Source organism: Thamnophis elegans, chromosome 5 (assembly GCF_009769535.1).
Source record: "Thamnophis elegans isolate rThaEle1 chromosome 5, rThaEle1.pri, whole genome shotgun sequence".
NCBI classification, from domain to species: Eukaryota; Metazoa; Chordata; class Lepidosauria; order Squamata; family Colubridae; genus Thamnophis; species Thamnophis elegans.
The window spans coordinates 58,633,160-58,705,248 of NC_045545.1; the positions used below are offsets into that span (position 1 = coordinate 58,633,160).

The following is a 72,089-nucleotide window of genomic DNA, read 5'->3' on the forward strand; positions in this document are numbered from 1 at the left end:
ACATCCTTCATCCTCAACTATGCCAAAGATTTAATCCATAACCACATGCTGACATTTCATTTACTTGTTTGTAAAATCCTCTATTAACATCAAATCCTCATATCCTGTATTAGCTGAACATCCATAATATTTAATACCAAAAATTCCATCTTCCATGCAATGTAGTTTATTATCATTCTCCCTTCTTTAAGTAATTGTATCGTATATCGTAACATTTTCCCCATATTAGTTAACATTTAACTGTATATATTTTATTTTATTTTTTAATAGTGACAATTATTGTGATTAATAACCTTTGTATATGGTCCAAAAATATTTCCAACCTTCCCTTCTCATATCCAATTATTATTTATCATATCAACTCCACATTATATACATTACTATCAATATCAATTATTATTCAGCTATATCTATTACAAATAAAAGTAATTAGATTTAGCTAATTTTAAATTGTATTCTTCCATCTATCAGCCTATGTCTCTCCAATAACAAAACCTTCTTAATCCTATTGCCATTCGTGGAACAGATTTACCAAATGTTTTTATAAGCAAGTCCAAACAGGGATATCTTCGCACCTTTTTGCTCAGGATGTCTCTGATGAAATAATAACGTTGTCCCAGGCTTGTTAAACTTTTCAGTTTGTCTTTAATTCTCAAGGGTGGAATTAAAAATTCTGCAAGTGATGTTTCATAAAGTGTAGATTCTTTAATGCTTCTCATTCCTCCTGCGCTCTGTCTTTTAAGATGAATCTTCTGTATGGCTGCCTCCCTTTCTCTTTCTCCCTCCTAGATAAAACAGACGCCCTGCATGTCAGCAAGTTGAGAGACTTCATTTCTCACATTCTTTATTTGTATTTCAGGAACATTCAAACATTCAACGTTCTCACTTTTTAATTCATATTTTAATGTCAAATAGTCCAATTTTTTTCCAAATCTTTCATATGAATCAAACAACTTTTGAAATGCAGAGAAAAATATTTGAAATGAACCTTTTGAAGTATGTATCAACGCCATGTTGTGACGCAGTTAAATGCTCTAAAATATTTGCAAGTAAAGACACGCTGGGAGCTGTGCGATCTTATCTGATCTTATACCAACACAGCCAAGCAATAAAAGTGTCAGATCGTAAAAAGCCAATTTGTAGTAGATTAGTTTACAACCCACTTAAGAAGAGTCAGGAGGTAGCCTTTAAAACATTTAAGAAATAGGGTAACCACCGGCCATAAATCCATTGAAGAAAAACCAATTCGCCGCTAGATTCTTCTGTTCTTTGGTTTCAATTAGCTTAAATTTTAGTGCGGACCGTCTCTCTTTGAGTAATAAAATCAGCTCACCAGTTGAATTCACTTTCACAATTCTTAGGGGCAACCTGCAGTTTCGGTTAGCATACAGCTAATCCAGAAGGAGCTGGCAAGAGGGGTTGAATTCCAAGCCCCCCCCAGAGACCTGCGAATGTCTCTGAGGTCACTGGATCTCCCCTCACCTTTCACTGTCTCTTCGGGACAGCTAGGGTCCGAGACGACCCGTCCAAATTCCTTCGGAATAGGGGAATTTCAGGAATAGCCTGAAACTCTGTCTTCTCACTGCTAAGCCCCGCCTTCTTCACAAATTTTACAATATTGATAATATGGACTTGTTTAGTCTCTTTTTTTTTACATCAACTAGGTAAATAAGTATTATAGCTCAAGAAAAAAAATCACGGAAGATTTAAAGAACAGCTTACTTCTCATGGAAAATATTTTCTGATCTGCCTTTGTTTTCCGATTTTGGGGTATGTTTCTCACTTATTTCATCATAAGAAGTGATATTTTTTCTATTCCATATCTAAAATTTACATGTCTTCTTCTATCCCCATTATTTTATTTAAATGATACCGAAAGAGTCAAACTAAATAAGAAAAATGGATTTTGTCTCCATAATAGCAGAAATAGCATTTGGAAGAATAATTTCAGGACTCTTTACAAATCCGATTTTAAAAAAGATATTTGCAATGATGATGAAGTAATGCTATACCATACATGTTTTATTTTAAAAAAATTAAAATGGCAATGCTTTTTAGGGAAGAAAGCAATATTTGGGGAGCATTTGTTACCTCTCAGTAATTTCTTTCTTCATGAGATGCTTTACTACAGAAAACTGGAGGGAAAAATTTCTCTGATTCTCACTTCCTTTCACATCCTATCATGCAGTCTTTCTAAACCTCAGCCAGCTTTCAGATATGTGGAGTTCAGCCCTCAGAATTCTCTACACTGGCTGAGGAATTCTCGGAGTTGAAGTTCATACATCTTAAAAGTGGCTGAGGTTGAGAAATAATGCTCTAATACATGTCTTTAAAAGCAATTTTAGGAAACGTGGCTGGGAAAGTGCTCTTTTTAATGTATCTGGTTAATTGCAACGGAGAGAAATAATTCTAGACAAAATGGTATCCTGGATAATAACACTTATATGAGTATAAATAAAGTTTGTTTATTGATAGGAACAGTAATTAAAGAAATTACTGTTCTATTTTATTCTAAAATATATATTTCCCTGAGGTAAGAAAATTTTTAAAATGTTTAATAATTCATTCAATATTAGGATGCTTCTGGACTGTTCCTAATGTTGATAATTGAAAGATGTTGTGCAACTATTCAGTTAACCAAAAATATAGTGAGGAGGAGGAAAAAGAAAGCCTGGGATAGTTAAAAATGGAATGCAATGAAGAAAGAAAACAGTTGGATAAAAAACTGCATCTGGAAATCTTTTGCAATTAATCAGGATCAGTTACACCAATTATTTGGCAGATGCAAATGGGAGGAAGGAATGGATGGGGTGGAGTACGGCACTGTGAGGGACCCTAGCAATATTTTGAGAAATATTCCCTGGAAGCAAACTAGGGGAAATTAAAAGATGACTTGGCTGCAGCACAGATGGTTGGAGTGAATGTATTTACTGATGAGCCAGTTTAAGGAGATTTGTTTCCTGAGTTGCATCTGTGTCTCGTTATGTTGTGAGTTCAGAGTGGCCACATCATCACAAAAGGGCTTATATGCACCCCAAACCTTTCCTGCTTTAAATTTGTATTCCTTTTGCTATAGGGCAGAGATGGCTATGCGACTTCCTTTGGAAGGTTCCTCCTGAACTCCACCTGCGATTACTATCATTGAACTTAATAATTTAAAAATTGTGCTTAAGGCCTTCCTGAGTACATTTATAAATCGATTGTAAAAAAGGATAAATATTTAGAAACTGAAAGTAGATATCCAATTTCAATTGGTCCCAATAAAAGGTTGCAGAATTAAATGACAACATTGTATTACTATCATATAATAAATTTATTGTAATGAAGCCCCTAATCTGCTGAGAAATTCTTACTGTTGAAATTCCAATACTGAAGCACTCTCAACTTATACAAGATCCAAAGTCTTAATAACATAAGATACTTGACAATGCTTGGAGCTACTGCAGAGCAATATTCATTTCTTCTTCCCTCCACCCTCCCCATGTGACCTGTGCCATTTCCATATGTTATGGAAATGAAGATGTAGGGTTAAGCCTTCCATCCTGGAGGGATGGAACAAACACAAACATCCTGTTTAAACAGTCTGTTGATTGAATCACAAGAGGTCAGGAATATCACATTTTAAAAGAATCAGAACTGGGAGAAAAAACCCTTTTGATCTTTTTCTTTAGGTGAGAAGATGCAGTCCATCTAAATAATCCATTCTGGGCAAACACAACATAGAAACACTAATATTTTGCCTTGTCATAGATAAAAGAACAAAAATTACCCTATTTGTAATTATTCCAGTTCTCTAGTTGAAAATAATCATGGGGAAACTGCAAAGGCCCTTTACAAAGCTCTTTGTATCTTAGAGAGAAACCTATTTTAAGAGCTTTTCTATTCTGGCTAAAGTTATTCAAGGGGAAGATGTGGACAACCAGTTCTAAGCTATGTCCATCTTTGTCAGCCTGCTTCTTCAAAGGAACGTCTTTGAACCAACTGAGGCACTGCCCATAACAGATTGGATTTAAATCCAATAAATGAAACCCTGAAGTGGTCAGGGGTCAGTCTTGGCTGTTTGCTAGTCTAGATTTGCAGTTATACTTCCCAAAAGGCTAATGAACTTTCTAAAAACTAAACTTAGTCTCCCTTTTCCACCTTAGTCTTCAGAATCATCTTGTGCCCAGAGTAGCCTCACCTGAATTGTGTTCTCTCACTAGGAAAAACCAGCCAACTGCATATCATCATCTGTATCCAGATCAGACAAAGGGATAACACATCAATGCTCAGCTGTAGAATAATTCTAATTTTTTTACTACTGGTTCTGTGGGTGTGGCTTGATGGGTGTGACAGGGGAAGGATACTGTAAAATCCCCATTCCCTCCCCACTCCAGGGGAAAGATACTGCAAAATCCCCATGTCCTCCCGATCAGCTGGGACTCCAGAGGCAGAGAATAGATGAAGGTGGGGCCAGTCAGAGGTGGTATTTACTGGTTCTCTGAACTACTCAAAATTTCTGCTACCGGTTCTCCAGAACTTGTCAGAATCTGCTGAATACCACCTCTGATGTTCAGAAGATTTGTGGGTTTGGGAAGTTAGGGACCATACTGGGTTTTAGACAAACAACACATCTGTGAACAATAACTGATAGGGATCCACTTTCTTCCACAAATTTCTGAGGCTTTGATTATTACCACCGATCCTTAAGAATTAGGACCATGTAATAAAAAGGTACACCACTCCTTCTTTCTGTCTCTAGTCTATCTCTTTTATGATTTTACATGTAAGTTGACTTCTCTGCCTTCTTTCCACCTTATCTTCCTCTTTCCTCTCCTAAGGTTCTTTCACCAGCACTCCTTTCTTTTTTATCCAAAATTCTTGGAGTGTATATATTGATCTTGCTTTCTTCCCTAAAATCTTCAGTGTGCAAGCTGTCCCATCACTATTGATTCTCTGGAGCCTGCTTAAATGGTATTTCTACAATGTCTGTTTCTTTCTTCTTTGTTGCCATTTCCAACTTTCAGTTTTCTATTCCTCTTTGAAATCCAAAACTATCTGTCACATGTGTGGTCACTTGCATGCTGTACAATCCCTACCTAACAGAGTGATAGAGAAATAAAGGCAATATGAAACTTCCAGGTACACACGAGCACCTTGACATTATCTCTTAGGTATGCTGCACTCTCAAGTTAAAATGGACCTATCTCCACAAATTCTTCCAATTTCTACCTGAAGGACTCAGACCATTGGCATTAAACATGTCCTCTTCCATTCTCTGACTGTAAAAAAGGCACATTTACCGTAAAAAGATTAGATGGTTCATGTCTGATGTGAATTGTTTCATGAAAAGTGACTTTAGAAATGTCTGTACATTCCAAACAATACAGTACTAACAATCTTACAGACACTATAGTCAACATGCTTTTGAAAAGGATGTATTCCTTCCGCACCAACTCAGTGCTTTTTGGAAATGTAAGAAAGCATCAAAATACATTATATGACTCTCCAGTGGACAATAGTGTTGCTTAATGGGGTGGACAATATGATAATAGGATATGCATGCTTAGCTTCACTGTTCTTTGTTCTGCTTCAAAGGATAGCTTTTTTGTGCCTAAGATATGCCAAGACTTAATGTGTCAAGCAGATAATGAATAGACTAAGTTGCAGCACATGTGACCTATTCTGTTTTTACTTGGAATCTTTATAGAAATCAAATCATTATCTTTGATGGGGATTCTTTCTACTCTATTGAGGCTCTATCTTATAGGTAAGAAGATGAGACATTTGGAACTCCCTTTCAAAATGTTGGGATCTAGTTAGAATGTAACTGCATCAAGTGATTAATTTGTAGCAGACAGATTATCTGATCATAACATGACACACCCTTGTTGTTGTGAGGAAAATAGGAGAGGGAAGGAGTGTTGAATATGTCCACCAGCTCGAGCTATTTATAAATCATGGAATTGGTGGAATTGGTTATTGCTGCTTTAATTCTACATAGAATATTATAGTTTATTAATTTGTTTATTTGAAACACTTATGCTTTTCTTTTTGCCTTAAAGGGCCTTTTGAGCTGCCTTTAAGATAGATAAACACAGGGCACAAAAGGTACACTAAATAGAAAAGGAAAACTAGAAAAAAGAAGCCCCCAAGAGGCTACATTTGTATGGTTCTTTTAACAACTAGCTATATCACTGCTGTAATGGCCAGCAGCTGGAAGCTTTAAGTTTTCTTATGACAACTGGTTGGAAAGAATTCAATCCCAGAAGAAGCCAAAACTACTTTGTGTGTGTGTTTTTTTTTCATTTTGCCAAAGTGATGGAGTGGCATAGTTTTTTTTTTCTCCTTCTTACTCTTTGGCAGTCTGATGAAATGAGCTCTCAGCAGAATTGATGACAGTTTTGATTTTCTGTTTTGATACATTAAAGCAAAAAAGAGTATGAGGGCATTAATTAAGCAAGATAGATTGGCATGTTAATTATCCTTTGTTTCAGGTGCCCATTTGGGATATGGATAGCATATCCTGTGTATATCAAAGCAATGGGGAAAATCCAATGTGGTATGCTTGCTAATTTAAAGGTGGTCTGAATAATGCATAGCTATCTTAATTTCAGTAGCTGAAGAACAATGTGGGAAACCCACATGAAGATGAAATTCTGTTGCATTTGCTTGATTATTTTTTTTATAATGTCTCAGTTGATCAGTTATTTCCTGTTGGTATAATTGGCCTTTTTTGCCTTTTTTTAATAGATTGAAGCATAACATGTGGTTGTGCATTAAACATTACACCTGCAAAATGCACAATCCATTGAAATCCAGTTTTTGGAAGCTGTGCTGTTCACTTATAAAGGTACAATATCACAAGAAACGGATCGTCTTTGTAACAATCTACTAAGAACCATCTCTAATCTTAAACAAAAGAAATTTAACATATTCAAAACAATAGGAGGTCTACAATTACTCTGCATATTATGTGCAGACTCAGCTTCTAGTTAGAGCGTCCTTTTGTGGGAATAATTCAGAACAAGTCAGAGTTGCAAAGCAGGAATTTAAGAAAACTGTCTAGTATCCTGGATCTTAAAGGATGGTCCTTGATAGAGGATTGATATAATGTATAACCCTAAGTATATTTTATAATGATATCTTGATGTTGATAAATAATTTTAATAAGGAAGTAATTAAAAATTGGTGTATATATATATATGTGTGTGTGTGTGTGTGTGTATGTATGTATGTATGTATGTATGATGTACAAGTGTAATGGCAAAATCGGGGTCTGCCTTTCTACTTACGTAAGAATAGGAGACGACACCTTTTCCAGAGAAGAAAGGTTTATTATTATTGAATGCATTCAAGAGACCAGTAGATTTCCACCTAACTGATCTGACTTAGGTATATTTTGACAGAGGTTTTATACCTTTGAAATGGTTATTACAAATCATATAGACGTCATATAGGCATGCACTAATCCAGGTCATAACTTCTCACCTAAGTCAGCACAAGGTTATTTCGGGTAATTTACAAATATTTAAGGAAAATTACAATACATGATTCCCAAACCACAATAGGGAAGTAAAGTGAAACTAAAAGAGAAGTGAATCTTGGTTACTCATGCAGAAAGAGGAAAAGTCAGAACGCCACTCAGATATATTGCTAAAAATATGGTTAACCTATAGCTTGTTTACAAGGTGAACTTTGATTATCCTAAAACTGCGCTCTATGACTAAGATAATGTGGTTACTTGCCCACCCAGTTTCCTCCTACTTGCGAAAAACCTAGCTTCCTGCGTTTCAAGCAGAAAGAAATATGTTCCTTATTTTTGTTCTTTAGGTGAAAGAGCATAAGCAGAGTTTTTAATTTTGAAGTTTTGAGTTAGAAGAAGACAAGTAGCCTGATTAAGTATTGAGGGGTTCAATGGTGGACCCCATGCTGTTTCACAAGGACAATAATGAACATAAGCATACTCGACAGTTGATTGGTGGGATTATACATAATTGAAAACAGTGATATACAAATATAAATGGCTGGTAAATCTTTTTCATATCGGGATATGTGATTATATAAAGGTATATTATTAAACAGACAATCAAGAATGTAAGGGAATTAGGTTTATTGAAAAAATATTAATTGTAATTGAATATACATTGTACAATGAAGGTGAGGTATTTAGTTATATTAGATGAAAAATCTGTGATTGTAAATGTAATTGAGAATATGGATGCAAAAACACTTGTAACCAAACGACATGCTGTATGTAATGGATGAGATTTTTTTTAATGTTTTTTTTATGTTTAAAAATAAAAACAAATTGGAAAAAAAAGGATGGTCCTGGTAATATTGGAACAAATACGGCCAAAAAAATGTAAAGAAAATACAGAAATATTTTTTAAAAACTGCTTATTTTATTTATTTATTGTATTGGACTTGCCTTTGATGCAGCAGAAATCCCTAACTGACACCATTATCTGATAAGTGCATCTGACTATTCATTTAAATAAAAACAAAACAGTCACTTTGTGTGACCTGTAAAGGAAAGGAAAGTGCAAAGCAGCATCTGTCATGCATTTTTTATTGATTTGATATTGTAATGCTTCCTTCTTGCTTTGTCAATAGTTCCAAGTCTCCCATTGAAATTAGTCAAAAAGTAAAATATATTTTTCTCTTCCTTTCAGTGGAATGCTTGAGAAATTTTATTTCAGATCCACAGATATGTGATTCAATGATAACAATGATGATGTTTTTAAATTACCAATCACTTTTCTTGACAAGTGGTCTCCGGCTGCATAAAAGGAGGCATGGAAAAGAAAAAAGATTAGCTATGTCAGAAAAATAAATCTATAAAGGCAATGCCTTTATTAATCCAACCAAAGTTTTATATAATATTTGTAAGCTTTTGAGTTTGTTGTACAAGATGTTTAGAAACCAGAAAAAAAGGAGAAGTGAAAATTGTGACTGTTTATACTGAAGACAATGACAAGGTGATGTTTTCATGCATTATAACATAAAAGGGGGCATGTTTCAACTGGATTTATGTGGTCATTTTTGCTGTTTTGATTCCTCCTCTTTCAGATCCTTGTTGGAGCCACCTTGTTCCCTTATATTCAGGGCTGAAGGTATTGGAAGTCTGTAGAGGGTGTGAAGCTGAGCAATTGTTCTATGAGTGGACTTAGCTAGGGAGGCAGAGAAAGTGAGCAATAAGACAGGCAGAATGGGACAACTCATCTAAGCCAACTCACAATGGCCAACTTGCCACGGCCAACTTGGAACGAACTCCCTGTGGAGATTCGGACCCTCACCACCCTCCAGACCTTCCGCGCCGCCCTTAAAATCTGGCTGTCCCGGCTGGCCTGGGGTTAAAGACTCTAACCCCACTCGAATTGTATGACTGTTGTGCTCTTAAATGATGTAGTGTCTTCATGTTGTAAATTGTTTGTCCTTCCCCCCCCTTTGAACTGTGAGCCGCCCTGAGTCCCCCCAGGGAAAAGGGCGGCATACAAATAAAGTGAAACTGAAACTGAAACTGAACTTGCCACGATCAGCTTGCCACAACCAATTCACTGCAGACAATTCACCATGGCCAACTCATCAAGAGACAAATCCTTGCGGGATAATTCAACAATTCAAATTAATTATTTAAAATTATTTTTAAAATTATTTTAATGTTTGTTATTCACATTTTATTTTGTCCCTTCTTTGGCATCTTTTCTTTAATGATTCTTTTTGACTATTTCTTCGATATCAGTGTAACACATGGGGAATGTTCCACAGTGAGTTGGCCTCAGTGAGGTGATCTGCAATGAGTTGGCCACAACAAATTGGCTGCAGAGAGATGGCTGAGTTGGCTGTGGCGAGTTGTCATAGGTTCTGAGACAGGGGCTGAGATGTGGGACTGCTTGCTGGTAGGGCCAGTAGTCATTTGCTGCACTTCTACAGCCCTGTCTTCACTTGAGTAAAGCAGAAAGGGGTGTTTTTTTCCTCCCTTTATTAGGTTCACTGGGCTCATAATTAAAGTTAATAACTAATTCCTTTATGAAATTATTGATATGAAGAATTCCTTCCTCAGTTCCACACAGATACACAAATTACATTCCATATTTACGTCTTCTGAATGTGGAGCCAAGAGAAGCTTTAATTCACATGAGAGCTGCTGGGCACTGAGAAAGTTATATTGGTAAGAATCATTGTGTGGACCTTTGCCTTGGAAACATAATCATACCAGGATCAGAGTGATGCAGTGTTTCAGGTGTTGGACTAGGAACATTCAGGGTCAAGTCTATTTTTAGTATAGACACTCAATGGGTGACTTAGTGCTGCTCATTATCTCTCAGCCCAAGCTACTGTATCTCACAACCATGTAGTTGAGACGAAAAAGGTTGAGAGTGTGCTATATGTAAAAGTATGGTGTCTTGGTCTCCAGAATAAAAATATCTCTCCCCCCATATCTCTCTCTCTCTCTCTCTCTCTCTCACACACACACACACACACACACACACACAGAGAGAGAGAGAGAGAGAGAGAGACAGAGACAGAGAGAGACACAGAGAGAGAGACAGAGACAGAGACAGAGATACAGTAAGAGAATTCCATTGATTTGATTGATGAAATCGATCATAGTTGCATGAGTACTGTTCCTTCATGAAGTTGACATGAGTTAGAAGTCTTGTTACATTTAAAGAACATCTCTGCTCATGCTGAAAATAAGAAAGGTGGGCTTGGGAAGGTTGTATTGATTTTTACTTCAGCATTGCAAGATTTGTATTATATGATATTTTAAACAAGCCAGAACAAATGATGGAATACAGGACCATCTGGATTGAATTATAATGATGGGCTGCTTGGTTGTTTCCTTGCAGATGTTTCTGCAAAAATAAAATCAACCAAAGCTTGACTCCACAGTTCAGCCCTGAACTAAAATATTCTCTTCTATCGGAATTATAACTACATACTTGCAGCTCAATATGCCCCCCCCCCACCCGGTTCGTCTATCACTTTTTTCATAATTCTGACGGAAATGATTCCAGATCTGCCCTTTAGAACTGCTTATGAAACTGGTAAATGAAAAATGTGATACTAAATTATTCAGGAATAGTTATCATGTTTGAACACAATTCCCATTCTGCACATGAATCCTAATGCTGACTGAATTAATCAGAATGAATTCAAGAGTGAAGAAGGTTTCAAATGTTGTGTTTTAGAAGTTAGGAGGGCACAGCAGCATTTTTTTTAAAAAAAACCCCTGTTTTCTCTGCCAAAACACAACAGATAGGCTTTCTATAGAAGCATGAAATTCAGACAAATGTTTGGTCTACCTGGTTGCTAAGCAACATGGGAGCAAGGCTCCTAATTAGATCTGCTCACCCCGAGTGACCTCTTTGCTAACATACATTTTTATGCTTTTAATGAGAAATGAACGCTTAGTTTTACACCTTCTAGGTGTGATTGCCCCGACATTGCTATTCAGACATCTCTGAGGATAATTAAACCAAGAACTGTAGAATATATGAGATATTAGAACATGATAAATGAAACAAATAGGGCTCCATCTCTAAACTCTTCAAAACAGCTGTAGATGGAACTGGCAAGTCAGATATCTGTTTTCTTGCCAAAAGGCAAACACTCCCTACTACAGAAATATTATTTCCACTTTCTTCAAAATGTTCATCCTCTCCTCATGTGCTGCACATACAATTACATTTCTCCCAAATTAGCCTTTGCCAAACTGGATGTTTATATGTTGTGGGCATTGTTATTTAGGAATTACGATACCAGAAAAAGGTGGAGATACTGGTTTTATACAATACAATACAATACAATACAATACAATACAATACAATACAATACAATACAATACAATACAATACAATACAATAGCAGAGTTGGAAGGGACCTTGGAGGTATTCTAGTCCAACCCCTGCCTAGGCAGGAAACCCTATACCATTTCAGACAAATGGCTATCCAACATCTTCTTAAAGACTTCCAGTGTTGGGGCATTCACAACTTCTGGAGGCAAGCTGTTCCAGTGATTAATTGTTCTAACTGTCAGGAAATTTCTCCTCAGTTCTAAGTTGCTTCTCTTCTTGATTAGTTTCCACCCATTGCTTCTTGTTCTACCCTCAGGTGCCTTGGAAAATAGTTTGACTCCCTCTTCTTTGTGGCAACCCCTAAGATATTGGAACACTGCTATCATGTCTCCCCTAGTCCTTCTTTTCATTAAACTAGACATACCCAGTTCCTGCAACCATTCTTCATATGCTTTAGTCTCCAGTTCCCTAATCATCTTTGTTGCTCTTCTCTGCACTCTTTCCAGAGTCTCCACATCTTTTCTACATTGTGGCGACCAAAACTGAATGGAGTATTCCAAGTGTGGCCTTACCAAGGCATTATAAAGTGGTATTAACACTTCACATGATCTTGATTCTATCCCTCTGTTTATGTAGCCTAGAACTGTGTTGGCTTTTTTGGCAGCTGCTGCACACTGCTGGCTCATATTTAAATGATTGTCCACTAGGACAATTGTCCCTCTCACAGTTACTACTATTGAGCAAGGTACCACCTATACTGTACCTGTGCATTTCATTTTTCTTGTCTAAATGTAGAATCTTAGTCTTTTTACCATTGAATTTCATTTTATTAGAGAGTGCCCAATGTTCAAATTTGTCAAAAACCTTCTGTATCTTAAGCCTATCTTCTGGAGTGTTGGCTATTCCTGCCAGCTTGGTGTCATCTGCAAATTTGATGAGTTCCCCATTTATTCCCTCATCCAAATCATTGACGAAGATGTTGAAGAGTACTGGGCCTAAAACAGAGCCTTGGGGTACTCCACTGCATACTTCCCTCCATGTAGATGCAGTTCCATTGAGGACTACATGTTGAATGCGGTTGGTCAGCCAATTACAAATCCATCTGGTGGTGATGCTGTCTAACCCACATTCTTCTACTTTATCTAGTAGTAGGTTATGGTCTACCTTATCAAATGCCTTACTGAAGTCCAAGTAAACTATATTGACGCCATTCCTCTGGTCCACTAATTTTGCCACTTGTCAAAGAATGCAATAAGATTAGTCTGGCATGATCTGTTTTTGACAAACCCATGTTGACTTTTGGCTATTACTTTGTTTACTTCTAGGTGTTCACTAATTCGTTGCTTGATTATTTTTTCTACCTGTAATGCTTCCCATAATCACAGGGAATATGACACATAAACCTGAATGCACATGCAGTTACAGGTTGTCCTTGACTTATGACTATAATTGAGTCCACTATTTTGATTGTACGTCACAATGGTCATAAAGGGGATTACCACGTGACCAAACAATTGATTTAATCACTTTTTGGGTGATGCTTGCTAAGTGAATGTGTGATAGTAAGTGAATACATGGTCATTAACCAAACTTTGTGTTTTTTTGCTGGAAACTGAAAGTAAACACCGGTATCTGACAAAAGAATTATAAATTATGATCATATCACTGCAGAGAATTGCAAACAGCTATAAATGCAGGCCAGTTGCAAGCCACCTAAAATGCAGTCATGTGACTGTGAGGGGCAGAGCAGACATCAGAACTTTGATTCTGTGATTTTCAGGGTCTGTCATAATTTGGACCAGTCGCTAAGTGACTGGTCGCAAGACAAGGGCTACCTGTATTCTCATGTAGTGCAGGAAAAGATTACTATTGTTGCCACTTAAACTGACAGATGGTACATTTTTCAAAACAAATGTATAAAGGTCAATTGACAGATTAAAATTCAAAGCTGCAAATGACAAAAGATGGCAATTTTAAAGGAAGCAAATTATTAATGGGAATAAATATTTTACTAAATGTTCATAGGTCATAGATCCAAAATTCAAATCCTATGATTTCCTGATTCTCCTGACTTACCCCCTAAGGAGTAAATCACCATACATGTGGCAAGGAATGGATTGATTATGACTGTCTCTTGGTATCTAATGAATGTTATTTGCATCATTGTTTCACTGTGCAAATTATGTGCATTGTATGATTTCTATCTTTTGTGTGATAAACAATTGTGAGGTGATTTTTATCAGATGTCTTGTGAACAGATAGGGCAGAACTGAATGTGTGACTGCCATTGTTTGGATTCACACTTTGCACTGGGCCAAAATACTAAAAGTCAAACTCAGGTATTACATTAGTAAAATAATAAAGGTGAGACATTAATAAATACAAAATTAAAATAAAATAAACTTAAGTTTATGCCTTTCATTATCACAGAAACCTAGGGAACTATGTTTAAATTAAAATAATATTCAAGAATGCATGCATGGAATACATCTAGGGAGTTGCATTCCTTATTATTCCACATGATAACTGTGTGAAATAAGGGTATGAGAAAGGGTGAGAGCTTGGTAATTAATGGGGTGGGATGAGACGTAATGTGCTATTGTATTGAAATCCCATGCAAGATGCAGGCATCTAATGGTACCTCATTAAATACCTCTTTCAGGCTAATTAGACATCCCCCATTCCTAAAAATGGCGAGTCATTTTATATCAACAGGCAACCAAGGCCTTTATTTGAATTTCAGGAAAAATCACTAAGGCAGTAAGATAGCAATTATTGATGCCTTTGAAATTCTAACTTGAGCAAGATTGTCTGCGAGTCTAGATTAAAAGGGAGTTACAAGCATGACTGCAGGTTGTATAGTGTTCCTCGTAATTTGTCTCGCTGTCTGTACAACATTGTCAATGTTCACTTTCCTCTTACGGGAATACAGCCAATAGTCTAATGTAGATTCTGCCAAAACTTTAACTGTGATTCATAAACCATTCCTCTACCAGAACAAGTTTCCTTTATGGTAACATTTCTTGGATCTTTTAAAGACTTACCATTATTGCATTTTTCCTAAAGATGTGATTTTTGATAATTTGGGAGGCAATTTACATAATCCCCAAATGGGTTTTGAGCATGTGGCAATTTAAAGTACATTATGGCAATCCATCTGTGAACTGTATCTGATTCCAGCCAGGTCAATTTTCAGTAGATGGATTGAGGAGGGGTGTGTGGTGGGGTTTAAGATTTTCATACTTTCGCTGGTCACGGAATGGAGCAAACAGATGGTCCATAGTTATATGCAGAAGACTTTGAAGCTACATCTCATTTTCAAAGTCCACGTACAGAGCTGTTAGGCCCATTTAAGCTGTAAAGTGGATATTAAAGGAAGTGACCTATTGTTTTCTAAATCCTTTTCTAAACACCTGCAGCCTTCCTGGGCCTCAGACATATTTTTAACCTCATAAACAAGTATGGTGTCTTTACTGTATTAATAAGGAACACATTTGAAAAAGCATTTGTGGGTTCCCCTGACTTAATTTCTCAAACAGTGTTACCAGTGGTGGGTTCCTAACCGGTTTACTACTGGTTCACTGAGAGAGCTTTTTCATTTCAGTGACTGGAAGGGTGTTTCTGCTGCAGCCTAAAGCTGGTAATAGATAGGCAGATGTCCAATGTCCCTTCCAATTCTCTCATTCTGTACTAGAATGTGTAGAAATTCTGTGCAAGAAACCATGCAAGAGACATGTTAATTTCATTTTTTTCTTGTTAGCTTGTAATATCTTCCCAAAGGAAAATGTCATCTTTCTGTCCTCTCTTCTCTACTTTGAAACATGGTAATGGGAATAATGTCAGGGTTCCAAATAGCGTCCAAAATTAAATCAGAGTCCAAGGAAAGCATTCCTCAAAGTTCTAATTTATTAAGAGAGCCATGTTGGCACATCTGGGAAAACCCAAATCTGAAAGCTTCCCAGTTTTCCCCATCCAGTTGAATGTTCAAGATCTTGCCCCCACACGTCAATCACGTGGTCCAATCTTCCACTGCCATGCTGGCAGTTCCACCCACCCAGTTCCGGTCAGGTGCAGAGGTGCAAAGACAAAGGATGACCTTGGCTGTCTAGAAAGAATTTTGTTATGTCATCTAACGTCATACAATCCCCTTCCCATTTTGCATAGAAAATGCATAGTAGAATAATGAAAATTGTGACAGGCCAAAGATCCAGAAGATGGCTGCGGGCCTGACAATAATATCTTCCCAAAGGAAAATGTCATTATTATGGTCCTCTCTTCTCTACTTTGAAACATGGTAACGGGAAGACTTTCTGTCTGAAATATTTTCTCTTTCTGCTACCTCTCTTTCTCTTATCTCTTTCCCATCTCATATAAAGGAGACAGTGTTCTGATGCCTTCAGCACAGCTTTCAGGAAAAGGCAGTAGGGCCAAAGGTCTCTTTCTCAGGACATGTTCCAGTTGGCTTCCTTGTCAGACAGCAGGAAAACAGGGCTGCTGACAGCTGTTGTGGGGGAGGATTAAACCATTTGCTAAGAACCAGGTGTCATGGCAAAATCGGCTCATATTACCTTATTTATAAATCCTCAAGTAGTGAGCTTGAACTGAGCTAGTTTCTTGTGTGTGAACAGGCAGGCTAGGGGAGGAGTTTATAGTAATGAAAAAATATCATGAAAAGCAGGTGTGTTGCATGTTTTTTGTTGCACTATTCTCACATGCATTTTACATGCTGCTCATTAGGCTCAATAGATTTCATTCTCTTTAACTGCATTTGTAAACATCTGCACTTTATATTTTATTATATCTCTCAAAGTTTATGAGTTCTGTACGGATCCATATATTTCCTTCTGGTTTGTGACCCACGTGCATGGTACGGCAGGTAGTTGCTGTCTATCCTTAAAATATTTTTTACTTTTACCTGGATTGTCACTTACCAGAATGTAAAAAGATGGTAATTTGTTCTTTCAGACTTGCAAGTTTCTTTTAATGTAGACTTACAGCTCATTTATCTTGTTGTATGTCTGGCTACCTGAGAAAACTGACAATAGCATACTCTATCCATGAACTTTTGTTTCCAGAAATTCATTTCTTTTTCCAGAAAATTTAAAAGTGTGTTCCCTTTCATCAAATTGTGCATGTGGTCAGAGAAAACCCTCTGGTTTTCAGTGGAAGTCGGGATGAAATGACACAAGAGATGCCTACAGCTTAACTGAAATAAAATGAAGAGCATATCCAACTGAGCATATATAAGAACCTTTATTAGGGATTACCTTGTGGCAACAAGAGTGTTGAAATGCACTTATTTCCTTGATCCTATTGTGTCCATGGACAGCTGACTGGTGATTGTACTTCAGAGGATTTTTTTCCCTTGCTTGGTAAGCAAGTTCCTGGAAGACTTTTGCAAGATTTTGAAGACTGTTCTAGACAACAGTTGGGTAAAGTTGGGGGAGCCAACTCAATGTTATGTACTGAGCATGCCCAGAAAGAAGCCACATTGCTACAAAATGCAGATTCCACCCTCAGTTGCTTAAGCATTACAATAGGATGCAATAAGTTTTGAAAGCTGCTGTTAATATATCAGGTAACTAAAGTCATCTCTGTACCAAAGAGGAGTCTAAACTCAGAATAGAAAGGATTCAAACAAGCTTTTCCCTTTAATATTTCATGAAGTCAAGGCAGTTGTCCACAGGATCCAACTCTTCAATTAGAATGACAAAAGCAGTATCATGCAATCAAATGTTAAGCTGACCCTTTTGTTTGTATATACATCATCACAGGACATTTACAGAAAGGGCAGAATTGATGTCATGCTGCTGCTTTCGAAATCCCACCTACCCAACATGTCCTGAATCTCTGACTATATTATGATTAATGATTGTAACTATGATTTATGATCTTTGACCTTACTTTGTTGTTAGTACGTACAACTAAGAACTTATGCACTGGAGACAAATTCCTTGTGTATCCAATCACATTTGGCCAATAATGAATTCTATTCTATTCTATTCTACGTATTTCATTCTATTCTATTCCATTCCATCCCCACTAGCTTGGATAAATATAAATGTTGGATGTTAGGCAAAAGCTGTTGATTTTATAAGCAAATGATCACCGATAGACTAGAGTCTTTTGAAATCCTTATAGCTCTTCAATTGTTTAATGGTGTTAAGATAATTTTTTTATTATTAACATTGTTTGTCACCCATTGTGCAGAAAGATTTCGGTGGGTTTGGAATATTATGTGATCTTCAACTTATTGGGTGGCTCTTTAAAGAGACTAAGAAAAGTGCTTCGAAGTCTGTGGGGAAAAAAAGAAAACGTGTACTTGTTTCTATGCCCACCAAATATCTTTCAGCATCTTTTGATTCCTTCTAAGGACAAAAGTAGTGCTTGTGTTATGCCTATGTTTAATTCATTCGCAGGGGTAAAAGAAAACACACTCAAGCGTCTTCAAATCTCCTAATGGTCTTTAAAACTTGGCTGTTTGCTTTCAGTAGCTGAAACAGAAACACATTTTGTGTAATTAGACAGCACTGGCACTTATGGTTTTTTTCTTCTCATTCTATAAAAATTATACAGTGCCTTCATTGACATGCCCTAAATTATTAAGTAAACATTTAAGAAAAATCTGAGGGTGTATAAATTAAACTGAACTCTATTACAACTTGGGGGGAGGAGGGGGTTAGATTATTATATATACAGATTTCCATATTAAGGATGGGGAAGGATCACAAACCTACTTTTCTTTAATCAAACTGTTGAGTATGCGCCCCATTAGCAAAAGATTACATTAATTCCCAAATAATTAAAGACTGAGTATTAATCACTTTGATAGTACAGAATGGTTCTATCATTTGAAATAAACAGGGGGTCCATGGACACAGATTCACATGCCTGGAGAAAGCTTATCCACACAGATAGACTGATCCCATCAATCGCTTGCATTTATATCTCATCCTTCCTTTCAAAGGGTTGAGTGGTATAAATGGAAGGAAAATATACCTTCACTTTATTCCACAAGAGAAACCTGCAGTGGTGTAGCTTAAAATACAGTAACTGGAACAAAGTCACCACTAAATTCCACGATCAAACAGGACTCAAATCTGGAATTAAAGGCTAGTTGTGGTTATGCAGCATAGTTCTTATTGTGTATTCCCCCCACCCCCCAAAAAAGGATTCTGATTTGTCTTTAGTATCTACAAGATTTTAACTATCTCCTAGAAATTTACAATAAATACAAATGCTTCCTGGTGTGTATTGTAACTTTGGACAAAATACTAATGAAAGAAAGTTTCACTAAATAACTGACAACATGACTGGTTTTTCCATTTTCCTATGTAGACAATATAACAGTTTGCTAAAGAACGTATGAATGTACAAGCAGTCTCATTTGGAGACAGTTTGGAGAGGAATGTCACTTTTATTAATAAACTCTTGGGGAGATGATCCCTGGAGAAAACTACATTTTTGCAACTATGTTCACACACAGTAAGAAATGCAAAAAGAAAATACAAAATCAGGAAAAGGTCTGTTAGAGCTTGGGGTTTCAGTGAGGCATTCAGAGTTTAAGGCTTTGAAGGCAAAAAAAAAATCAAATATGAATAATTCTTGCTCGTTGAGATATTGGGGTATGGGAACGCGACTAGTAACATAGTACTCCTTGGACATAATTCTAGTACAGGATGGATTGTGGTGGGTGAGACAGAAATAACTATTTTTTTAAAAAAAAGAACAGTTAAAACCAGAGGGATAAACTGGTTGTACCAACTCCATCAGTCTACATTCAAGTCCCACAGTCTGTCTCTTCTTACAAACTTACACCTCATTTATAACTTCATTGTCAAGTGCTTATTCATTTGCCTGGTGCATAATCCAGGAATTAGTGCTCGCAAAAAAAGCAGAGTTTAAAAAAATAAATCCAATCACACAGACATACATGTAACACACTCTTACACTTGTGACCTAATGTTCTGTTGCTACCTGACCTGGAGACAAAGTGAATATATTTGGCAAACTTGAAGCTTATCCAAACGATCGACATTGGCAAGCACTACCTTAGGAAACTTAAGTTCCATTTATGAAATACATTTTGTCAGACAAGTTGTGCTTGGGGTAGTAATGTCTATCTACTTATATATGTTAACTTGTTCTATAGAAACCATCTTCTTCATTGTTTCCCCATCCTGGTCTGAGGTCTGAAAAAATATTTCTTTCCTTGTTCTTACTTCTCTCTAGTTCTGGACAGAACAGTTTTAGCAATTGAAATGATGAGTCTTGGAATTCAGACCCAGACTGCTGTGTTAAAATCAAACCCTGATTGAGTATGTTCTATTGTGGTGTGGACCTTCTTGGCATGGGGTTTGGGCTTGGCTTTCCTTCCTTCCTTCTTTTCACACCTGTTGACTTTGTCTTGAGAATTTGCTGTGCTCCCACGTACTGGGAAGTAAAACAGCCCCTTCTGTTTGTTGCCTGTTTGTGGCCTCTTTAAGATCTCTGTCTCTTTGCTCTTTGTGGGCAGCCAGCAGGGCTTCTCTCTTAGTAATCTGTCTCTATCTGGCCGGACACTCCTTAAAATTTCTTGAAGAGATTGGCTGTGAGGGAAAATTTCTTGTAGAATTCTTGGGACTTGCTACTTGGCAGAGATGCCTCATTCTTTTCTCCTTTTCTGTCTATCTCTGGTAAATCCAGCCAATTACCAACTAGATCAGCAAAGATGTTATCACCCAGGATCAAAGGTTGTCTGTTCCTACTCTGAGACATTAATGAGCAAGTCCAGTCTTTGTTCTCATCAGAAAACCAACAATCCTTACAAACTGACTTAGTCTCAGACAAGCAGCTGGTGTCTTGATTAAGCCAACTGCTTGTTGTGTTGTCACTAGATGACTCCAACATTCTTGGTGAATGATACTCTGTTGTGCTCGCAGTTGATGAAGGTCCACTGTCATCCTCACTACCTATGCTGCTAAGGGATGAAGCTATGTGCCCATGGTTAGTGTCTGGCAAAGATATACGGCAGCACAAGCTGGTAGAGCGTGACACAGGACTTGAGCATAAAAAGGCTGAAGATCTGCAGTTGTCCAAATAACGTTTTCCCAGCAGGGTCTCATTCTCTTGGCTGGCATCAAGCCTTGCCCTTGGCATCTCCTTATTGTTTTGATAGTAGTTATGCTGGCCAATTCCTGAAACCTGGTTTGGGTTACTTGAAATCTCCAGCTGTTCCAAAGCTGTCTGGACCTGGAGCAGTTTCAGTTCTTGCAGAGCACCCATCATGCAGTTCATCTGTTCATGCAGCCCGTCTCCAACCTCCTTCATGGATATCTGTTGTAAAAGAAAAAGACAGAGGATAAAGGCAGTATTCACTAACATTTATAATGAAATATGCGAATATGCGAATCAACTGTAATCTACTTCTGCATTTTATATTTATCATAATATTTTCCATTACATCCAACTTTTATCCTGATTTTTAAATGTACGGTTATATAATTTTCACATTACATGCTTTGGCTTATTAATATTTTTAATTGCTTATAAAATATAAGTCATATATTCTGAGACAATTTGATTTGATTGCATTAATGGGTTGCATCAATTTTAGTCTTCTTTGTTTTTTACCATGATTTTTATTATAGAAAGGATGATTTTAATTAATCAGCACATACCACATTCTATTCCTTTATTTTCTCAGAACACTTTATATTTTTAATCAAGCATTAAGAAACATTTGAAGAAATTATCATGTGACATTTTATTGTTACCAACAAGATTGTTAAACTTAAAACCATAATTACATATCTATGACTTTCCAATAAAAAATTTCAAGAATCATCTCCACAATCCTTCACAAAAAACTGTGTGTGTGTGTATGTGTGTGTGTAGGGACTATACACAACAGACACACCTACATTTTATCTGCTGTTCAGGAAAAGTAATGTTCCATCAATTCAGAACAAGAAATGTATAATCAAATTGAAAATCAGAACAGTGATTGAATGAAAAAATGCATACAAATTCATTAATTAAAACATAACAAAGCTGTTTTTATTTTCAGGTTGCAGTATTATTGGCAAATTGTCTTCTTGTAACCCAAATAGTATGTTAAACATGCCAGCTCTTCCCAACTTCTACTGTAACTGTTCTACTTTGTTCGTTTTTTTCTGAAGGTTTTCTTCCCAAGGCAGCTTCACAAAACTAACTCCGCATACTTCCTAGCAGCTGCCGCTACTTACTCCTTATTCTCTAGAACGGAAGGGAAAGGTGGAATTATTTGATGTTCTGGTTTTTCAGAAGACAATGAAAAAAAACCACCACTGACTATTTTAACCTGTATTTTGGTCAAACTGACTACAATCACTTTCTGTACAATGCTGTTGTAATGTAGTTATACAATTACCATACATGGCTTACAATTACGCCTCCAAGATTATCTGCCTTCATGTTACTAAGCATGCTCTACTATCTGCAATTTCCATGTCCTTGGGAGCTGAATGTCACTGACATTGTTCTTCAGAAGCCAGTGACCATGCAACCACGTCTTCTGTAGTAAGTTTCAAAATTGGATTCAGGAACAGCTGAAATAGAAGCAAGAATCCAGTCTGCCTGCCAGAATGCATACAATATATAGTTGCTGCACACTCCCTAAATTGAGGTTCCATTTCAAATTCTCTCTTTCTGGCAAGTTTACAGTTAAATCTTAAGTTCAAATCAATCAAGCTTCTGCACAGTGCACAAGCCACAGCCATCTTCTTTTTATAGACCAGCTATTATGTTACTCATATGCAGAACCTCCGGAGTGGGGGTGGGAGAGAAGAGGGCATCTGTTCTGTAAGCCTCAGAGAAAACTATCACCTTACCTCTTCTCCAGGTTTGCCTCTCTCTGTCTCTCTCTTCCTTTCTGCCTTGTAAGTGGAACACCCTGACTTTCTTTTTCTGAAGCATTGCAAAAGTGACCTGGGAAACAGCTTGGATGCTCTCATTGGACACTTCCCACCAAATTTCCTTGCAGGCCAAGTGGTGTAATCAGGCAATGATGAGTGACAATGGGTCCTGCAGTAATGACTGTGGCTGATAGGAAAGTCAGCATATGTTGTAGAGCTGGGCTGTGCAGTTCATTGATTCAATTAACTCCCCCTTTTGGGGAAAAGGAGGGGGCATCCTCCTAAACTAGGTCTCATGTGACACAAGGAACCATTAGGAAATATGAATATTTCAGAAGCTCTTGTTCTCTGCTTCTACTGAGAGAGGGAACTGGAAGAAACACAAGATTAAAGGTCTTCCCTAGAGAATCAGATTCATCACTCATAGCATTATGGCCTGAACAAAGATAAAAATTGTCCAGATTTTAAGGCTGTAATACCCACATCTTATTTATAATCACAACTATAAATTAGATTTCTCCTTTTTTAAATATCCACACAACAATCATGTGAAGTATGTTGGGTGGGTTCCAGCTGCTGCTACTGCCGGTTTGCTCAGGGACGCGCTGCGTGCACGCGCTTCATGCGCGCATGCGCAGTATTGTAAAAAAACACTTCTGCGTATGTGCAGAAGCTAAAAATAAGATGGGGGGCATGGCAGGCTGAGTTACTACCTACTCGGCTGAAGCAGGCTGAACCGATAGGAACCCACCTCTGGTTGGGTTAAGAGAGAATAATTAGCCTACAGGAATCTAGTAAACTCAGCATAAGATTGTGGATTTGGGCCTCCTGAGCCCTACACCCGCACTCTAATTAATACTTCTTTTCAATCTGTTTATCACTGACATGGCAGCAGTGGTGTTTTCAATGGTGGAACTTGTCTTTCAGCTACAGAGAGTCAAGTGCATCCTATGATCCAACAGAACTCACCGAGGGACAAAAGACTATGCCAAAAGTGTTATGTGAACACTTGCTTATTCTTACATATTTTAGGTGCCAGCAACTGCACATACTGTAAATTAAATGTAAGGCAGTAAATTCAACTATTCTTGCAAGAAGGCTTTAAAATATAATAGAAGTCAGAGGAGACTATAATTTAGCAAAGGATGTAATAGCATGAGGAGAAAATGTCAGTAATAAAATTAAAGATTCAATCTACTTGGCAAAATACACTGCTGTATCACAAATCTTGGGCATAGCTACCTAGTCCAAGCCACAATAATGTCATTGGCATCATGATACTTATAAAAATGACAGAAATCGTGACTCTCTGTAGAAATCCAAGCTAAGTACTTATCTGGTACCTAACTAAATCTATCCTATGTGCATTTTCTTAGAAGTAAATTAATTTAATACTATGTACCCTCAACATAGAGCATGAAATATTAACTATACTTTCTTGAAAGCAGGTCCCCTTAATGGATCCTACTTTTTAAAGTAGACTTCTCAGTCTATACTGTTGTTGACATAAGCTCTTAATTAACAAGACGATGAATATTTTAAGCAAAAGCATTCAGAAAGCACAAGATTGTTCTAGGATAAGTATGTTTAGTGTTGAACTTAATCTAGGATTATTATATTGTATATAAAAGCAATTTCTTTTATTACCATCTAGCAGTTACTTTGCAACTTTGATTTTTTTATTAGTGAAGTTTAACACGGATAAAAATGAAACAGATGAACACACGCATATTTTGAAATAAATTTTTTTATCCTATTTAATCAACAGTTCATATAGTTTATCTTGTATCAGAGATGGGTTCCTACCAGTTTGGCCGAACCGGTAGTGGTATGGCGGCATGGGTCGCTGGAACTGGCAGTGATCCAGGCCTGCCACGCCCCCAAACTGGTTCTTCGGTCGGCGGCCTTGGCACCACCATCTTTTATGTTCTGCGCATGCACAGAACAAGTTTAATTGAGTTGTGCATGCACACACAGTGTGTATCCAGCGTGCGTGGATGAATGAACCGGCAGTAAAGCCGGCAGGAACCCACCCCTGTCTTGTATATTTAATTTATTACGTATATAATCTCAAATTTACATCATATTAAATAACACAATGCACATGATACTGTTAACCAAAGTTATATAAAGACTGTTATATAAGCCACACTTCAGCTGGATGTCTAATGTAACCAGATTTTGGTGTTCCACTTATAGGAGAATTTGCTGTGAAGTCAGTTAAAACAACACAGTAAGTTGCAAGCAACCTAAAAATAACAACCAATTAAATATGTTTGCTCCTGTTCCTTAAAAACAGTTAACTTATGGTTTATATAAACTGAAGAGAAATCAGAATGTAATGTTTCTTAATGTGAGACTTCCATAGGGAGTCCATGAAATCACAGAGGGAATTAAATTTAATTTTGGCCATAAATTAATGAGATAGTACCAGGCTCTGAAACCAACCTAACCATAGAAACCCAAATCTGTAAGGCAGATATTTTGATGAGTCTTGCAAGTGCACCTGTTTTAAACATGGACTGAAAAGCTTCTAGGGTTGAAAGTGCAACTCTGGACACCATGAAGATGAGAAACAACCCTTAGCAAGACATTTTCAAGTTGCAGGAATAAAAAATGACCCCCTTGAATGGAAGAACTCAAGACATCTGAGGAGCAATGTTGCATAAACTTGGCCCAATATATAAGGAAATGTGAAACTGCATCTCAAGATATGAATAGGTTCTCATCTGCTATATTGGAGTCATGTTAATTTGCCATTTATGCATCCTATAGTTGAGTCAAGCAAAACTAAATTTAGGAGTTTTAAATAATATGTTATCAAACAGTAGTCTATTACAAACTTTTCTTTCAGGCTAAAGGAAGTCAAGGCCCTCAAAAAGTTCACTCCAAATCCTGCTAATGCTTTTTTGGTCTATACTACATCTGAAGAAATTATGCAATGTGAAATCATAAATTACATTTTTTTGTTTTAAACACAGCAATTCATTGCGTATTCCAAACAATTAAGGTATGGAAATACAGTGGATGCAAGGAAATAGAAGGAGGAATAGTTTAAAAATAAGAATCTCTAGAACAGTGATTCTCAACCTTCCTAATGCTGCAACCCTTTAATAAAGTTCCTCATGTTGTGGTGACCCCCAACCATAAAATTATTTTCGTTGCTACTCTATAACTGTACTTTTCCTACTGTTATGAATCGTAATGTAAATATCTGATATGCAGGATGTATTTATATTGTTATAAATTGAACATAATTAAAGCATAGTGATTAATCACAAAAACAATATGTAATTATATATTGTGAAATATTTATTTCTAATTACAATAAATGAAATTTTGTCTTGAAGCATGGTGTAGCTTTAGTTTTTCTTGCCTAAGTGTTAAGAGTTTATTTACTTCTACTCCCTTCCCCTCTTCTTTGGGGCACCCCTCAGATATTGGAAGGACTGCTATCATATCACCCTTTAAGTCCTTCTTTTCATTCAACAGACATACCCAGTCCCTGCAACTGTTCTTCATATGTTTGAGCTTCAGTCCCTAATCCTCTTGGTTGCTCTTCTTTGCACTTTTTCTAGACTAGAGTCTCCATATCTTTTTTATAGAGGCAGCCAACATCTTGTCTGCCTCCTAAATTTTGGGTCTGAAAAGAACCACATCCTGGAGGTTGGACAACCTTGGCTGCTATACAATCATAAACACACATACACAGAGACACACAGTGGCTTTATTCCCACAGCCTCCTTAACTAAGTTGCCTGCAGCTGCATTCACAACTTGCTTACCCTGCCGGATGGATCTTCAACTGGTTTGGGGTTGTTTGCAGGAGTGCTCTAACCTTGGTGGTGGTGGTAATCTTAACCTTAATTTATTGGGCAAACGTCGTGCATTGTTTATTTTTTAACTTTTATTTTTTTTAAAAAAAATTCTCTCTTCAAGTTCATTCGCAAATATACACTCTTATAATTACCATTAATTATATCATTATCATAATCATTTATTTTCTTACAATATATAGAATTACAATTTGGGTCACTTTCTTGCCACTGCATTTTATTTTGCAACAACCTTGCTCCTTCTATCTTCTCTTCCTCCCTTCTTTGCCTTTGCCTGGCGCAGTGGGTAGAGTGCAGTACTGCAGGCCACTTCAGCTGACTGCCTATCTGCATCTCAGCGGTTCAAATCTCACCGGCTCAGGGTTGACTCAGCCTTCCATCCTTCCGAGGTGGGTAAAACGAGGACCCAGATTGTTGGGGGCAATATGCTGACTCTCTGTAAACCGCTTAGAGAGGCCTGAAAGGCCTATGAAGCGGTATATAAGTCTACTGCTATTGCTATTGTTGAGGGCAATATGCTGACTCTGTAAACCGCTTAGAGAGGGCTGAAGCCCTATGAAGCGGTATATAAGTCTAACTGCTATTGCTATTCTTTCTTCCTCTCCTTTCCCTACTTCTTCCCCTCTCTTTCCTCCCCTCCCCCTCTCTTCTCCTCTCCTACTCTTAATTCCTCTCTTACTTCTTCAGCTTTTACCCTTCCTTTCCCTCCTCCTTCTTCTTCCCCTCTTTCCGCCGCTCTTTCTCTCTTCTCATTCCTCTTACCCTCTCTCCTACTCTTAATTCCCCTCCTTTACTTCCTCTGCTTTACCCTTTCTTCCTTTCCTCCTCATCTTTCCTCATTTCCATTGTTGCCCTTGCTTATTTACTTTCTCTGATGGGTTCTCTGGGTGGCATTTCAGGAAACCCAACTTTATATTTTCATACATATCATTTTCTGTGTTACATTTTATTTCTAATAATAATTCCACTTGTATCATTTTTTAAATTTTTTACTTGCATTTTTTTTGCTCTTTTCCTTTGTGCATGGTTTATAGTACTTTTAGCAAGCAGGTTTTCATTGTGTGAATGGGGCCAATTCGGGCTTCTGAGTTTGGCTCTTGATGACAGGTCTGGTTGTGGATTTAGATATAGTTAAAAGTACTTGGCAGCAGCGTGGAAAACATAACCGCGTGCACGCCTCGCATAATTACAGCCTGGAGCAGGACCCCTCCTCCTTCGCAGGAACACTTTCCTGCCATTACAAAGTCTCCAAGGCTAATTGTATGGGGTGTGCGCGCACACATATGTTTTTTATGGTGGAGCTGCAGTGACACACTGCACGGTCAGTGATGACTCCGGAGCCCATCAGCGGGGGATTTCAAGGAATGCGAGGTGGAGTTGCGCTGGTCTCAGCAACCCCTGTGAAATGGTGTTCGACCCCAAAAGGGGTCGCGACCTACAGGTTGAGAACCGCTGCTCTAGAAGATGCTTATGGTAGAGAAGGGTCATACACACATAAAAAAATCCTGATTTTTTTTCCTAGCGCTTTCAAAATGTCTTTTAAAGGAAAAGAACATGTCAGTGACATTCACGCATTGGTGTACTAGCTGTGCAAAACAGTGCTTGTATTTAATTGTGCTCGTACAATACTGTCCTGAGTCTTTAGAAGCTGGCAGGACAATATTGCTTCAAAAACACATGTAGAATATTCATATAATTAAGCATGTTAATTTTTATCCAGAGATTATTATTTTTTAAATAATGCCCAATTTTAACCACCAGTATAACAGAACTTAATGGGTGAGAGATAAACTGTCCATTATTTTCCTGTTTTATTAAAATATTTCAGTATATGGAGACTTACTTAGAAGAACTAAAATACTTTATTCCTGATTTCTCCATCTATCTCTCTTGCTCAGAGTCTGCAGGGCTTCCCTGGAATTCAGTGCCATCCAATTCCCTTGGGCAACACTTGTTTTCATTTCTAATTTGTCATCACATCTGTTGTGCTGGAGGAGTAGGTTCATATTTTGGTACAGAGCAGGGTAAGAGTGTGATAACAGAGCCCAGCTGAATGTGCGGCCAGAAAAGAATCTTCTCATAATTGGAAGGAAGACAGATGTCCTTCCCCTGAATGAAAGAGGTGTGAGAGGAAATTGTTGTTCAGAGAAACCCTGAGAACAGGAAAGGATTGCCACAGCAGCTTTTAACAACGAGGGGGAGGAAACAGAGCCTCCAGTGAACAATATTTGGGTTATTGGAAGAGGATGTTATAATTAGCACAAAAGGAATGTATAGAAATTACATCAATACCATTGGGGTTTATTCTTTGACACGCGGGAGAGGGTTGGATGTTAAAGCAATGGATTCAGGTGTTTGTATTCAAGCAATTTTTTTCCAACATAGGTATGCAAATAATGCAGAGTTTAAAAAGATGCCTGACACTAAAGCCAAATCTTTTCATATAAGATAAATTCAAAAGACCGATCATATTAGAAACTATCGATGTGGCAAGTATATAGGAATAGGAAAAGTGCTTACCATTTCATAGTGCTTTCAGTATTCTGAGCAGTTTACCAATGTCAGCATTATTGGCCCAACAATCAGGGTCCTCATTTTACTGACCTTGGAAGTATGAAAGGCTGAGTCAACCGTGAGCTGGTCAGGATCGAACTCCTGGCAGTCTGCAGTTAGCCTGCAATAAAGCATTCTAACCACTGCGCCACAAAGGAACCTTCTGTCACAAAGAAGTTCATTTCAAAATCACCTATGATTTAGTATGTCCCTAATGCAAGGTGGCTTTACTCTTCTAGAGGAAGCTTTTATATTAAACAGGGAAAAAAACCCAAAATCATCCTATTAGGGATAATACATACATACATACTTTTAAGATGGAACCTATATTTTCAAGTACTTAGTATTACTTTTAGTCAACTATTTGACTTGTTAAAATCTGAGCAAATGTGTTAATTAACAAAATATTTCAACTTGACAGTAACAGTGATGGGTAGTGCTAATGCTTGGCGTGGAATAAGCCACAATCTTAAAATTCCCCTTCATGAATATTCTAAGATGTACTGTAACTAAAATGTTTTCTGGGGCAATTGAGTTACTTCACAGTTCTACAGTCCCCCACATCTAAACTGGTTAGGGAATCATGTTGCATGATTTACAGAGGTTTTTTTTTAAGTCCAAGGAAGCTCTCTTGCATGCCTTGCTTTTGGGTAAATTAAAAAAAAACTAGTTTCAAATGGTTTTCAACTTAAATATATTTTGGATAATTCTCAGTTGGTTTGTATAGACCAAAGGAATTTACCCAAATCTGATTTCCCTACAGATTAATCTACCAAAACATTTACCTTTTAGTCATGTGTAAAAGGTATTCTAAAGTTGGCGCCACATGAATAAACTATAAGCCACATTTTCATGTTCTAAGGAAGAATAGTGAAGACTGAGTCAGCATTCCTTATCCGGACCTTATCTAACTAAATATGCATACGAAATTTCTATCACTTTTCTACTGTGCCTAGTACAAGGGTTCTTAGAATAGGCTGCCAAACTACTTATCTATAATTTAGTTTCTATTTTAGTTTTCTATGTGCCCCCTCTCTCAACTGTATTGAATTTCTGTTAGGAAATTGGGGATAACTTTATTTAAAGTGGAACTGGGAGATCTGTATCCTTGTCCAATATCTTGCTTTGCATACTTATTATCCTCAGTTTGTTGAATATGCAAGTTGCAACTTCTTTCTGTCATTTTTGTGCTGGATTTTAGCAGAAAAAGCAAACTAACTGTTTGAACTAAGCATGATTTCACCATATTTTTCATTATCTCTGTCCCCCTCTACTTATCCCCCCACCTACCTGATGCTTATTATCACAGTTGTATGCCATTTAAAGGTGAAGCCACAAAGCAAATATTTGGCCACAAAGTAAATATTTGGCATGAGGACGTATCAGAGGTGGGCTGCTCCCAGTTTAGCCTGGATCGGGTGAACTGGTAGTGGTGGCGGTGGGAGGCTCCACCCAGCTGGATGCTTCTGTGCATGCACATGCACGAGCGAACCAGTAGTAAAAAAAATTGGAACCCTAAAATGGGAAGGATGTAATCTGGCAGCATCCAACCTGGATACATATGCCACTGCATTCTGGATCATAAAGTTTCCAGACAGTCCTCAATAGCAGCCCCATGTAGACCAAATGATGGTAATTTAGTTGAGGAATGATAAGGACATGAGTGACCATCTTCAGTACAACTTGCTCCAGATAAAGCCGTCACTTGCACACCAGATAGAATCATTTATAATCAACAGTAACAAAAGCAGCTCAAAGATCTAGGAGATCAGGCTGGTAACACCACTCCCACCCAAATCTGAAAGCTCATTCACGAGATTAACAATATAATTTCTCTCCCATGCCCAGGTCTGACCTATTGCCAAGATCTATGTAAACAGTACAGGTAATCCTTGACTTGCAACCATAATTGAGCTCAACAATTTCTGTTGCTAAGCAAGACAGTTGTGAGTTTTGCCTGATTTTATGCCCTTTCTTGCCACAATTGTTAAGTTTTAAGTTAGTAACATACAGTAGTTGTTAAGTGAATTTGGCTTTCCCATTGACTTTGTTTGTCAGAAGGTCACAAAAGGTGATCACATTACCCTGGGACACTGCAACTGTTGTAAGTACTTGCTAGTTGCCAAGTGTCCACATTTTGATGTCATGACCATGGGAATGCTGCAATGGTCATGAGAAAAATGTAAAAAAAAAAACCTTTTTCAGTTGAGGACTATCTGTATCTTTGAGACCCCTCTACACTGCAGCCCCGTCTGCAACATAAAGGAAAGGTTAGAGATAGGCTGACAACTGTCCACTTTTGTTGAATCTTGCTGTGGCTTCTTAAGGTGGGCAAACAATGCCTTTTTAAGGATCTCTTGCATTTCCTTTTCTCTTAAAGAGGGATTGATTACAACCTGGATTTAACTCCCTTTCGCCTCCCTGCTTGAATTAGCCATGTGAACAGGTCTAATCCACAGCCTAAGATTGCAGAGGATTCTGTCTACTTGGGATCTGCAGGCTCAAGAGCCAACAAAGGAACTCGGTAAATTGTCATATTTGTCAGTAGATTCTGCCCATCCAGCTTCTACCTCAGAGACAATGCAAGCAATTTCTCTCTAAAAAGAGCATCCAGATGCTTTACACTGACCTCCCCTTCTGGTCTTATGGCATGTGTTTTGCCCTCTGGCCATCTATGAGCTCTGCAGGCAGGGCAGAATTGGAAGTTCTAGAAGTCAAGGAGACCACCGGGGCATCAACCTCTGACAACTTCAGGATATCCTCCATTTTTGCCTCCAGGGAATATAAAATTTTGTCCCCCCCTGCCCCCCGGGGTTGGCCAATGTTCCTGGCTGCGCCCATTGGCACTGCACAATATCCATGAACAAGTCAGGGTCCGAAGTTGGTCTCCTTAAAAAGACTCTCTGGATCTTGGGAAGCAAAAAGGAACAGCCTTGCCCTTACTCCCTGATGAACAATGGGTGGATTTCCCCCCCCAGTGCCCTTCCACCCTTTCTCCCGTTGTTTGGGAGGATCTGGCTTACTGCACTTTGAAGAGGGACCTGCCAGTTCCTCCCTGGCCCTAAAACCTTCATCTGCCATGGTGGACCTGTAGATGGTTGGATTCTTGGCTTGTGAGGCAAGGCTGCAGTAGCGAAGGACACTGGACACTGGCCAACCGGCTTCGCAGCATCTGTAGATCTGCTTGAGACCTGGAGGCTGGCTAGACAGCCAGGACACTCCAATGCTGCTTTCCTGCAACAGGGAAAGTCCACTGGAAGGGGAGGAAGGCCCTTGCCGGTGTCCGGACAGCGCCAGGCATTCCCTTGCAGCGATCTGCGCTGAGGTGGTGAGGCGCGATTTCCAGGGATCTGTTTCTGGTTGAGTCGGAGCAAGGGGCGGTTTGGCGCTTTTAAAGTGCCATCGCGGCTTTGCACTGCTGAACAGATCCTCCTGCTTCAATTAGTGTCCTTAAGCAACATAAGGAAGACAGACGATTTTAGTCTTAAAATGGCCACTCCGCCTCGCGTTGCTGAGAGGAGGGCTTCAATGTCCATCCCTGCCTCGATGAGCGGCGTTAAAAAGTGTGCAAAGGTGTCAATTCCAAAATGGCCGCCACGGTCCTCGGAGGCTCAGGAACACCGGTCATGGTGCCAGGGCTCTCTGGATGCTCCTGACGCGTTCAAATGGCCAAGAATGCCACATAAAACCTTCCTGCCATTCTCGCACCTGCTGGCAGCCGCCGGACAAGTGGTCTCTGTTATTCCGACCGCTGTGTGCGACCAGCAGCCAGTCGAATTGCCAACCGTAACCACACTAAAAAAAATAAAACAATCGCTTGGAGAGTTCCAGTCTATCTATGAAGGGACTGGAGAGCTCCCCAAAACTAGTCTAATGGGTGGACTGAGTTTTTAAACTGACCTCAATGAGGCAAAGGAGGCGTGACAAAGAAAAATCTATTCAGTCCTAGCACAGATAGCTGTGTTAACCCATGCTTGGACTCTCCAAGCAGCACACAGGGAGACTAACCATTTGCAGTCACTTTTTACAACCTTCAATAATCCAACAGTGAAGGCTTCCAAACTACCCTAAGTCTTTGGAAGGTTTAAGGGACAAAAAGACATAACTAACTTCCACAAAACTCCTTCCTGGGAATGCTTTTCCTATTGCATGTTTTAAAGGGCAAGGCTTTTACCCTTAATCCTTCTTAAAGACCATGAAAGATTGGCCCCACCAATTCAGCATGACCCCTGAAGTCCACAGAGACTGCTAATGAAAGCAGCAGTAGTAGTTGTAGTAGTAGTAATAGTAGCAAGCCGCCACCGCTATTCCTGGCTGGTTAAAAGGTTCCAGAAAATAACTCCACCTGCCACCTCTCAAATTGTGCTGCTTGTCAGAGAAGCCAATATCGACTGAACATAAGGAATCTTTCTACAGTCTCCAAGCTATCAGAAATGTCACTTGGGCATCCTCACTGAAAACTGGTTCAAAACGTACAAGTCGCTACAAGCCATTCCTTAAGGGTGAGTGAACCACTCCTCCGCATGTTCCACCTTCCAAAAATACTCCCACTTGTTTAATTTGTTAGTTTTAGCAACAGGGATGGGCTTGAGCCTTGTGAATGTGCCAAGGATTACAAGCCAAAATGCAAGGCAAAAATATAACTTGATTACTCCCTAGATATTAAAAATTACAGTTCAACTTTAAAAGCCTTCAGGGGCACAACCAAGATTTTGGAGAAACACAGGTTGTGCACTTCTATTTTATGGTACAGCACAGGATTTTCAAGCCAATAATCTTCTTGTATATGATATTTCCACAGAAGATGTTTTAATTTTGTCATACTGTGCCTTAGACACCTGTTTTATATACTTGAGGGGCATTCTCAAGTACTTTGAATAGAGTACCCTGCCATTGAGATCAGAGCCATGTCTACATGGGTAAATCTTACAAACTTGTAAATATAAAAATCATAAAATATTTCAATGTTTTGTTTCATACTTTTGAAGGTCGGTGGAGGAGGATAGGAATCACATAAGCATTTAATATAATAACAAGCACTTCTTCCAAAAGGCCTATTTATTTCAGAATTTTTGAAGAGTGAATGTTTGTATTTCATGAACTTCCATGGAAAGTGGAGGATAATTTCTATTATCCGAGTTCTCCCTTTTCTCTCATTCTGTAGTTTCCACTTTGGTTGTGTAACTGATTACATCTCAGCTTCAAATTCTGCCAGCTGAAGCTGGATAATAAAGGAGGACAGCAAGATAATGAACAGGACACCCTAGAGTTTGCTTAGCTACTTGCCAGAATGCTGAAGTTAACAAATGAATCTTCTTGGGACAATGCCATTCAGATAACCTCTCCCTAGGAAGTGAATACTGGTGCTTCATGATGTAGCAATGTACAGTTACTCAGAATGGTAATAGGTGGCAGGACAATTTTCCCTGTCACAGAAAATGTACTCAAATGCAAGCATTTCCCTGAAGCTCCCAACCAACTATTAATCTAGTACAGTGATGGCAAACCTATGGCAGGCGTGCCGCAGGTGGCACACAGAGCCCTCTCTGTGGGCATGTGAGCCGTCACCCCAGCTCAGCTCCATTGTGCATGCGCCTCCCGCCAGCCACCTGATTTTTTGGGTTCTGCCGTGCATGCGTGGGGGGAGGGGTACATGCGGGGAGATGCATGTGCATGCATGGGAGGCGGATGAATAGGGCCCGGGGCGCTCCCTCCATGGCCCATTTTGGCTGCAGTGAGCCTACTAGGCCTAAAATAGGGTGCAGGGGGTCACGCATGCATGCACGGGGATGGGGGAGTATGGGCAGAGTGTGTGTGCGCATACACAGGGGGCGGGGCACTGGGGGGATAATGTGCGTATTGCACGTGCTTTTGGCACGTGGCAACAAAAAGGTTAGCCAACACTGATCTAGTATCAACCAGGTTCTGGCATATGATGAGTGGTTTCACACCATTCTTTTTATATGAGAATTAAAACCAGGATTTTGAAAGAAAAATTGCAGGGGGAAAGAAACATTCATGTTATGCAAGTGATACTGAGGGACAAGGGACAAGGAATTAGCTATCAAGGGATACTGGTTAGCAAAGTTGAAGCCACACTTTTGTTAGGCACATACAATTGCTTAAAGGGAATGCAGCCACTTGAATATGAACAAAGAAGTTTTCATAAGCAGGGGGACCATCTGACACTAGCTCTCTCCTCCAGTCCTATCCTCCAGCCCTGTAATCCACCACAAAGGTCTGAGCAAAAAAGAAGGTTTATATCTGTGGCTTTCTGGAAATTGATTCAGGGGGAAAACCTAGCGTTCATAAAACTCTGTATCTCTGTTTATGCCATGGGGGATTTAATATGGCAATAAAGATACATTAAAGTAAGGATCAGCAATATGTAAATGTAAACCTTTCCCAAACCTCTGCCTAGGATCTCAGCTCTTCTTTACTGTCTTTTTAAAGCCTATGAGCTTAAAAAGAGCTTGGTATGCCTTACCCAACCGTGTGTTGAAAACTGATTCCTTATTTCTATATCCCTTCCTTCACAAAAGCATCTAATCATGACAGTCAGGGGAGACCAAGCCTCTGTCTCTTTATTAAACAACCACTGATCACTGCATGTTTCTGAACTTCAGCTCCAACGGTCAGAAAGGACACTACTGACACCTAAATTGCAGTTTATTGTTAATCTCAGACTATTGATCTTTTAATCATAATATTAAATATTGTAGACTATTACGTTATTATTGATTATATAAGCCACCTTAAAATTATTTCCAGTCTGAAAAGACTGGAAATATAAATGTACTATTATGGCATTTAATGCTGGTCTAGCTGATTCAGGATAACTAGTGGGTTATCTTTCTGTTCATCAATGAAAGGTTGTGCCTTTAATGAAACAAAACAGCAATTAATAAATATGTACACAATAGGATGGAGGGAGGGAGGGGGGAAAGAGTGAGAGAATGCTTCCAAGAGATTCAAAGATAATATTTTTTTTCAAAAACTGTAGGTTTATAACAATAATTATATCAATTGTTTTAAATTATACCAAATGGGAGATAGGATACTGGCAGATTAATAGTACAAGTATCACATCAGCATCAGGAAGAATTATCATTTTTACAATACAGCAAATAGTGGCATATAGTCATTCATCTACAGCACTGCTAGCAAATTTCTTTCCTTTGTTTCACATTTTCAAATCAAAGGAAAATCAATGCTTTTTCCATATGGTATAATATATCAAATATGCTGGCTTTTCATCCACCGAGCTTCACAAGTCTAACAGCATAAGAGCCAAGGTGGCGCAGTGGTTAAATGCAGCACTGCAGGCTACTGCTAGATCAGCAGGTCAGCGTTCAAATCTCCACCGGCTCAGGGTTGACTCAGCCTTCCATCCTTCCGAGGTGGGTAAAATGAGGACCCAGATTGTTGGGGGCAATATGCTGACTCTCTGTAAACCGCTTAGAGAGGCCTGAAAGGCCTATGAAGCGGTATATAAGTCTACTGCTATTGCTATTGCTATCCTTTTTAATGAATCAAAATGTCAATTTAGAAGATCATAACTTACATCTAGGCAGTTCAAAATATCTGAATGAAAGCTGTCCTGAAAGAAAGCTGAAGGCATCTTTAATTATAAGCTTTCATGGAAAAAAGTTCTTTCAGAATATGAAAGTATTCTATTCATTCAAATTGCATTTATTATGATTAGGTATGATTAAGCAGGTATTTAGCAGGCTAAAATTGAGAGTTCCTATAAAACCCAATGTTAATACCTTTATATTCAAGGTATAATTTTATATAAGTGCTGGCTAACTTATGGTTCACCACAAAATGGGTGAAACTTATATACCTGCAGATGTTGGCTTACTTCATTCATCTGCATGAACAATGTCATCTTTGCAACACTCTAGGATGTTGTATGAACCTTAAATAAGTCACCGAATTGTACTAACTGTTTTCAAGGAAAAGCATCTGACATCATAGGATATGTCTTGGCCCAGTCACAATGTAGATGCATGTTTCAATGGAATAGTTTTCAATCATCCCATGTGTAACTCAGCAGCATGAAAATAAGTTCAGGAGCAATGATTATGGCAAACTGTATTTAAGAAAAGTAGCTGGCTTATTGATGCATTGCTACTTCAGGTACTATACTTCACCATGCAGTCACATAAATGAAATTTCTTGGGAGCAACTGCAATGGGGTATTAACTAGTTAAGATGAGTGCTTGTAACAGACTTTATCTTGAGTCATGATTAAAAGTGGAAATGATGGAGATGACAGAAACCACTGGAAAAAAAACAGGATGTTTATTCCAGAAAGAGATGCTAAGAGAGCAGAAAGAGAGGCATGGAAGATAAATAAGAATGTAGAATGGCTGGCCCTAAATGAGTTGATTAGAACATTTAATTCACTAATTATATGTAAGATTTGGAAGTTCTATAAACCATTCATTTACCGACCTCGGACAGATGGAAAGCTGAGTCAATCTTGAGCTGGTGAGAATTGAACTGCCGAACTGCAGCCAACAAAAGTAGCTTGTAGTACTGTATTCTAACCTCTGCACCACCATGGCTCATATAATATAATATACCTTCTACAGACTTCGCTTACAAAATGAAACTTATGGGAGAAAGTACAGCCACAGAATGAATCCACATCACTTTCATTTTTTTATTAAAATATGTATTTCAGGAAGAGTAATGAATCTAGTATGCTAGTAAGCAGTAGTTCAAAGTGAGGACTTTCCTGAAAAGAAATACTTTCAAAACGGAAACTATTTAACCGCTCTAGACCACTTTACGTTATTTTGTTGAGTGGGTGCTCAATGAAGCCCAGGTTCCACAGAGTTGAAACAATCACCAGTGTTATCTATAAAACATTATCTAGGGATAGAAACACAAGTTCAAATCTTCCTTCAGCCATGCAAGCTCAGTCAAGACTTTGGATAAGCACTATCTTCAGCCCAACCCAACCCAAAAATAATTATCGTGGGGAAAAAAATCAAAAAAGCAAATATACTCCTTGAATTCCTGGATGGAAAGCAGGATATGACGCTAATTAATAAACAACAGTGACCATGGGGGGGTGGGACAGGAGAGGACAGATTAGCATTAGACTATAATGTCGCAATGCCACTTTCATCATTCTGATGTTGCTCTAAATAAACAAACTTTTGGCTGATTTTCTATTGAATGAGCAAGGTTCAAGATTTTAGAACCTTGGAGAATAATATCAAATTCCCCACTATAGTTCTGAAAATATGTATGAATATTTCAGGAAGTCCAGCATAGTTGCTAAACCCACAGCTGCCATCTGGCAGTCACACATAAGGAAGCTTTTGTTCTTTCTTCTGACCATGTATAATTTCACCTCTCTTCCTCAAACTTTAATTTCATTTGTTTGTATTTTAATCATATTTTCTTTCTTACATCATTTCACGGATGCTGCTTTGTAATGTTTCAACACATGAATGTGATAAAATAAAACAGATAAAAAGAATAAATAATCACCTAATGTCAAGAGTTATCAAGACTGACAATGGAAAAGGATTTCATTCAGAATTTATACATCTAAGTCAGCGATGACGAACCTTTTTATTATGGTGTGCCAAAATTGCATGTACGTGCCCACACCAATTCAATCCTCCCTGCCCACCTGTGCATGTGTGTGTGACCCCCACCGTGCATATGCACACAACTCCTCCCCAGGCTCTGGAGGCTTTCCTGAAGCCTGGGGAGGGCAAAAACATTCCCCAACTGGCCTCTGGATGCCTCTGAAGCCATAAACTTCTGAACTTCCGGTTGGCCCGTTGCGGCTATTTTTCTCCCTCCCCAGCCTCTGGAGGGCTTTCTTGAGGCCTGGGTGGGGGGGAGAAAATAGCCCCAATGGACCAACCGGAAGTTCAGAAATGATTTGTTATCGGCTTCCAGAAGGCCTCTATGGGGCTGGGGGACGGCCTTTTCTCTCTCCCCAGGCTTCAGGAAGCCTCCAGAGGCTGGGGAGGGTGAAAAACAGCTCCAATGGCTCAACCGGACGTTTGGGAACAAACTTCCAGTTGGGCGGTTGCGGCAGTTTTTTGTCCTCCTTAGACTTCAAGAAAGCCTCCCACTTGGCCAGTTGGGGCCATTTTTCAGTCTTCGGAGGCTTTCCTGAAGCCGGGGGAGGGCATAAACCGCCTCCCCCACACTCCAGAAGGGCGAAAAATCATCTGGCTGGCACGTGCATGTGCGCCGGAGCTGACAGCTGGCATGCCAGCAAATATCACCATCACAGATCTAGGTAAAGCATGAGAAATGCAAGTTTCATCTCCACCATCATCATGTTCTCCTTGGCTGAACAATTAAAAGGTGCAACACCCCATAATAGAAAAGTAAAAGAAAAATTAAAATTTTGACAGTGATTAGCATTCCTTCTTTGGTTGACAACTATTAAGATATGCCACCTTAAATGAGCCAGCCTTAGAGCTTATTGCAATGTGACATTTATTCTCCTCCTCTTCACATGGAAAAGAATCGGTTTTTCTTTTTATATTACGCACATCAGCATTTTGTTCAATGCAAACTGAGCTCATAAAACCAAACTCCTACATAAATTGCACACAGGCTGTTTCTTGTTGTTCTCTGGAGACACAGAGAAAGGGCTTTGGCTATGGCACATCATAGCTAAGTCCCGACAGAGCTTGTCATGAAGAAAGTGCTAAAAAGAGGCAATCTTTTCCCTGTTGTAATGTGGCCAGAAAATCCAGTTGCTTACACTGCTTGCCCTTTTACCTCTAAAGCTTCATCTCTTTCAATAAATGAAGCATTGATTTAAAATATTTTACATCAAGATCTGAATGTAGGATTGGAGGTGAATATAATGTTTAATTTAACTTACTTAACTTACTTCTCTTGCCTTGGCAAGTTTGTATGTAATTCAGGATGGGTGTGATTGATATATGCATATACATATGTCTGCCCCAAGATGAAATCAATGCTGGACATAAATCAAGCACAATATCCCCAAATTCTAGAGCTTTCATCCTATATAAAGAAATTACACATGTTCCTAGCCTTCATTATTAGAGTAAGTAGATAAGTTGTGCTATAAGTATATAGCTTGTCTTCAGAAGTTGCAGGTGCTTCATCACTCAAAGTTTTTAAGAAAGACTGGACTATCTGAAATGGTATAGGGTCTCCTGATAGAGCAGGGGATTGGACTAGATGACCTCCAAGCTCCCTTCCAACTCTATTCTGATTGAGGGGCTGCCACAGGGAACAGGTGGTCAACCTATTCTCCAAAGAACCTGAAGGCAGGACAAAGAAGCAGCAGCAATGGATGGAAAGTAATTAAGGAAAAAAGCAATATAGAACGAAGAGAAATGTCCTGACAGAGAGAACAATTAATCACTGGAATGGCTTGCCTCCAAAGGATGTGGGTGCTCCAACACTGGAGGTTTTTTAGAAGAGATTGGGCAACCCATTTGTCTGAAATGGTAGAGGGTTTCCTGCTAAAGCAAGGGCTTGGACCAGAAGGTCCCTTCCAACTCTGTTATTCCATTATTTCTGTTAAGTAACCAAGCTAGAAACCAAACCTCTAAAGTTCTGGCTTTATGCCTAAATGTTAAAACAGACAGAAAGGACATTGTGATAGGGCTGCATCTGGAAAATTATACTATGATTAGCTAGATTAGCCCATGACCTGGTTGCTTAAAATTATAATAATGCTTTGAAATTGATCCAGTAGAAAAATCAAGAACCAAATAAATGCAGTTATGACTGGATAGTAAGAAGAGAGTTAAATTTTCACCATAATAATGAGAATGCAATGATTCAAGGTTGCACTCTCAGTTTAATCAAGCTTCCCCCCCTCCCCCCGCAGTTCATGGTCCATATAACATTTGGCAACAGCTGCTAACATTTTAGTAAGTAAAGGTTTTCTTATCACTGCATCTCCAGGCTTTCTGTCTAGCCTTGTCTGTTCTAGCCCTTTCTCGTCCTATAAGTGAGTTGGACATTTAGTTAAGGTTGCGTTGCTACCCTTGAGTACTGCAGTGTGTCAGTGCTTAAATGAAAACACAATGATGTGAATCCAACTGCACACTTTGAACAATGCCAGACGACTAAACTACTGAGCCAAAGGCTCTAGGGTTGGGTGTGATATTGGCAGATAGCTACACGCAGATGAAGTTTTCCTACTATCAATCAGACAAAATAGACATAAGCTCAGACAAAACCTGATCTAGTGTCTACAGGTCCTGTCAGAATTTATATGAATCTTTATTTCATATTGAAGATTTATGAGTTTAAAGATGCAAATCAGTTCCATTTGAAAAATGCCACTCTAATTTCATTGGATCATAGAGATCAAGTGTTCTTGAAAAATAAGCTTGAAAGCACACTGATAATATGGCTATTATTAAAAGTAAGCAAACATACAATCCACTCACAATGTATGCCAAATGGCAAAACTCTTACTGATAGCTATGATTCATGGACGCAAATTGTTTTCACATAGGAACTGCAGGAGGAAAATTGGCAAATAAAGAAACAGGCTTAACCTATAAGAACACAGTCCTGCTAGATCAGTCAAAGGAACATTTTAATGTTTTTCAAATTTGACAAATTGAAAATATGTGGATTTCAATGCCCAGCATTTCCTAGCTTGCGTTCCCCAATTACAATCTACACTGGTTGAAAAACACACATCTGTAAATATCAGTTTTACCCTTACATATTATTCAGTCATTTAAACATGAAACCGTTAAGTGCTTCAATTTCTCATTGGCCTTTATCTTCATCAAGGGGAAGCTAACATGATTTTAATTCAAACCAAGATGTATCATTGATGGCACAACCACTGGCCTTTATTATCCAAGAGAATGGATTTTATCTTTTCCCATCCACTTTGCTGTTCATGAAATCTGACATACCGGGAATAGTCAGCTGCATTAAAGCAAAGAAAGGTGACCTATTTTGTTCTGTTTTTATTAGGAACAGAGTAAGCGTACTGTAAACATGACCGCAATTCTTGAATGTTGCCTCCAGTTAAATCCAGGAGAACTTATTACTCAGTGAAAAATGCATTTGTTCAGGATGTAGCATTAAAGGTGAAACCTCTGATGGTTAGTGGAGAAACTCTGGGGGTGGGGGAAGCGACGACATTTTAAAACACTAGCAAAATATGGATATTCTTGTGTAGTTTTTTAGGACCAGAGATCAAGTTTTACAGCAGCATTTAACATTTGATTGAGGACTGATACCGTGTTTCCCTGAAAATAGGGTCTTATTTTCGTTTTGACCCTCAAAATAAGCGCTTGGCCTTATTTTTGAGAAGTCTTATTATTTTTGAAGTGCAGGAGGCAGCAAGCGTGGTCACCTCATGGCTGCTGCTGTGTTGAAATATTTCAGGAGAGCTTATTTTCAGTGGAGGATTATTTTCAGGGAAAGGGTTAATATGGATATAATTGTGCAGAAGGAAATTCCATTAAAAATATTAGGCAAGAGAAAAGACTTTTTTTCTGACAAATTTACACAGAAGAAAATTCCATTCAGATTGGATAGATTAGAAGGAAAGATTTGTACTTTTCAACAATAGAAATTCAGACTTAACTCTGCAGAAAGCAAGATATTTTGGGGGGAAATAATTAAAGTGTAAGCAATACAAATGGAAGTGACAATTTACATTGTGTTATGATCCTAAAGAGAATTTTTATCAAATAATGTTTCAATACCAGAGAAACGATCTATAATGTATGAAGGCACTTCAAATGTACAGTGTATTAGAAATGTTAACAACATGCAGGGACATTTTATCATGCTGCTGGACATGTAAAATAGGTAAAAAAAGGATTGCAATACATCCATTGGTATAGAGGATTTTCAAGATTAATATCCAATTGGAACCAGAACTTTCCTTTTAGGATTAATAGATAAAACAGTTAGAAAAAAGTTATGGAAGTTATAGAACTTATATATATAATATATAAAGAATCTTACATAACTTTTTTCTACCTGTTTATCCATTAGTTTTAAAGGGAAAAGTTCTGGCTTCAACTGGATATTAATCTTGAAAATCCTCTGCATCAATGTATGTATTGCGATCCTTTTTTTTACCTTTTTTTTACATGTCCAGCAATCATGATTGTGATTGTGTGGGTTTGTGTTTGTGCAGCAAGATTATTACATGCACAATGATGGAAAGATTCAACATTACCTAATATAAAGGACTTTTGATTAAACTGAGAGATCCTGCTGAAATAGATAAACTATTTTTTTATTCTAGAAAAGACACTATCTACATTTATTGGTGACTGGAAACCTCATATGGTACTTTCTGTGCAAAAAAAATAAAAATGAACGTGCAATTTTTGATGATTAGACTGTATAGATTATAGCAAGAAGCGTATTATGATGTAACTTTAAAGAGACAGATTTAAATAGAACTGTACTTAAAATTACTGTAAAGAATAATGGAAACCACTTTTTCGTATCTTTTTTCTTCTTTTCTAATTTTTTAAAACTTGTTCTTCCCTTGAACTTTTTTCCCTTTCTTTTTCCTTCCTTACTTTATATTATCTTGGATCAGATTTTATCTTCCTTTTAAAAAAAGTTCAATAAAATCACTTTAAAACATTGGCAAAGTATTTGTATCCTTGTTTGGTAAATAGCAAGAGGAGGCAATTCTGCTTGTCAGTTCATATACTGTCAGCTTTCTATTTAGAAAAGCACAATTCTAATCATCACCACTATTGCAGAAGAACTTTGGAAGGTATGATGGCAATGCACTGTGGCAGAGGAGGTATGAAATAACAATGTGTATGCTTTCAGAATAAATACAATCTCAGACTGACAAGTAAAAAGCAGGCAAGATCTCTTCTCACTTCATCTCATTGTTTCATACTGCAATGCACAGAGATGGCTTGATTCTTTTCTTATATATCTATGGAATTATGGTTCCACTTCCTGACACCTTGAATCAGTCAATATCACCAACCATGCCGTCTGTGCTATAGCGGATCTTCTACCACAATAAAAATGTGCTAATAGAAAATTCCAGATAGGTAACAATAAAGGAGTAGAAGAATAAAAATATTTGTAGCTCAGAATTGAAACCACATGCAATCTTACATAACTTGGTGTTCCTTGGTGTTCTCTGGGTTTGTTTGTTTTCTTGCAGACATTTGATTACCCTAACTAGGTATTTTTCGGAGTATAAGACACATCTTTCCCCCTGAGCAATTGGATGGTCGCATTATAACCAGTTATGGAACGAGAGCGTATGGGCCAAACGAGCCACTGTACCGGTACGGTGGCTGTACTCCTGGCTACTAGCGGTACGGCCGTACTGCCCGGAACATACCACTGCTCTGCAGGCTAAAAACGGGCGTGTTTTTGGCAAAAACAGGCCATGTGAAACACCGCAGAGTGCTTCTGAGGTCTGGGAGGCTGAAAACACGATGCATGGAGGACAAAAAAAAAGTTTTTTCTCCTGTAAATTTAGGTGCATCTTATAGTTAAAAAAATACAGTAGATAACAACATAATTCTCATGGAAAAGCTAAAATGCACACAAGCACCAGAGATGATGAACACACTTGTATCATATTGTTTACTGCTTTAGTCTGTATCCATCTCACTCACCATGTAATTCTTGATAAGGACTTTCTTCCATTGCCCTGATAAGTTGGAATTGAGTTCCCTTTCTCTCAGTGTTGATTCAAGGGTATTTGGCATCCCAGGCCATATTGGCGTCATCTCCCACCAATGCCAAAGATTTGCATTTTTAGATTAATTTAGATGGAGGAATGGACTTGCCTTTCCCTAAGTTTTGGCACCTAGGGTCAGTGCCTACTCTAAAGCTAGTTCTGCTTACTCTGCCTGATCAGTTTATTTGGCTCCAAAGAGGAAGAAGACATGAAAACAAAAGTCCTTTCTATCATGTTTAATACCCAATATTACTTGGGTATTAAGTAAGCTTGTCTCTTATGTGCTTGGTGAGCTTCATCTAACACTTTATGAGTCACAGGCCAGCTGACCTGGAGTTGCTCAATCCACTCTGTCAGGGAAGGGTTTTGCTGTATTTCTTGGGGCAATTCCGGGATAGGCACAAAGTCCTGACAGAGACCACTTTGTACGGGGTGAAACCTGTACTGCTATATATGGAGTTACTATACACGACCTCTGCAAAAGGCAGTAAGTTGGCCTAATTATCTTGCTGATAATTTATGTAGCACATATTACAGGATGCCAATAATGGAGCAAGAGTCTCACTATCCAATAGGTTAGATTAGGTAAACTAGTGTGTCATTGATCATTATCATTGCTGGAGGGAGAAAAGGGGCCTGGTTTCCTGAAGATGGAACAAAGGGGTTGCTTCATCTGATAACATATATGCCTGGATATGTGAAGGAAATCTTCCCATGTTTTCTATTGTCAGATGAACTCAGTGCCCTAACAAGGTATATGAGTTCTTCTTAACTGAATTCTTCCTGCATCTATAATACAGTATTGGGAAGGATGATATATCAAATTCTTGTCTGCTGATGAAACTAAATGCTTAGGCTTCTGTGGTGCCTGCAGGGCAAATTTATCTTCAGAAAATAGGAGAGCCTGTTAGGTCAAGCCAACACTTCTTTTAGCCCAACATTTTTGGATTAAATGTAATAGCTCTTTTCCTCAACAGAGAGTATTGTAAGTATGCTACTTGTAATTCTTTTAGATAATAGCAACCACCAAGGCTCATAGACCTTAGTAACCCAGTGCTCTAAAAAACTGTTCTTTCCCAAATGCCTCAACTGGTGTACATCTCTACTTACGATTGAGTGAATTCCAGTTTGTTCAATGTCTAAAGAAGTGCTACTTTGGTTCCAAATCTTCCTGGATTTAGTTCAGCAGAAGTTCTAGTGATACAACATGTAAGATAGCCTCTATCTATATTTCCATAAAACTATTCTCTGCTTTCAGATCATATAAAAGGGTGAATAGCTGGTTTTGCTACCTGTTTGCAATGTGCGTGCTCTGTTCAATGTAAATTGTTCTTCACGCATGCGAAGACCAATTACAGTGAACTGTGCATGCGCAGTCACTAAAAACTAAAATGGCAGCGGCCCAGCGGTGGTGAGGGAACCGGTTTCGGGGCATAGCAGGCCTGAGTTGCTGCCAGTTCTGCGACCGAGGTCTGAATTCCACTATTGGTTCAGCCGAACCGGGCCAAACCGGAGCAACCCACCTCTGGTGAATAGAGTCAAATCCTTTCTGAATATGTTTGTTTGTGTGTGTGTGTGCGTGTTGTGTGGTGTGTGTTTGTACTTCCCAAACATGTGGAGTGAGGCAATACTGGATGATACTTATGGTATGCGGATCACCCCCAATTTGGATACCTCCAGGCTCCCCTATTTGCATTCGAGAACATCCTGTCCAACCAAACCATGTGGGTTCTTTTCCTTGGTGCAAACTGTTTATAAAATGGGAGTTGTGAGAAGTATACAAAGAATAAAATCATGCCAGGAGAATGCCTGGGAAATAGTGACAGTTAACAGCAAATTACTCCTGGCCACACTGCTGAAAGAAAATGAATGAAGATATAATGGTCATGTTTGTATTTATAAATATGTGGAAGGCCAAGACTTGAAGAACTATCTTGATATAAGTCATTACCGTCTCTGCAAGGGAGACATAGACAATTGCAAGTAGGACCTATAGTGACTAATGGCTGTAAAGACGTTTCTATAACGCAACCGTGGGACAATTTTTGCATCATTCTTCTTTGCATCTACTCCTTCATTCTGCATTTCACCCTTCCTTTCCTGGGGTTAGCCCACATACATAAAGTGAAGGACATCCTGCTAGTATTTGATAACTCCAGCCCTTAAATGAGCTTATGATTGCACTGTGAATACTGGAAACCTTTACATTACAGGATTTAAAACCATATTTTGCCACCATGAACTATTTGTAAATAATAAAGATAGGATACAAACAAACAAAGAAGAAAGAATATTATAGTTGGGCTTTTGCACTTCTCCTAAGTAGCATCATGTTTTTGTTTTGCACTGGCTATTTCAATTATGCTTCATCTATTCGGTTTCCCTTTAGAAATTGACAACAGCCCATTAATGCAATTCCCAGTCTGTGTTAGACATACTGTATTTTCGGAGTATAAGATGCAGCAAGGTTTTGAAGAGGCAATTTTTTTAAAAAAGTGGTAGGTAGAGGGATAGAGAGGGAGAGAAATAGATGAGAAATACAGTAGGTAGGTAGGGAGAGAGAGAGAGAGTAGGTAGGTAGGTAGGTAGATAAAGTTATATAGAGAAATAGAGGTAGAAAAATACAGTAGGTAGGTAGGGGGAGAGAGAGAGAGTTTAGGTAGATAGGTAGAGGGATAGAGAGAGAGAAATAGAGAGGAGGGGAAATATAGTAAGTATGTAGGGAGGAAAGAGAGAAATAGAGAGAGAGAGAACTATAGTAGGTTGAAGACAGAGAGGATAGTAGGTTGGTAGGTAGAGAGGTAGGTAGGTAAAGGTATAGAGAGAGGGAGAAAGAGAAATATAGTAGATAGGTAGGGAGAGAGTAGGTAGGTAAGTATGTAGGTAGGTAAAGGGGAGGGGGAGACAGAGAATACAGTAGGTAGTTAGGGAGAGAGAGTAGATAGGTAGATAGAGGGAGAGAGAGAGAAATACAGGTAGGTAGGGAGAGAGAGAGGAGAGAGAGAGAGAGTAGGTAGGTATGGTAGATGTTTCTAGCTGTATTTATCCATGTGCTGGAGAAGGAAATCGCTGACAATTTGCAGCACCTAGACTTTGTTTCTGCTGGCACAGCACTTAATCATTGTAATTCTCATCAATCAGTTAAAGAGCTTTCCAAAAGGAAAAAAAAGTTTTGCACTCTGCAAACCTCCCAAAAACGGCCCGTTTTTGTTGCAAAAACGGCCCCATTTTTTTAAAAAAAAGGCATGAATAGTCCGGGGGGGGGCTTGCAGAGTGCTCCTAGGGGTTGGGGGGGGCAAAAATAAGCAAAAATGGCCCATTTTTCGTGAAAAACGGGCCCATTTTTTGTCAAAATAATTGCATGCATAGCCTTATGGAGACTATAGAGTGCTGTTGGCGGGCGGGCAGGCAAAAAAACAGTGCATTTTTTGCTCATTTCTGTCCTCCCCAGGAACTCTCTGAAAGCCTCCATTAAGGGTATGCACAGCCATTTTGGTGGAGGGGCGGGGGCTTCAGGAGGCAAAAAATGCTGTATTTGATGTATAAGACACACCCAGATTTTCAGCCCTCTTTTTTTGAGGAAAATACGGTATATCAGAATGGGTGGGTGAATGGGTCTGTAATTGATTTGCACCCTCGCACAAAAGCTTCTATGGGCGGTGGAATGAGAGAAACACACTTGTAGAATCGCTGCTGGGAAAGAAATGATTTTTATAGTGTGCAATATGATTAAATCTGTAGCAGATTATAGTGTTAAAGCACTAAAATCCATTTTGGTTCTAATTCTAGTTTCATCTAGCTCTGCTTGGAGTTTTGTTCTGTGATGATAGTAATCTTTGGAAGAAAAGCAGCCTTTTGAATTGTAAAGCTCTTCCTCTCATCATGACTTCTATGTGACCTTTCTTTTTTTTAAAAAAAAACCTAAAACCTGCAGTTCTATTATTTATTCATTTGAGAAATACACTTCCCATGTCTCTTCTTGTTCATCATCCTCTTCTTTTTGGACTTACAAATACTTATTTAACAGCATCCTGGATCTCATTACTAATCCATTAGTACAAAAACTAGGACACCAGAAGGAAGCATCTGCTGGTGGACAAGCTTAAGCCTGTCACAGCAAGCAAGGCTTCTGTCTGAGCAGCAGCAGGGAGAAGGGTAGATCTTCAACAGGCAGAACAAAACACCATATTTGCTGGAGTCTTCCCAAAGGGAGCTCTTGTTTCCACTGCAATGGTAGCAACAACTGGAGCTCACACAATGCAGTTGAGTAACATCATATACTATTTGGACTAGAAAGATGATTGGGAGCTACCCAGACTTGGTTATGACATGGGCATCTATATAAATGTTATAAACAAACAAACAACAAAAGTGCCATACTTCACTGATATACAGGTATCAATTTAGGTATACTATATATCGATCATATATTAATCAATCTGTATACAGATATCACTCAGTACAGTGCCCTTCCCCTAACTCGTGTTCTCCATGGAGGCTAATGTTTAACCCCACTTATTCCCAATTAAGCTGCCTGACAGGTTATGAAGTTGATGTTGAGACATCAGTGAAGTATCAGGCAAGGTCTTTGTATATGATAATAATGTAGAGGTGATCTACCTCATAAGGTTATGGTGAAAGGGCTAAGAAAGAGACCGTAAAACAGCATCCACATCAGAAGTGGTATAGAAACACTGCTATGATTGTACTTCAGATAAAGATGTAAAACAATTTGCAAAGCAAGGTAGGCAAGCCCTTAAGAGAAAAGTCTGGGTGGAGAAAAAAGCTGACGCTTCCCTCCAGAAGGGTGAATCTGCCTAAAAATATATGGATAAAACAGGCAAAGACATGTCATGTAAGAAGTTAAAACTGATTGTGGAGAAGCTAAATGCATTGCAGGGGACAGTGATGCGTTTCAAGCAAACCTCTTTGCAAATAACTCATCATGTATGCATCTTCCTTTTGTGGAAATCTGCTGGCATTCCAGAGTCCTCTAATTATAATGTTAAGCTGCATTAATTCAACGCAGTTGGATTAATTCAATACAGATCTACAAACTATTTCAAGCCTGTTGAGGACTTCAGCTATGAAATGGAAATGCAGCCCACTGCACATTTATAAAATACGATAATAATAATAAAACCAACTCAAGATTGTTGGGTGTGGACTAATTAAATTTATCTTTTCAAACAGTGCAACTGTGTAGAAGCACTTTCTAAATATAGTTGCAGGATACCAATCTAGTGGGTATTTTGTTTCTTCCAGGATGGGTACTTAAGCAGACCTAGGCATGTTCCTTGGCATTAAAAATGACACAATGGAAACTTATGATTATGAAACAACAAAAGAAACTTACAGAGGCAGCTAATAATAGGAAAATATCAACTGTAAGGGTTCAGAATTATCTACAGAGGATTTGAAGGACCCCTCGAATTATATAAAATTTCCTCCCCCCCCCCCCCCCAATATCTGCAAAATACAAGTAGCATACATGCAATACTTGAAGCAGGGTATTTGATGCAAAGAAATTGAAGGTGATGTTTTGTAACCTCCATAATGTATCCATATCAGGAAGAAAGAAATGAGGTAAGATTATTTAGAGTGTGCTGATTCAATGTTTTTGTTTTGCTCCAAGTAGAATTGCTTGTTAAACAAAAAATAATATGCCAAAGGACTCAGCAACAGGATGCATTATGATGTCCATTAATCATTCTAGTTAGATACTTTCCACTTACAACTGATTGCTACCTGAATGGATTACCAAATTTGCTAGTCTCGGTCAGTTATACTAGCAAAACAAGACAAGAATAGGCAAAGGGTGGGGATGGTGATACTTTCTGAGCAAGAAAGTTTAGGATTCTGACTTCAATTACTTGTGCATTGCTACTCCTCTCCCTCAATACGGTTCACCAAATACCTATCCGACGCAACTAGGTTTAGTTTTCATGTCACCGGGAAAATTTCAAGAGTTAAAAAAAAAATCATTAATGATTTTTGCATACCTGAGATAAAGGCCAGTGGAAGACGTTTCTAACAAAGCTTGGAAAATATGCACTTTATGAAAGGGGTGTGTATAACTTGGGGTGGGAGCGGATACAGCATCAGCCAACTACGATCGATGGATCAATATAACAGTAATGAGATCAGCGCGGTCTAGTATTGGCGTGACTATTGCAAATGATCTCTTGCTAGGGAAATGCCTAGAAAGTTGCAAAGAGGGCGACGCGCGTTACGTTTGCAAGGTTTAATCACATCACCTTCCCTTCTTTCCCCACTCATGCCTTACCAACTCTTGTTTCAGACGGCGCAGGTAATGATCCATGTTCTTCATTTCCATCCTTCCATCCGAGTTCAGCTTTTGCCGAGGGCTTCAGGAGCACCACAAACGCCGCGCCGAGCTCTCTTGCCTCAGCCGCGGTGCTTCTTTTCCCGCCCCGCTGCCTTAATCCAACGGCCCCTTTAAACGCCCATCTGCCGCTTCGCCGCTGGGGAAGCGCTCTCGCGCAGATGATCGCCCAAACTTTTTTTTCCGCGAGGAAACCGCGACCGACGTAAACCAGAAGCCAACTCGCTTTCTTTGAAAGTTAAAATACGCACGGAGAAATGTCAGCGGTCGGAATGGCAAAGCTCGGGATTGGCCAGGCTCTCGCCCGCCAACCCTCTGCAGGCACAGGAGCTGCAGACGGGCTTGCGCCGTTGCTCTCTGGCGCTGCTTCTTAGCCCCAAACCCGCTTGTGGCTTTAATTGCAAGAGTCGTGCGGAGAAGTCCCGTGGCTAGGCAAAGCGCCAGCACCAGGCTGGAGAACCTAGGAGCGAAGCGACGGGAAGGGTAGCTCCGGCGGCGCTGGACGGCAACTCCCGCCGCTCCCGCACGTGGTAGCAAAAGTGAAGCCTAGAGGAGAGGCGTGGCAACCAAATCAAAAGAGGCGTTGCTTGCTTTGTTGCACCGGCAAGGACAAACTTCCCGCCCCATAGGGCGGATGCGGCGATCCTAGTCCGCTGACCCTCATCTTTCATTGGCAGTCCCGACGTTATACGACTCACGTGGAACCGGGAGGTTGCTTCCCATTAGAGGAACTGGGCATGGCTAGTCCAGTGAAGAGAAGGACTAGGGGAAGACATGATAGCAGCATTCCAATATTCAGGGGTTGCCACAGAGAGGGAGTGGGTGGTGGGTCAACCTGTTTCCAAAGCACCTGAAGGCCAGACAAGGAATAATGGATGTAAACTGATCAAGGAGCGATTAACCTGGAATAAGGAGAAATTTTCTGACAGTGAGAGCAATCAACCAATGGAACAGCTTGCCATCATAAATTGTGGGAGCTTTATCACTTTCAAGAAGAGACTGGACTGCCATCTGTTAGAAAAGGTGAAGGGTCTCCGTGGGCAGGAGGTTTGGACTAGATGACCTTCCAACTCTGTTAATCTGTTAAACTGGCAGCACCTTCTTTATCTGAGGGGCAATTAGCTAACTTTAGATCCCAGACTTTAGGACGTTGTAATGGAGGTAGATCACAGTGAAGCCTTTAAACTGATTTCTCTCCACTCTCCTTCCATGCCAGTCTATACAATTGTTTTATCACATATCATTTGATATCCTGTGTGGTTTTTTTTAAAGTACTCTGAACAGTGGTGCTTTGGGCATTGTGACAACAGGAATAAAAACGAGTTTGCTTCTGCTGGTGTGTTAGAGATATTTACTTGGATTTTGTATGTACATATATATCCTCATCACATCATCATCAAAAAAAATATTGGTATCAGTGTCCAGCCACCTGACTGCTTTAAAGAAAAATATATGCCCAAATGTGGAGAACAGCATGGACCCAGGAGGTTCTTCCTGCTATACTAAGCAGGTGTTGATTGTCGTTCCTAGATAATTATTTAGATTTCTTTTTGGTTAATGGGCTTAGAGGCTCAAGTCTTGAGGATTACAAACAGTCCACTTCAAGTGGCAGCTTGTATGTGATTCAGTTTCCAGGATCAGACCCATCCTCATAATACTACTGTACAATGCCCAGCTGACATCAAGGACATTCCTTAGCATATAGACTCCAATGGAGGATCATTTCTCACACCAAGGATTGTAAAGAATCGCAGTTACTTTAAAAAAAAAGTGATTTAGTGATTCAGTGATTTAGACACATAGAATCAAATATAGGTTTATAGTTCTCTTTCTGAATTAAAAAGCTAATATTTGAGTCCTCACAATACGTACCCAACTGAAAATTTAACTGGCCAGATTAAGTTTGAGTTTTAGAAAAACTGAAGCGAGATGTCCATCATGCACAATTCCTCATACTACTTGATGGCATCCAAAGAACTGCCATCCATCTGAATAATATACTGTACATTTGAAAACAACAACAAACTTGGTTAGTCCTACCTTGGGACTTTTATTGTGGTACTTGTCCACTGGAGTGCCATACCTCATCTCCTGGAATTGATGTTTTGGTTGCAAGAGCTTCTTTTCTTATCTTGTAGCATTTTTCAGTCATTATTGGACTCGTCTCTCTCCTCACTATCACTCATGCCCTCATGATCTCCTATCTGGATTACTGCAATGTGCTCTACATGGGGCTGCCCTTGAAGAACATTTGGAAGGTTCCAACTGGTGCAGAATGCAACTGTACAGTAGTAAATGGTGTTTGGTTATTCATCAGATTTCACACCTGGGAGGCTGCATTGGTTGTTGTATTTCTGTGTGCAACTCAAGGTGCTGGTTGTCATCTCTAAAGCTCTTCACGATTTGGGATTGGGTTACCTGAAAGACTATCCCAGTTCTTTCAACCCATCCAATCCAGTCTGGAAGGATGGGTAATAAATCTTCATCCTTACAATATTAATTAATTAGGAGTATCTTGTAGGATCCAATCTGGGTCGGTTACCAGGACCAGAGGTTTTTTGTTCTGAGTTTTCATACTCATGCTAGAGCCCATCTTCGGGAGTGTGCTGTTTTGTGTATGGTATTTATTTGGTGCCTGTTCTTTGTGGCCTTTTAGATGTTGATTGGGGTGTGTTGATGGTTGGCTATTAAGACATTGGCTGTCATTTGCTTATGCTGCCCAGGCCTTGTTTTTTAAGTACTTGATAAACTGGTGGCAAATCAGCACTCTTGTTGAACTGACAAGGGGCCCGTTTTCCTGGATGTTTTGTGCCTGCTCATCCAACAACCTAGTAGCTGCAAAATTGAATGTATTCCCTTGTTCATTGCAGTGTGAGGCTATCAATGAGTTTGGTCTCCTTATTTGACCACTCACTTGTTGTCTTGCAATCTGGTGGCTCTCGTCTGTCCTATATAGTCACAGGGGCAATCCATGCAGGGTATTAGATTATATTGGAAGTACCACCCCCCCCCTCAAGCAATCTTTTCAATGAATAATTTGTCCTCATATGGTAGCCTCTGGGCGGTGTGCAATGCCCACTTGCAGATGTTGGAAGCTATTTCGGAAGGAGTACCTTCTTCAGATACTCTTCAGCAGAGGGGTCTAGTAGGCAGAGGGAATCTTATGTAGATAGTCAGCCTGCTGTTGTTAGCAAAAAAATGCCTCAAGAACAGCCACTTTCTTCTGTGGGAGAAAGAGAAAAATCTAGCCCGTTCTCTCAGGCCCCTCCTTCTAACAATTGGCAGCAGCTCATCCTTCAGCCTTCGGTGACAGGAGGAAATAAGAGAAGCCACCCCATTAGTACAGCTGTGAACGCAGCAGCTTAAACTCCTCTTATCCTTGAACTGTTTTAATTGCTACCTCTTTGTTGTTAAATAAAACCCTGAAAACTGAGAGTTAGTGTCTAAATCTCCTTTTAATTCTGCCCTCCTTTTGTCCTGAAGGTTTGAAAAATAAGTCATTTGATTAGTGAGATTTGCCCTAAGGGTCTTTTCAGCGCAAGACGAGAGCAAAACTGATTCAGTGAAGACAAATTTGTCAAAAGACATGAAGCTAACTCTCTAACCTTTCACCCAATCTCCCAATTGGGAAATAGTGCAAATTTTAGAACACATGAAAATTGCTACATAATTCTTAAAATGTGTGTGAGTTTCCAACCAACCTATTATTCATGGACACATAAATGGTTTGGGTGTCTCTGATTGTGCTGATCATTAGAAAGGCATTAAAAATATGGTTACTTACTCAAACACTGGAGAAGTTTTGCATATAGGAATGTGAGTTGGGATACATATTAATGATTACTGCTATTAATCCTAATATTTATGATTACTATTTTGTTTAGGATTTTGGACAGGGTATGCCACCCAGAGTCACAGAGTTGGGTGGCTATATTATTTAGATAGATAGATAGATGATAGATAGATAGATAGATAGATAGATAGATAGATAGATAGATAGATGATAGATAGATAGATAGATAGATAGATAGATAGATAGATGATAGATAGATAAATAAATATCAGTTTAAAACCTGTAAAAATGCAACCATAGACAGGAAAATTAACACCCAAAGAATTCCCTCTTCCAAGCATGGATATAACTGATGTAATAGAAAGATACATACAACCCTTGATAACCAAGGAACTTCAGTTCCCACATCCAATACTTATGATGTTAGCTAGCATGGTGATAAAATGTTTGTAACCTACGGTAATTTAGATAATTTGAACAATATACCAACTCTGAGTTACACAAATAAAATGTAAATTATTTAAAAGTTAAATAGGTATATAGTGTATGCATGCTTGATACTTGATTCCTTATCTTTCAATTGCACAATATAATTATTTATAATTATAATAATAATAATTGGATTATAATTCACAAAAATATAAGTCTTTAACCAATTTTGTTGTATTTAAGTACAATGACAATAAAGATTCTTTAAGGTACAACTATACATTTAGGCTTCAAAAATCCTAATGACCAGCAAATGGCAGCAAACGTTAGATTTTATCTTTCTCTTTGCTGACATACCCATCTATGGTAGTCCTGTTTAAGGTGCAACATTTTTTTTCTTGTGTTTGCTTTATGAAACCAACCTGAAAACTCTGAAATTTGCTCAGTCACAGCAAAATGTACGTATTCCCTCTGTCTGAAGTGACAGGAGATGTCCCATTGTCTTCTCTCTAGGAGGGCATATTGTAGAGTAGTCCAGCTCATTATTTTAGATACTAAAATCATTTTACTAGCTATTTAAATACATAGAAATTACTCTAGGACTCGTTGTTTCATTGTTATGCTCTTATTTCTTTTTATCTAAGTCCAATTTGCCCTCACAGCTGGAGTTATGTTTTGAGAGAACTACATCTTTTTTTTTTAATGATCTCTTAAGGGGAGGGATGGAAGACCCTCTGACATTCACAGCAGGTATCATTTTTACCAACAGCTTTCAAATAGGAACATGCTGCGTGAAAGCCTTCCTTGTTAGATAATGGGAAAAAATATGCTTCTTACCCAAGTCATCTCTGCTGTTTTTCTTAAAATCTGAATGACAGCACAGCATACAGATTCAGCATAATAGCCACAGAAGTTGTAATAATCAGTGAAAAGTAATATTTATGTTTGTGAAACCTAAACATCTCTTGTAATATCATAAAAGTTATAAATCTGGCAGAAGACAGGGATGTCTGGATAATAATAAACCACAAGGTAGAAAAATCCATCTATTTTCTATTTGATTTGCTAATCCTCTGGAGCAATATCAAGATACACAGAGATTTGGGGAAGCATATGCCCTACACAGAAAAAAAAAAACGCATTTGGGAGGGTTTTCCTCTATTGTGAGATAAAATCCAATTATTGAAAAACTGGGTGCTAGCAGGGACTTCATGGATGCACCTTGATTGTAGAAGCCAATTACATCTTTATCACTATTCCTTTACATAGCTATAGGAAGAAAGCATAGTCTACTCATTGACATTTACATGAAACAACTCAACTGATACTTGAGCATTTTGCAGTGGTGTTCAAAAAAGAAACTCTACTTTACAATGAATGATTCTGATTATCCATTTGCTAAAAGCTGCTACAATGGACAAATAAGAAAAATAATCCGCACTGAGAGACCGCCTCCTGCCGATTACCTCCCATAGACCGATTAGATCTCACAGGTTAGGTCTCCTCCGGATTCCATCTGCCAGCCAATGTCGGCTGGCGATTCCCCTGGGAGAGCCTTCTCTGTTGCAGCTCCGGCCCTTTGGAACGACCTCCCCGTGGAGATCCGGACCCTTACTACCCTTCTGGCCTTCCGCAAAGCCACCAAGTCCTGGCTGCTCCAGCAGGCCGGGGGGCTTGTGAAATATCCATCCCCACGGAAATTGTGAATGTTGTATTTTTTTTTAAGTGTTGTTTTGTTTATTATCCCCTTCTCTTGTCTATTGTAAGCCGCCCGGAGTCCTTCGGGTGTGGGCGGCATACAAGACCAAATAAACTAAACTAAACTAAACTAAACAAGCAAAGCAAGTGGGGGCTTAGCGATACATGGTGTTTACACCAATCTGACATTTGTGCGAAACTGCTGTCTTTTCAAACACATTAAAATACCTCTGATCTTCTTCTATTTTTATTTATGATTGAAAGGTAAGTCTCAGTTTAGTGGGTAAGTGAACAGGAGGAGCAGAAAAATAACCAGGGAGACATATTTCAATTTTCTTTGTTTGTTTTTCACACTAGTAAATAAATATGTTCCGTCTGGAATGGGCTGTAGCCATAAGTGACATATTCTATATATGGAAAGGATTCCCACAGACAAGGTGTTACATTATACATTTTCCATGTGATGGGAAATGGCTATACCAGTCATAACTTCAATGCCTTTCTTTACTTCCCAGTGATATGATAATGATTTTCCTCAAATTTATCAGTTAAACAACAACAACAGAGTGAAGGGCTCAGAACTTTCTGGCACTCCCTATTACTCACAAACGCCTTAATTGAACCTCCAACTCTTTTCAATTCACATCCAACGTTGTTTAAAGAGCGGAGAAAGCGATGACGCAGCCGCCCTCATCAAGGGACTGAATCTAAAGCTGGTCTACCTAGCAGGGGCATGTTTAAACAACATTATCAGACCCAGTCCTCGAGATGAGTGGATGAAGGTTAACCCAGTCTGGATGCTGCCTCCACCACTAGGGAGAATATTGTCTGGCCAGCCTTTGGGTTTGAATCTGGAATAAATGGGCCAGCATCTTAGATGGGCATTATAGCCTTTTTTTTCTCACATTAGCAAATGGGGTAAGCATTCATAAGAAATGTATAGCTAGTGAGTAATGATAATGCGATGAACTGAAGCAATTAACTAAAGCAGGAAAATTTCCTTATGTAATAATTACAAGCTTTAAATACATGTGATTTTGATTATTCCTTCTACTTGTACAGTACAAGAAGAAGGAATAACAGGATGAGGAATGAGGACTGGAACTGTGCATAATTCCTAGAATATAGATTCCAAAGTTTTGGTATAAGATTCTACTGTGTATTTAATCAAAACGTTTATTCCCTTGAAACCATTGAGACAAACTTGTAAGCAAGTACATGATTTTACTGATGCTTTACTAAATGACCAACCTCCAGAGCCCAAGGCTTTCCCTAACTCTTAACTTTGTTACAAACTACTCTTTTCACGGCAATTTACCATGCTATGTAGCATAATTGCCCAAAGCCTTGTCTTGTCCTAACATTTTCATTATCTAATCTGTGAAAAGGTGGGAACAAACTTTCTTGATTCAGAAGTCTTAATATGACTCTTGATTTAACATGAGTGTATCATATTACTCAAAACACCTTATGTAAAAAATAATCTCCTAGTTGTGGTTGCTCTAACACTGGAGGTTTTTAAGAAGAGATTGGACTCAAAAATGTCAGTTTTTGTTGCAGAAAAATCAAATCCAGAAAGCACACACAGATAAGTGATTCAGCTGGATTCATTAACTTCTTTATATAATTATAACAGATGAATAAATGTACAATACCAATATTAGATTATTTCAACATGGTAGAAGTTACAAGCAGGAAAGAACAGTTTGATCTCAAAGCTCAGAGCAGACAGGAGCTTAAGTTTCTGTTTCAATTCTTTGCACAGACTCAGATCTGTTTAAGCACCCATTGGCTGATCTTGTTGCTATGCCTATTCATTGGCTGACCTTGTTATCATGTCTCTCCCGGTCATGAATATTCTAACAAAAAAGGAATAGGTTTTCCTGCTTGGGCACAGGGTTGGACTAGAAGACCTCAATTCTATCATTCTATTATAATGAATTTCACTGAAGCTTTTTTTAATCTCACAAGTGGGGAACGTGACAGTTTTAACTACTGATAAAAAATTGAAGCCCATAAATCATGGGCCTACTTTCTGAATCCATGTGCTCTTCCCATCCAGTTGGGCTTTCCCAATAGTTTATTCAGATTTGGATACTTAATGTCCCTGTCTTTAAAACAATGTCAATTTTGAAAAGCAACTCATTTTTATATATGGATATATAGACACAGTGAACTACAGAGAAATCTTTTTTTTTGGCAAAATTTCTCCTCGTATTCTGAAGCTGCAGCAAATGTTGTATATTTATTTTGGATGGCAATTTCTGAGGATGAGTTATTTATTAGCACAGATACTGTATATATGATGCTGAATGTATAACATAAATCTATTGCAAAGGGAGAAATGGATGATGCTAAGCCTTTAAATTTGCTGTGAAATTCGTTCCATTGTCTTTCAACCGTGAACACTTTCATTCAAACTAGTTATTTGAAAACTTCTGCAGGACAAGCTTAAAGACTAGCTGCTTAAATTTATGCTCCCCCTCCACCCTATCCTTTTCACTATGTCTACCATGTTTTGTAAACTACCAGTGAGGGCTCCTGTATTTTATACATTATTCATTTATCTAAGTAGCTTTGAGAATTTTCTTGGCAAAAGAGAATGAAAGTGTTTTTTTTTTTAAAAATAGATAACTTTATCAGTAAATAAATAAATGCAGAGATTTAATCCTACTTGAATTTTTATAAGGCCAAGTTGAGAATTTCTACATCACCCATCTCACTTAAGTGACTAGTCAGTTCACAATAAAAAAGAGAAAGCACAAACATCACTGCATCTTCGTGAAACAATGGTATTTGCCACACTATTTTTTTAGTTAAAACATTTACTACCAAGGGGCTGTCTTTCCAAGTTCCATCTTCCATATTGCAATTGGGGAGTGGCATATGGATTAAAGTCTGTGAAGGTGATATGGGAAAAGGCAATTTTTTACATTCTTGGCTCTAAGCCAGATAGTTACCAAGCTGAGAAACTGCAGCTGAGAAAAGCATGAAAAAAGTGCAAACGTTAAGTATAATTTCTGTAGTCTTACAGTCTGACTGTCACAGTCTGACTAGTGATATAATTAACTGAATAATTAATACATTTTATTATGTTTCTGTGGAATATTAATAAAATGGAAATTGGCTGCTTACCAGGAAGTTAACATTTCATATTCAAACAACACGTATTCATTCTAGTGATTGCCCAATTTGCATTTTAGATTATTGTTATTTCATTTTACATCCCCTAATTTTGCTAGCAGTGTAATTTCCACCACTACTTGGCTTTCATATTTAAAACAGTCATTATTAGTTGAATCATTGCAATGTTTATGATATTCATGCATATACCTTTCTTTTACGTGCAATGTTCTGAAGTTCTCAAAGTTGCTGCAAATTAGCATTCATAACTTGGATATATAGCAGCTCAACAAGGCAAACTGTGCAGACATTCTAATATTCTGAAACATTTTTTATAACTTTAAACATAGACTGTTGTGGGATCACTTCCAGAGGAGATTTTAGTAGAAATTAGCATTGGACACAGCAGTTGTCATAACACAAATGTTTTAATTAGTTTAAGATTTGGACTATGCCCAGACTTCAGTTTTCTTCTATAAATTTCTTTAGGTTTTATTGTTTATAGAACTTTGATGTAATATCACAATGTATCTGAATTAGTGCCAAGAAAATTTACATTTAATCCAGTAGGTGCAAGTACCCCGATATCCTCTAACTTCTGTATGCTTGTTTTGGCCATCTCAGCCACATTTCTCATTGACTTCTCTTTTCGCTCTTCTTAACTCAGTGTTAATAGGAAATTTATATGTATTACTTTATTCACCTGTATGAATATTTTTCCAGGAATAAACAAATAAAATGCTAAATAATGTGTGCTACTTGTTTGGTGCTTTTTGTATCAACATTTCTTTTTAAATTGTTGAGATTTTTTTGCTATTTTCTCTAAAAAGTATAATTTGGACATTATAAGCTAGAACAAAGATGGGAAATCACTTGCTTTGGGGCCAAAAGCAGGAGTCCATTTAGACTGCAAGTGACCCATCCATCCAGCTCCTTTCTTCCCAGATCAGTACGTATAGTTTATTCTTTCCTGTGATAAGGGAATGGAGAAATAATTTTTCCTCCTTAAAGCCTACTCCCTATTATCATCTAATTCACTGGAACAAATATAGAACAGAATTCTGTGTCTAGATACAGTTCTCCATCTCTGCTACAAGATGAGAGATTTTTGGCTGGTGAAGTTCAAGAAGACTGGAGATAGGAAATGTTATTCAGATCTCCAAAAAGGTGAAGTAGAAAACTATAGATCTGTCAGCTTGACAACAGTACTGGGGAAAGTCTTCAAAAAAGTTATCAAACAGCATTTATGAGCATTTGGATAGGCTGTAGTTAACAAGAAACAGTGAATTGTCACAAATAAACTATGCCAGAGTAAACTTCTCTTCTTTGATATGACCACTTGCTTAAGTAGATCAGGGGTATGCTATAGATACATACTTCTTACATCAACCAAAATATCACCAGAATTCCTGATTGACTTCTCCTTTACAAAATGGAAAACTGTGGAGTATATATGATACCATTATTAGATGGACTCGTAGTTGGCTGAATGTTTGTATCCTAAGAGAGCTTACTAATGGGTCCACTTCAATTTGGAGGATAGAAGGTGTCATAGGGCTGTATCTGAAGCCCTGTGCATTTTTTAGGTGGACTAAGGTGAGACAGTTGAGAAGACACTTAGAAACACTTGTATATGATACAAAACAAAGAAATAAAACTAAGTTTGAAATAAAGTTAAGTAGTGACTGACATTAATAGGATGGATTGAAACAGCATGAAATATACATTTCTGCATCTGAGTAGCAAACATGTAGGGCATGGGCATGAGTAAAAGATGGGGGAGACCTACCTTGGCAGTAGAAAAGTGTAAAGGATCGAGGTGGTACAAAATGAGTACAAAAGGAGGAATCCATACGATCGAGCTGCTAAAAAGGCAAATGGAAGTGCATTGACAGTGTGTTAAAAGCCACATTGTAAGAAGTAATTATTCAACTCTACTTTGCCTTAAGCACATTTCAAAAAGTCTGGTGACAAATTGAGAGACGTCCAGAGGCGGCTACCAAGATTTTTAAGTGTCTGGAAATCCCATGAAGAACAGTTAAATGTTCTTGGTATATTTGGCCTGTAAAAAAAGATGACTAAGAGAAGATAAGATAGCAATCTTCCAGTACATAAAAAGCTGTACCTTAAAAGCGGGTGTGGATGTATTATCTATTGCCACAAGAGGCCAGGACAAGAATCAATGGGTTAAAATTAAAGAAGGTTCAGACTAGACATAATGAGTAACCTCTTGAGTGTATGAATTGTCAGCTGGTGAAACAGGCTTCTACATGACATGGTGAGGTTTCTTTTTTTTGCTAGGCCTTGTCACAGGCTGAATGGTTTATTAGTGAGACATGTTGTAATGGATCCTGCTCTGAGCTGAGTAAACTAGACAACTTTTATTCCTTTCCAACTCTTTGATTCTGTAGTACTGCTTTTTCTTTGTCAGAACTAGTATATTACAGCAGTTTCTTTCAAGGAATAATTTTAGCAACCAATGTGATTGTACAAATGTAGCAGTGATGAGATTCAAAAATTTTTACTATCAGTTCTGTGGGTGTGACTTGGTGGGCATGGCAGAGGAAGGATACTGTAAAATCTCCTTTCCCTTCCCACTTCAGGGCAAGATTACTGCAAAATCCCCATTTCCTCCCAATCAGCTGGGATTCAGGAGATAGAGAATAGATGGGGGGTGGGCCAGTCAGAGGTGGTATTTACCGGTTCTCCAAACTACTCAAAATTTCCTCTACAGTTCTCCAGAACTGGTCAGAACTTGCTGAATACCACCACTGAAATGTAGGGTTTTTTGGATGTATATGTCAACATAGAAGAACCACTCTGTATAGAGAATCAACTACTTTACCAATCTTGTAAAATTAAGGGTGGGGGGAATCAATACAAGTAAAATATAATAAAATGAAATGAAATGAAATGAAATTTTCTGCCTATTTGGGAATATGGTCCAGTGCAACAATCACAAAATTATCCATTGAACTGTTCATTGCACAGAAGGGTGAATTAGATCTGCTCTGGAATATGTATAGTGGGCAAGGTCACATAATAACTCCAGGGAATGTAGAAACAAAATTCTTTCTTTAAAGAGACATTTTCTGCTGTGGACACACAAGTCATTTTTACAATTAGAAGACAAACGAGAAAGGCCAACATCCTCTGCTCCCAATATAATTGGTTTTTTTGCTACTAATGGAAAATATAGCATAACCAAAATCATTCCTACTTAACAATAAGCCCATCATAGATCCATTGAGACTGAAAACCCAAATTCAGTTTCAGCAGTACCTATGGGTGATTTTTAAATCCCCATTTAGGATATGACAATTCTTATCTCCAGAAATTTGGGTTCGTGTGTATATGTGTGTGCGAGTGGTTGGATTGTCTGCCTTTGAGGATGGAAATTCTAGCAACAATTGTATCAATCAAAGTAAGAAATCAAGGTTAGAACCCTAAATTAATTGTATGATTTATTGTAGCCAGATTTGAATATCTATTTTCTATCAACATTACAGCATGAATTTTGAGGATAGCATTTCATTCTGCTGCTACTGGAATTTTAAACAATTTTAATGGATTTTCTTATTGTTCTTGATCAATGGAAGTAACAATATACTCATATTTATCATGCTTTAACAGATACTGTAATATTATAAAACTATTATATTGTTATTAATGGAATTGTAAAACTCATTGTTCACTTTGAAGAATATTAATTTAAAACATTTGGGGCCAATTAGTATTTCTTTCTGTGGATTCCTGAAATTTCTTTCTTCTATTTCCTCCCCTTCTTTTTCTCTCAATGGAAGAAACACACATCAATGAATGCCTAAAAGCATATTTATACTGTAATTTGTAGCAGTTCATTGTATCTGTCCTGCTGGGAAACATGAGATACTAGATCAATTATCAAAGCAACTAGGATGTTAAGTGCTGTCAACCGATGGGCAAATTACAGTTTCTTTCACATAAAGAAAATGAATTCCAGCAATGATCTAAGATACTCATTTTGATGATAAATATGGAGGAAGCCTTTCTGCCAGAGACAACAGCATGTCATCTTTCTAGGGCTTTGATTTAGGAAAGTAAAAATAGTCATATGATAGATAGATAGATAGATAGATAGATAGATAGATAGATAGATGACAGACAGATACTGCTGCCCCATAAATGACATCTATCTACTCAAGTGGATTAATATTCAAGGGTGGAGACAGTAACAATTAACTCTCCCTAAAATCTATGGATAGGGCCACTATACTAGACTGCAAAAATCCTGAGGACCACAAGTCCAAGAGAGTCAGAAAACTCAATTTCTTTGTTGCCATCTAGTAATCTGGAGTTTTCAAACTCAGAACTGGTAGTCCTATATATGCCAATCAGATACATCTAAATTCAGGCGGCACAAAAGGACAAATCTCTTGATACTGTTGACCAGACACCAGATGAGGAAGCCCACAACATCTAGCTGTACCAAGATAGTGGTGCTTGTTTTTTTACAATTCTGAAATTGTAAAGCAATATATTCTTAAAAAATGAAGAAATTATTTCCAGAGATACCCACAAATGTTTGAAAAGATGGAACTGTAATTGTTCTATTGAAACTCCCACTTTGGAGTGCTGGTTGTTATAATAAAAGCCACTAAGAACCAAATAAACAAGTAATCCTCTTTTATATTCCTTGCAACTATTCTAAGAGGGAAAGTGATACATGGGAGAGTAAAAGTCCAGGAAGATTTCATTCCTGGAAGCCATGCATTGGTGAATGAAGACTTGGAATTGGATTCTTCATAGAGTTCTGCAGTTAGTCTTTCTTCTAAATCTTTGAAATTAAAATGAAATAAAATAAAATATCTCATAGTTGGTAACAAAAAATAGATATAGACTGAATTCTTTTACAGATTTACAGGATTTATATTCTTTTCCACCAAAATCTTGAAGCTCAGAGATATCTGTCCCATTATTCTACTTCAGTCTATGAATTCATGTACACATACTTGAACATAAACACATATACAGCACAGGTGGTATTCAGCAGGTTCTGACCAGATCTGGAGAATCGGTAGTGGAAATTTTGAGTAGTTTGAAGAACCGGTAAATACCACCTCTAACTGGCTCTTCAGCCCCCTCTATTCTCTGCCTCCTGAGTACCAGCTGAACGGGAGGAAATGGAGATTTTGCAATATCCTTCTCCTGGAGTCGGGAGGGAATGGCGATTTTACAGTATCCTTCCCCTGCCGTGCCCACCAAGCCCCAGCACACCATGCCAACCAAGCCATGCCCACAGAACCAATAGTAAAAAAAAATGAATCCCACCACTGATATACACATATATAGTACACATTCACACACTACAGAGCAGTGAGTCTAACAACTCTGGTAGGGGAAAAAGTCTTTTATTGCTACTATTATGCAATTGCAATAAGAAATAATTTTCTATTTTAAAACATTGGCCAGCTACCAGTATTTGGTCTAACTGTTTAGCTGACTCTAGGCATGTGGGATTTTCTATCTTATTTATACTTATTTTATTGATATACAAAATGTTATTGGGAATTTTGATTATAATGGTAAAGTCCAATATCATCTCTATCTTGTCAGATAACATTTGTTCTATAGCTGTTATTTTTTTCAATAACATCTTTTGGACATGGTCCATAGAAACACATTATTGATAGTAGCTACTAATTTCTGACTCCATTCTCCTTCAGCATTTTCATTGTTATAACATTTGGCGTTTTATAGACTTGTTTTTTCCTCTACTTAAAATCTTTAGTCCTCTCTAGTGTTGTTGTTTTTAATTAATAAAATTTGCTTGTACGTTATGCTTTCCAAAAAAAAAAACCACAGGATGGATTATTTCCCATGAGAAAGTTTTTCTTCTTTATAATAAATTCCAAAATCTTGTTGTATCTCAGATGTTTCTGGACCTTCAATCTGTTTATAACTTCCTAAGACGAACATCTTATTTAACCTTTTGCTGACTTTTTTTTTGAGATTCTTTAAGTTCTTGTGTTTATAATTAATTTTTCTTTTGTTCGGGGTTGAAGATAAAGTCATCTGAAGAAAACTTTTCAAACTTCCTGTTCTGAAAGTCTCAAATAGCTTTAAAATGGTTATTAGACAATTTGCAGAAGAGATTACAAAATGCAAACTTAGTGTCCTTAAAAGGCTCCACTATGGTTGTCAGCGGGATGCCTTATTCCTTTGTTCCTGAGCATTCAGCACTGCAGAAACTTTATGTTCTGTTCTCCTCATGAGGAATAGCTATCCAGAGCACATGTGGGCAATCTCCCATCCTCTTGTTGGTCTTCATGGTAACCATCAACACTGCTTTTAAAGACCCATCTTTATTTTGCCAAACCTCCCCTGGATATTCTGGATTTTGTTTGCCATCGTCAAGAGATTAATTCCCAATAAATCTACCTGAAGACAACGTCAATATTCTTCAATGAGTATTTGCAACATGGCAGCCTCAGCAACTTGATTAAGGTTAAAAAAACAGCAGCAATAGAAGAAATATGATGGAATCGCTCAATTTCAAACTAACACTATTGTTCCTCCATGTGTACAAGACCTGTGGCTGGAAATCTCAAGTTCTGTATACTACTCTTTAGTATTCCTGTGACCAAAACATCTAATTGATTTTCATGGAGTTTTTTGCTTCCATAGATGAGCATAAACATAGATCACTCAGGCATCTGGAACCATCAAAAACTAATAATAAATCTATCAATTTTATTTTATTGTGTTTATAGAGAATTATAGTCTGTTTTATTTTCTTTTAAAAGCATACTACCTTTAAAAAAAATACAAATGGATGGAATTGATTACTCAAATCAATTTAAATCATATTATTTTCATTCTACCCTGCCTCAAGGCATCTCCTTTATCTTCATATTTATAGCTTCTACCCAGCTATGGCTGCACAATGTAATCACTATTGACGCACCATCTAGTCCCTTGTTGCTCCGCCCCACAACATTTGGAAGTAAACAATTTGTTCTGCCTCGAATTTGATGTTATTAAGAACATTTCTGAATAACATTAAAAAATGTTTCCACGCCCTTGTCCCTCCAAAGCAGTTCAAAGTTTATCTTTGATCATCTTATGATTTGCCAACCATAAAATGCTAAGTCTATGCAGAAATCATGTTAAGTATTCCCTTCAGCTGGCCAACAAGAGAATACCAAAAAACCAAAAAAACCAAACTATCCTTAGTTATGTATCATCAGTTTCTGTTGCTTTCTGAAATAACAAAAAGTCCCTGTTACACTTAATAGAAAATAGGACCAAACTAAATGGCTTGCAGTTCACCATCTATGTTTTTGAACTAAAAATGTGTTTTGTATTGGAAATAGAAATATCTTGAAATGTTTGTTACTATCAAGCTAATCTTCCTTCTTTATTTATTCTTTTTGCAAGCTGTAATGATAAGCTGACAGCATCACAGCGATTTTGCAATATGGTGCTTTTTCCAAAGCTGTGCCATAGATTCTTGATGCTGCATGACTACAGTAGAGAAAAGAAGATACATTCTGGACAACACATATAAGCTAGAAAACAGGTTGCAATGAAGTATGTACGTACTTCCATATTCATATATTGGGATAGAGCTATCCATGTCTGTGGCAGGGACGTGCAGTCAGGGGAGGCAGGGGAGGCAGAGCCTCACCACTGTCATCATGAAAAGAAAAAAATGTAAAAGGAAAAAGGCAAGAGATGAGGTCAGGCTGAGCTAGTTGCTGCCAGAGTCACTGTGGATGACTCTGCTTAACTGTTTAAAAAAAGCCTCTAAAAAGCACCCTCTACAGGAGGAGGCAGGAGAACAACGTGCCTCATCTAGTCTGACTTTAGGCGTTTTATGATCACTTGAGCAGAGTTAAGCAAGGGTTAAAAGCCAAAAAATTCTTGACGTAGGTGAGGCACGTCGTTCTCCTGCCTTCTCCTGTAGAGGGCGCTTTTTAGAGGCTTTTTTAAACAGTTAAGCACAGTCATCCACGGTGACTCTGGCAGCAACTAGCTCAGCCTGACCTCTGCTCTTGCCTTTTTCCTTTTACATTTTTTTTCTTTTCATGATGACAGGCAAGAGCAGAGTTGAAATCCTCTCTGAAACAGCTGGAAAAGGTACGTGTGGATCGGAGGGAGGGGAAGGAATTCAAACTTCATCCTCAAGTGTAGATCCCTCCCCAAGTGTAGTTTGATTGCAGGCAAAGCCACGTTGCCTTTTCAAACACACACACCCACACACCCACACACACCCACACACACCCACACACACCTGGATAAAACTATATAAGCCCAGCTACACTGATTACAAGTTGGAAAAGGCAACGTGACTCCACCTGCAATCAAAGGCTCAGGTCGGCTCCTCTCCGGCTTCTCTGCCTCTTCTCTCATCCCAGCCTGCAAGCAGGAGGTGAGTGGATTGGTGGGATTTATTGTGTTTGGGGAAGGCAGCAGGGGAATGGGGCGGTATAGCAGAGGAGCTGCTTTCAAGCCATTGGAAAATATATCCAATCCAACTTCTGTGTTTGTGTTTGTTTGAGAGAGAGTGAGTGAGAGAGAGAGGGAAGGGGGTGGGAGAGGTAGTCCAATCCAACTTCTCTGTGTGCATGTGTCTGTTTAAGAGAGGGGGGAGGGAGGAAGGAGGGGGAGAGAAAAGAAAAAGAATGAAGGAAACTTTTTCGCAAAGGAGAAAAGCAAATGCTGTTGCTTTAAATCGGAACTGAGCATGCCTGGCTGTGGAATTCTGGGAGTTGAAGTCTATAAGTCTAAAAAAAATTTGAAACCCACCACTGTGTCAGTGCCTCACCAGCCATAAACCTCACTGCATGTCACTGGTCTGTGGCTGTGGCTCCATGAAAGGGTCCTCTAAGCCCTTTACCCACCATCCTCATACAGCATCTCCCCAGGCTTCTGGAAAAGCTGGTTAGGTTTGTTTTTACTATTCATTGTATTTCTGAGCAAATCTCTCTTTAACAGTTTAATTCTAGAAGAGCAGAGTGATAGATCTCTTCTGATTTTTCTCTCAACTTAGCCTAAGGAGGAGGAAAAGTGTTAAAGTTCATCATTTCTAATCAGTGAGATGATTTAATGAAGAAATGCAAGCCCTTTATTATGTACATCAAGATAAAGGTATTAATGGGACTGAAAACGAAAGGGAGAAGGAAAAGAGAAGAGTAACTAGAATAACTGAAGAATTGTTCAATTTGAAAAGATTTCTCCTGGCTGGTTGTTCTCTAGCCAGGATCACATACACAAACATGAAACATTCCCAGTAACTCAGATTTGTCTACTTAAAAAAATCCCAATTCACATCAATGATTATTATCCCCTAGATTGTTCTATTTGTTCTGCTTCTCCAATACTCAGTTCTCAAAAAATTGGGGCAGGTTTAGGTTGCTTTAAAGTACTTGGGGAAAATGCTTCCTCCTCCCATGAGGAAAAAAAAACCAGGATAAAGACAAAAGGTACCCTACAACTGCATTAAGAAAACTCCCTTAATAACTTTTTCTACCAATAGACAAGAAAATTTGTAGCTCAAAGATAAATTGTGAAGTCCTTGGTGCTCTTGGAGCTTGGTTGTTAGCTTGCAGACATTTCATTAGCCAACTAGGCAACATCATAGGTGCTACTAAGTATGGAGTTTGCTCTCTGTTGATATACTGTACATATTGTCACTGCTGGTGAGGATGGAGTTTTCTCCTTGGTTATTTCTTGATAAGGACATTCTTTTCTGTTGGATATTTTTGTCTGATGTTTATCTGGGTATAGGTTGCTGGAGAGATGTGTGCTGTCTTTTTGTTTCCTTCTTAGGTTTTTTTATTGTCTCTTTTGAATGGTATGTAAATTTGATTTATCTCTCTATATCTATTGATGGCTAATTTATCTGAATGCCCAGTTTCTAGGAATTTCCTAGCAGTTTTGGATTTAGTTCTCAGGAAACTACAGTTTCCCAGTTAAAACTACAGCTGAGTCTATCCATGGTGTTGTGAAATCAAGGAGCTTCATCATGCATTCTGACTGCTAATTGGTGTTCATGGATGAGCTCTGCTTTTTTTTTTGCCTATCTGCCCTACACAATGATTGTTACAGTTCTTACACTGTATTTTGTAGATAACTTTTGTTTATTCATCTAGGACTGCTGAATCGCTTGGTTTACTTAAGAGTTTTGGAGATATGTGCTATATGATGCTGTGTGGTTATAGTAATAAGCTTGTTATTTCTGAGAAGTTTTTGATATATGTTATCTTTTTCATTGCTTGTGTTGGTTGTTGTGCTGTAGGGTTGAATGGTCAGGCACTTTTTGATAAAGTTGTGTGGGCATTCAATTTATTGGAAGGAGTTGTATAGGCAGTCACAGTCAGTTCCCCTTTTCTGGTGTTCTGGCTTGTGGCAGTACACTTGTACTTATCTGAATAATGCTTTTACGCGGCTCCTCTTATGTGAGATTGGATTGTTATTTTGGTTAGTACTTGGCTAGTGTGGGTTGTTTTTAGATACCCTTGTGCTTCTAATTTGCCGTCATTTCCTCTGCTGATGAGGATATCCAGGAAGGGTAATGTGTTGTTGTTTTCATCTTCCCTTGTGAGTTTTATTCCTTTGAAGATGTTAATTGTTTCACATGCCTTCCTCTAGAATGTAAAAATAAAAATGGAATGCAAAGACTGTTTGGATCGATTTTTATATGGACTCCTTGATGAAACAGGATTTACAAACATAATATGATGATCCAACTAAATCAAAGAGAGAGAGAGAGAGAGAGACAAGAGTATATGTTGAATCCAGTGAAATTTGCAATTGTAAATTCAACCACATCTGTTTGCAAAGTGCAAAATTGCAAACTTTTAAATTTAAAAATGAATTAAATAGAATTAAAAGAGAAGAATATGAAATGATGTATTAATGGAAAGTTATAAAATAACAAATACTCAAAAACATTGACTAGGCAATTGCCAACTCAACACTGATTCAAAGGCGCATGCATACACGCGCACAAATAGCTATGTACTTGTTTACAATGGACATTATTCTTCATTGTACAGAGTTTGGACATAAAGGCTCTACAATATTGTTGCCTTTTAAATATAAACTAAAAGCATGATGCTAGCTTATTAGAAATAGTCCACATCATATGAAATAAGAATTTGTTTTTCAAAATTCATTTCTCTTTCTCCCTCTCCCTCCCTCTCTCTCTCTCTTTCTCCCCCCTCCCTCCCCCCTCTCTCATTTTTAGCAAGCTGTGTCTTACAAAATGAAGAGTGACAACTAAGAAATTAAAGCAATTATTATTTAGTTGATTGTCCAGTTGATCTATTACATTCCCTCTACAAACAAATGTGGCAAAATGCCAATAGAATTGGAGACTTAGAACACTTGTGTCTGATCTCTAAGGAGAATTAATAGATATTTTTTTTAAAAATATTTCTATATTAAGTATTTCATCATGGAAGTAATCTGCTTGCAGAATGGTCCTATTGACAAATATTTCAACATGATTTTGAACAGAGTAACTTTTAATGAAATGTTTCAGTGATTCAATGTGAGAATGTATGACCTACTTTAATAGTGCCTATAACATACTACATAACCAAAGCCAACATATATTGGTTAATAGAACACCCATAATACAATATATTGCATTTGCTAAGAAATGCATTGAATACTTGGCAACATTACACATTAGTTTTATGCAAACATGATCATAAATATCATAAGACTGAAACTGGCATTAGCCAGGGAATGAATGGCTACAGGGGATTTATGCTCTTTTTTCTTTGGCAGGAAGAATGTGAGTTCTCCTGGATAGAAATTGAAAGAAGAAAACTCCCAGCCCATTTTTCAATGGAGGAGCTTCCCTCATTACTATTCTTCATAGCAGTTTCTCAGAAAGGTTTTTGGGAAGGGGCAAAGCATAGAGAACTGTACAAAATACATATAGGGATATATACAGTACTAATCATGGGGAAGGCA

The 72,089-nt window shown here is 38.3% G+C and overlaps 1 protein-coding gene across 1 annotated transcript; it reads right to left on the minus strand.

Moving 5' to 3' along the window:
- Positions 1-18,165: 18,165 nt before the first annotated feature.
- Positions 18,166-51,585, minus strand: INKA2 (inka box actin regulator 2). Its single transcript, XM_032218413.1, is given in 3 exon segments — positions 18,166-20,351; positions 20,354-21,098; positions 51,017-51,585. Coding segments are annotated over 3 exon segments (1,086 nt in total). The 5' UTR covers positions 51,068-51,585; the 3' UTR covers positions 18,166-20,061.
- Positions 51,586-72,089: the final 20,504 nt, after the last annotated feature.